General features: G+C 50.5%; 1 protein-coding gene across 4 annotated transcripts; it reads left to right on the top strand.

Annotated features, from left to right (window-relative positions):
- The first annotated feature begins 35,676 nt into the window (after nt 1-35,676).
- H6PD (hexose-6-phosphate dehydrogenase/glucose 1-dehydrogenase) lies at nt 35,677-70,016 on the top strand. 4 transcript variants are annotated; one of them, XM_055384001.2, is made up of 6 exons: nt 35,677-35,974; nt 38,079-38,165; nt 45,212-45,848; nt 47,249-47,366; nt 62,806-63,075; nt 64,256-70,016. In XM_055384001.2, exons 3-6 carry the CDS (start codon nt 45,222-45,224, stop codon nt 65,614-65,616), a joined length of 2,376 nt encoding a protein of 791 aa, XP_055239976.2. In that variant the 5' UTR covers nt 35,677-35,974; nt 38,079-38,165; nt 45,212-45,221; the 3' UTR covers nt 65,617-70,016. The 4 variants fall into 4 exon arrangements, with proteins under 4 accessions (XP_055239976.2, XP_055239978.2, XP_055239975.2 ...); XM_055384003.2 differs by lacking the exon at nt 38,079-38,165 and having other exon boundaries at nt 35,855-35,974; XM_055384000.2 differs by lacking the exon at nt 35,677-35,974 and having other exon boundaries at nt 35,990-38,165.
- The last annotated feature ends 263 nt before the right edge of the window (nt 70,017-70,279 follow it).

The following is a 70,279-nucleotide window of genomic DNA, read 5'->3' as shown; positions in this document are numbered from 1 at the left end:
GGTCCGCTCTTGTCTTACTAGCTACTTAGCAGCCAGCTTCCCTGTTCTGCTCCCTGAGAGATGAAGGTGTCCCAGGCTAAGATCCCTCCATCACCTGCCCATCCCTGAGGGTCTCATGTCACCTCAGCGGCTGGCACCTCCTCTCCCCAAACACCCTGTGGTGGCTTTGGCCCAGACAGTGCCTGCCTGAGGGAAGGAGGCCTCCGGCCATACGAAGACTGTAGAGGCCAGGGCGGCCATCCCTTGTTCGTTTCATCCTGTGTAGTTCCTTTCACAAGCCCCACTGGAGTCATCTGCTCTTCCCTGGGACCCATTTGTGAAGTTCCTGTCTCCCTTGACCTCCCCGTAGGGAACCAGAGACTAGTGGGCAGGGACAGAGTGCTGGGGGCCAACAGTGGCATTTGCTCTGCAGCCCTTAACCAGCAGGCCTCTCCCTTGGCTAATTCCAGGCAGGAAGGACACTCGTTTGTCATCCAGGCTGGGAAGGGAGACACCAGAAGAGAAAAGTGTGTCTGGGCAGGCCAGGTCTGTTCTCTCCCTCTCCAGGGTGGAGAGGTCACAGATACCTCCATCCCATGGATGAGGGCAAACTAAAAAGTCCAGAGACAAACAGCTGGTCCTGAAGCTTCCAGGGTTGGGAGTCAGAGGCTGGGGTGGGTTACGGTTCAGCCTGCTGCACAGGTGAGTCTCCATCCTTAGCATCCTGCCATGCTACTTCAAAAGACCCTAGTGCGTGGGACCCCAATGACTCGTTTCGGTGTGCTGGGCTCAAAATCATTCATGGCCAAGCACGTTAGTCTGGAAAATTTAAGTTGCTGCAGATTGATGGACAGAAGGAGAGATGGTTTTCAATGTACAGGGAATGTATTTTAAAAATGGAGCAAGAGACAGGGCTGCAAGGAGGGAACGGGCACTTCGAAAGCAGCCAGTAGAAAGTCGCTCCTAATTCTGGGGGAGGGAATTGTGTTCAGCCTGCAGAGTGCTGTTCTAGTCCAGGCGATGATTTGGTCTAAGACTTCATTAAACATTTGTCTATGAGCCCAAATTTCCCCAAATGACTGAGGTGTTTGGTATGAGCACATTGCACGCCCCAGGGAGCTTCAACGCCAGCAGCTTCCTGCCACGGTACAGGCAGGTTCTCTAAGCACGAGCTTTCAATTCAGGCTCCTGTCTATAGTGAGAACCAGAACACAATGCAGGGACCCACCGGGGTCACGTGGCTCCACCAGCCTCAGCCGTTCCCAAAAGCCCGGCTGCTGTTTCAGGGGCTTGCCTGGATAACTTATATCTGAGAGGTTTGCTGCACATCCTTTGAGTGATTTATGGTGAGATCTAAAATTTCTTTGTAAAAAGATACCCTTTTGCTTTGGGAGGGATCACAAGGAGCTCAGCCCTCCAGTGCCCAGGACCACCTGGGCAGATGCCACTGTTGGCACTGTATAATGTCGCCCCCCATGCAGACCTGATCTGAGCTCTGCGTGTCAGGGAATGCCACTCCAGCAGTGCCAGCCTGGGAGCTCCTCCAGCCGGCACCTACTGAGGCAGCAAATGACTTCGGGGAGGCCCTTTGGCTGGGTGCATAGGAGTCTGGGTCCCAGAGACCATAGCTCACATGTCTCAGGCTGCTTATGTACTTCCCCAGAAAGAGCCACTGTCCCAAGTGTGCTTCCTGCTGCTTTTGTGCAGTCCCATCTAGACGAGCCCCTTATGGAGACCCCTCCCCTTCTGCCTGGCACCCAGTGCTCCCATCATTCAACACCTGCTACCAACACAGAAGCAGTCCATCCCCTTCTTAAATGCTACAGCCTCTGCCCCGGCGGCCACTAATCATTCTATTCGAGTTTCCCTCCAGAGCTCATCTCAGTAAATCCGGAAGAAGAAAACCTCCATCCCCAGTGAACAAGACCATGAAGGCTGCGTCAGTGTTCCCAGGTTTCAAGCCAAGCTGGAGAAAGATCACAACAGAGACCAGACCCGCATTCTCCGGCCCGATTCCACATGGTTGAGAGAGCCAGCTAACCAGACACAAACACACGCGGCAGGATGGCACGCGACTGAGGCAAGGAATAAGCCTCAACTCATCAGTAAGTCCACGGGGTCTCCGCCCCCAGCATGTGGGAGAGGGAAACTAGCCCAAAGTCAACGTCCTGATTGTGCTTTGGATTTGCCCAGGGCTGAGCACTCCCTGGTCCGAGGTACCCAACAAGCTGACCCGAGAATGGGCAGTATCCCCTTCCCTCCCTCCTTCCCTCCTTCCCTCCTCCTCTCCTCCTCTCCTTCCTCCTCCTCCCCCTCCTCCTCCTCCTCTTCCTCCTCCTCCTCCTCCAGCTGACTCCTTCTGCTGCTGCCTCTGCCGCTGCTGCCTCTGCCGCTGCTGCGGTCTGCAGTCACTTGAAGGAGAAAGATTTCGCAGTACGGCATTCTTAAAGCTGCAGTGTCCAAATTCTCCTTCAAACCCCACTGTCACCGACATCAGCCAACTTACCGGGGTCCTTCGCAGAGGGTAGGTGGGCAAGGAGATGGGGATGGGGGGCTTGGAGAAGTCAGACAGGTGGGAACCAGACGCTCAGACTCTGGCAAGGGTAAAGAGGAGAAGCAGGCTGTACCGTGAGAGCCTCTGCAGTTAAACCAGGTTTCTGGGACTGCAGCGGGACTGCAATGGAGTAGATTTTTTTTTTTAATCGTAAAACCTCCACCAAAATCTCCTCCACAAACTTATACTCTTTGTAGCTTAATTAAAATACAAGGTGCAAACATAAAACCAACATGAGAAAGAAACCCAATCTTTAAAAAAAAAAAGAATTCAAACAGCAATTTAAAAAATTATTCCTAAAAATTTACTCCTGTGAGCAACTGACTCAGCTCTCCCCACAGTGCTGTGCCGGTAAGCCATCGGGGAAGGACCTGGATGGAGTTCTTAGCGCCCAGAGTTTCTGCAAAGTGCAGGCAGAGGACTCCAGCTTCTTAGGGGAGAAAGCTTTTTAAAACCCAAAGGAAAGGGGAACTTTCTGCTGGCTATCCAAGGAGCGTGTCAATGAGCTGATCTAGCATCCAGAAACCAACACACCCCTCCCTGAAAGTTACCTCTCTCCTCTGCTCAGCCGCTGCCGTCCTGCCTGGATGCTGGCAAGTTCAGACTGCTTCGGGAGAGGCAGGACCCGAAATAAGAAGTGTCAGCTGGGTCCCTGCACCCAAATGGTGCCGGGAGTCAACGCTGCAGGCGGCAGGGATGGTCTCCCCCACCATGCACCCGCCCCCCGCCGGTTGAATTTAAACTCCTGACACTGCAAGATGCTCACTCCTATAGAGACACCTCTCCGCGGAGCCTCCTCCCTCCCCCACGCTCTCACACAACTAGGTCCAAGGCTTTGCCCCACCTCCCAGATTTGTTCACCTGAAGATGCTTTTCTTGCAAAAAAACAAAACAAAAACAAAAACAGAAGATTGAGACTCTGCAGAGTCTTTAATCCTTAATTCTGGAGAAGGCGGGACTTGTTCAGAAGTTTGAGAATTGCAGCCTGATGCTCAGGAAGGAGCAGAGGTGATGAGCCGACAGTCTGCTTTGCACCAGACAAGTTGACACCGTTGCTTTATCAAGAAGGGCAGAGGAAAATTCCTCTCCATCCACTGGCAAATTCTCAACAGTTTGGGAAATCTCTATTTTTGTTTTCCTTCAAGAAAACCCCACTTAAAAAATTTTCAGGCACATGAAATGTTCAAGATTGCCACTAAGTGTCAATTTTGTCCTGACACGTCTGTGATTCTTAAAATTCCCGTTCCTGCTTCTGTGAAAGTTAATATTCTTTAAGATTGAGGTAGGGATTTAATTGAGAAAATTCCAGGAGAGAGAAGCACTTTAAATGCAGATATGGTTAAGATAGCGCATTCTAATATAACCCACAAGGGGTTAGGCAGAATAGATATACTGAGAGGTAGAAGGTGGTCAGGGATGTAGGTATTTCCAGGTTTTGAGTTTATCACAAACTCAGAGCCCAAGAAAGGAAAATAAAGGAGGAAGAGAGAGAGAGAGTGTGTGTGTGTGTGTGTGTGTGTTTCAGCGGGGAGACTAAAACTCCCCTTCTAAATAAACTGTTCAGAAAGACCGATTGCATCAATTCCGTGTACATTTCATTACTGAAGTAAGACCAGGAGTGTGTGACTTGTTTCTAAACGGAGTGAGAGGGGAGGCTCTGCTGCCCGCATCCTGCTTGGGACACAGCCACACTGCTGCAGTGCATCACAACCAACGTGGGCACAGTGTCTTGCGGCTGCCCTCACCCGCCCTCCCTCGAGGGCTTTGGCACACAGGTGAGGCTGTGCAGCCTGCGCTATGCTGGCGGACAGAGACGAGGGCCAGCCTCGATCAGGCTGTCTTCCTTCTCCTCCTCCTGGCTGCACCCAGGCTGAGGTGGGGGAAGACCACAGACTCATGGGATGTCATAGTGGGGAAGGCACCCCAGAGAGCATGTAACCCAGTCCTTCCATTTCACGAATGGAAGAATGGAAAGGTGAGAAACAGCTGGGCCTTAGTAACCCAAGGTCACCTAGCCTGTGGGATGTAGCGCCTGGATTAGAATTCGGGTCTTCAGATTCTTTGTCCTGTGATTTTCTCACTGTACGTGTCATCGCACCCTCTTGGGCAAGTGGTCTGCCTCTACCGCTTCCTCACGTGACCTTGACAATCACTTCTCTGCTCTGTGACTCAGTTTCCTCTCCATAGATGATGTGATAGATGATATGCAGACCAAAGCCAAAGAATTTCAACTCTGAAACCGGGAAAAATACCAAGTTGTTTTCTTGCAGCCAGAGGCAGAGAACAGGCACAGGGTTGAAGTCCAAAGCAAGCGTTTCTTTAGTCTCCTCCAATTTTGAAACCCAGAATGTCATCTGCATTCATTTCCCTGGCTGCCCTAACAACTGACCACAAGCTTGGTGGCTTAAAACAACAGAAGTGTATTCTCTCACAGTTCTGGAGGCCAAAAGTCCAAACTCAAGGTATGGGCAGGGTTGGTTCCTTCTGGAGGATCAGAGGGAGAATCTGTCCCAGGCCTCTCTCCAGCTTCTGGGAGTGGCCAGCAATCCTTGGTGTTCCTTGGCTTGTACACACATCACTCCAGTCCCTGTGTTTGTCTTCCTGTGGTGTCTTCTCCTCTGTGTGTCTTCTTCCCATAAAGACACTTGTCACTGGATTTAGGGCCCACCTTACTGCAGGATGATCTCATCTCCAGATCCTTAATTACATCTACAAAGACCCTTTTTCCAAATAAAGTCACATTCACAACTTCTAGCGGGACATTTCTTTCTGGGGCCATCTTTCAATCCACGACATCAACCAGTAAAAATTTTTGTATGAGAACTGTCTCATGTGAAAACAGCAGTGAAATGTGATGGCCACCGACCCCATCTCAATTTTTTTTTCTTTTTTTTTGAGACGGAGTCTTGCTCTGTCGCCCAGGCTGGAGTGCAGTGGCGCGATCTCGGCTCACGGCAAGCTCCCCCTCGCGGGTTCATGCCATTCTCCTGCCTCAGCCTCCCGAGTAGCTGGGACTACAGGCGCCCGCCACCACGCCCGGCTACTTGTTTTGTATTTTTAGTAGAGACGGGATTTCACCATGTTAGCCAGGATGGTCTTAATCTCCTGACCTCGTGATCCACCCGACTTGGCCTCCCAAAGTTCTGGGATTACAGGCATGAGCCACCGCGCCTGGCCCCCACCCATCCCAATTTTTTGAAGGGTTATAATATGGACCCCTTTGGTTATAAGAAGTTAATAGCTGCAACTATAGAATGCTTGGTCTTTTTTTTTTTTTTTTTGGAGACGGAATTTCGTTCTTGTCACCCAGGCTGGAGTGCAATGGCGTGATCTCGGTTCACTGCAACTTCTGCCTCTTGGGTTCAAGTGATTCTCCTGCCTCAGCCTCCCGAGTAGCTGGGATTATGGGCATGCACCACCACGCCTGGCTAATTTTGTATTTTCAGTAGAGACAGTGTTTCTCCATGTTGGTCAGGCTGGTCTCGAACTCCCGACCTCAGGTGATCCGCCCGCCTCGGCCTCCCGAAGTGCTGGGATTACAGGCATGAGCCACTGCACCAGGCCTCGCGCTTGGTCTTTTATAGTTTTTTTTTTTTTTCATTTGTGTTGACATTTGATTCTCATACAACCCTCTCAAGGCAGGTGTTATCAGGATCACCCCCATTTTACAGTTGAGGAAACTGAGGCACAAGGAGGTTTGGGTCACATAGCTAGTAGGTGGCAGGATTTAGGCCATCTGGCTCCAGAATGTGTGCCCTTCTCCATGCTTCTGCTTAATCATGCCAGGGCTGCAGATTCTTCTCCGTCTCCACTTTACGCCATTGATTTTCTATCCAACCCAGGTCTCTGATTTGTGTCTCTTGCTGATATTTATTGGGCGTTTTTGGATGAGTGCTCTGTACTGATCTAACTTTGGGCATCCTCCTTTGCTGTCTTTACCAGAGACGGTCTCTACTGCCTTTGCATACACAGGGGAAACTCACCAAACTTACTCGTGTGGATCACCACAGGATGTCATCCTAAGAATGGGGAATGGCGGGCATGGTGGCTCATGCCTGTAATTCCAGCACTTTGGGAGGCTGAGGTGGGAGAATCCCTTGAGGCCAGGAGTTAGAGACCAGCCTGGCCAACACTGCGAGACTCCCATCTCCAGGAAAAAAAAAAAAGAAAAAGAATGGAGGAAACTTGTTGTTGCACATCTAACTTGGCCAGAGTGACTAACAAAATGTCTCTTGGGGCAATAATTAATGGAAATGAGCATTCATTTTTAAATCAAAAAGAAAAAAGAAACTGAAGGACACTGGCAGCCTTTTGGACACTGTCAAGGTTGCAGGTCTTTGCTTTTGACCGCCCCTTTCCCAGCCATGTTTTGTCAAACCTGATGATCCTTTCCCTTTCTTCAAGAGCAAATTCTAACATATGTTTGATTTCTTCTTAGCCCCTAAATCCTCACAGCTTTGGCATGCAAATACCCCTGTCAACTAAGGTCTTGATTTTCAAAAATACATGCAGTCTAATTCCTGTTTGCACCTCCAATTGTGGCGATGAGAAGTTTGCACACACAGGGGCGGAAGGCAGATACAGCTACATTCTTTTCCTTGGCTCCCTTTTGTGGGGTTAATATGCAACAATCCCACTGTCTCTTTTATTTTCAGTAACAGCAGGAGAAAACTAGGTTAAACCTAGGGAAATTGTTCTGTCTGGAAGTTGTTCTAAAATATTACCTCTAAAGTTAATCGCACAGTCTTTCCCTATTTTTTTTTTTTTTTTTTTTTTGAGATGGAGTTTTGCTCTTGTTGCCCAGGCTAGAGTGCAACGGTGCGATCTCGGCTCACTGCAACCTCCGCCTCCCGGGTTCAAGCGATTCTCCTGCCTCAGCCTCCTGAGTAGCTGGGATTACAGGCATGCACCACCATGGCTGGCTAATTTTGTATTTTTAGTGGAGATGGGGTTTCTCCATGTTGGTCAGGCTGGTCTCAAACTCCCAACTTCAGATAATCCGCCTGCCTCAGCCTCCCAAAGTGCTGGGATTCCAGACATGAGCCACTGCACGGCCGTCTTTCCCTTTTAAGGATGAGGCAGAACCCCTAAATGGCCGGAAATGGTGCTGCCTGGAGAAGAGGGCTGGCCAAGATAAACTCAAGATTGCCATTCTATTCAGGAGAGTCCCCGTGTCTTAAATCATAAAAAGTCCCCTGACCTCTGGATGATAAAACATCTGGACTGGAGAAAGTTGCATGCATCATAGTGACTCTTCTTTCCGGATGAGTAAAGCCTCCTCTGATGACCTCAATGTGCTTGGCCTCTTCTCCACCAACACAAAACCACAGTTCACAGGGAGGGGAACAAGATGGCGGCTTTCATTATCAATAGAAGATGAAGGCTTTCCCTGCCTTGAATCTCTTATATAGCTCATGTTGATAACTGCACTGCGTGGAGTTCATTCTGCTCCAAGCAATGCCATGTGAGGCTATGAAGATCACAAAGTCAAACGTAGTTCATGATTCGTAAAATCCCTTCCACCCAAAGCAGTCATGTTCTTTCTTCCTCCTGCTTCTGCATCCTCAGCCATGGGTCGGCAACCTCCCATCCACCCAATCTGGCTCTTGGGATATTTAGCAAACCCATAAATGTTCAAATATCAGATGGGCACACTGTGGGTTTTCTGACTTGTTCATTTCATACATGTTTGTTGAGTGCCTACTATGTGCAGAGCAGGGGAGAGATTCAAATTCAGTCCACGCTGATTGAAGTCTTTGCTGGCTTCTCCTTTTCCCTGAATGAAACTAAAGTTTTGCTTGCACCGCATAGATCGTTCCTGTGTCTTTGCTAAGATGCTGGGGGGTAACTGACTTCTGTGGAGATTCTTCTCAAAGGAGTCTTGTTTAACAGAAGAATGAAGACACTAACTACAAAGGAATGAAGGATGCATTTTCAGATCCTGAAGCCAAATGAAAAATATTTCCATTGCATGGAAGCCTTCCTGGGGTCCCTGACATGCATAGGATGTCATGTCATGACATGAGCCATGAACATCTCTGCACATGGAGCCCACATCCCTTGGTCTAGCCCCAAAAGTCCCCTTATCAGAGTCCTTCCTTCAAGACAGCACCCCAGCTCCTTCTCACCCCATCCCTTGCTCAGCCTTTTTTCTCTTCTAAGCATGTGTGTCAGCACCTGGCATTATACTTATTTGTTTATTCTTTTTTTGAGATGGAGTCTCAAAAAAAGCCTGCTCTGTCACGCAGGCTGGAGTGAGGCGGCACGATCTCGGCTCACTGCAACCTCCGCCTTCTGGGTTCAAGCGATTCTCCTGCCTCAGCCTCCCGAGTAGCTGGGATTACAGGCGTGTGCCACCATGCTTGGCTAATTTTTTGTATTTTTAGTTTCACCATGTTGGCCAGGCTAGTCTTGAACTCCTGACCTCAAGTGATTCACGCCCCTCGGTCTCCGAAAGTGCTGGGATTACAGACATGAGCCACCACGCCCCGCCTGTTTATTCTTTATTGCTTATCATTGTTAAAATAACAGTAATTATTGCCCGGCACAGTGGCTCATGCCTGTAATGCACTTTGGGAGACCGAGGGGGGCGGATCACCTGAAGTTGGGAGTTTGAGACCAGCCCGACCAACGTGGAGAAACCCCATCTCTACTAAAAATACAAAATTAGCTGGGCGTGGTGGGGCATACCTGTAATCTCAGCTACTCGGGAAACTGAGGCGGGAGAATCGCTTGAACCCGGAAGGCAGAGGTTGCAGTGAGCCGAGATTGTGCTATAGCACTCCAGCCTGGGCAATAAGAGCAAAACTCCATCTCAAAAAACAAAAACAAACAGACAAAAAACCCCACAATAATTATTTTATTATTGTTATTATTGTTTAAATATTTAGTTATGACTATTTAAGGAATTTATTATTATTTGCCTCCCTGCATGAGAACACAATGGTCCCCCAGGCAGAGAAGTTGGCTGTCTCTTCCCCGTGTTGTCCCAGCACTAGGACAGTGCCCAGAATGCAGTCGGACTCCGTAAACATTTGTAAATGAAGGAAGGAAGACATACGTTCCCTTTCTTCTTCATCTGTGCCTGGTGGAATTGTTCACCAATTCCAGGCAACCCTATGGTCTGCACCACTGGGGGGACTTCCTTTTTTTCTTTTTCTTTGGAAACAGAGTCTCGCTCTGTGGCCCAGGCTGGAGGACCGGGGCGCGATCTCGGCTCACTGCAACCTCTGCTTCCTGGGCTCAAGTGACACATGTGCCTCGGCCTTCTGAGTAGCTGGAATTACAGGCACCTGCCACCACACCCGGAAAATGTTTGTATTTTCTGTAGAGAAAGGGTTTCGCCATGTTGGCCAGGTTGGTCTCGAACTCCTGGCCTCAAGCAATCTGCCTTCTTTGGCCTCCCAAAGTGCTGGGATTACAGGCGTGAGCCACTGTGCCCGGCCCACTGGGGGACTTCTAATTCCCCCCTAAGTGACAGTTGGCCTCCCACAGCCCGCATGACAGCTCCCCAGACCACGGCCCACAGAAGTCGCCGCTGCCGTTCCCGACACGCAGGCTGGGTGGATGGGCTGACTTGGGCAGCCCACCCCTCTGCAATTCTACCCCCTTCAGAGCTGCCCCTTGTCTTAGAATAAAGCGCAGACCCCTCCCCAAGGCCATGGGGCTAAGAGGTCCAATTGCTGCCCACTGTCCTCTGCCCACAGCCTCCTCTGGGCCCCCTTCTCCTTCACTTGCTCAGCTCCAGCAAGTCCAGCTTCCTTTGGTTTCTTCACAAGGTCCACCTGGCCCCTTGTCCCCTCCAGGTGTCAACCCAGCGCTCCCTCCTCAGACAGGCACCATCTGATGTCTTCTCTAGAAGCCATCTCTGCTCCCCACCCCGCTTCCCAGCCAGTCCCTGTCCGCCGCATCTGCTGTGTGTGTGTCTCTGGCTTCTCTAACAATGCACGTGTGCCTCTGCCAGCCACAGCCCTGTAGGCCAGGCATGGTGGCTCACGCCAGTAATCCCAACACTTTGGAAGGCTGAGCTGGGAGGGTTGCTTGAGCTCAGGAGTTCAAAACCAGCCTGGGCAACATAGTGAGACTCTGTCTCTATTAAAAAAAAAAAAAAAATTAAAATGGCCGGGCGCGGTGGCTCACGCCTGTAATCCCTGCACTTTGGGAGGCTGAGGCAGGCAGATCACCTGAGGTCTGAAGTTCGAGACCAGCCTGACTAACATGCAGAAACCCCGTCTCTACTAAAATACAAAAAAATTAGCAGGGCATGGTGGCGCATGCCTGTAATCCCAGCTACTTGGGAGGCTGAGGCAGCAGAATCACTTGAACACATGAGGTGGAGGTTGCGGTGAGCTGAGATTACGCCATTGCACTCCAGCCTGGGCAGCAAGAGTGAAGCTCCACCTCAAAAAAAAAAAAAAAATTTAAAAATTTAAAAATCATCTGGGCATGGTGGTGTGAGCCTATAGTCCCAGCTACTTGGGAGCCTGAGGTGGGAGAATTGCTTGAGCCCAGGAGGTGGAGACTGCAGTGAGTCATGACTGTGCCACTGCACTCCAGCCTGGGTGATAGAGCAAGAAGACCCTGTCTCCAAAAAAAAGAAAAAAGAAACAGCACCGTAAGGGTAGGGCCTCCTCGGCTTCCCTCATCAATGAACAACCTGTGCCCAAGAGAACACCTGGCATCAATAAACAACAGTAATATCTGCTGGATATGGGGATGAATGACCGCTCCAGGCACTTGGCCTGTGGTTGTCTTTCCACCACCTTCAGTATGAGTCTCCCAGGACCACTGTAACAAAGTTCCACAGACTGGGGGGCTGGAACACCAGAAACTCATTTCCTCACAGCTCTGGAGGCTGGAAAGCCAAGTTAAGGTGTGAGCAGGGCTGGTTTCTCCTGAGGCCTCTCCGTGGTTTGCAGACACCACCTTCTCCCCGTGTCCTCACAGGGCTTTCCCTCTGTGTATGTCTGTGTCCCAATCGCCTCTTCTTACGAGGACAGCAGTCCGACTGGATTAGGGCTCACCCTAACGACCTTATTTTCACTCAGTGACCTCTTTAAAGACCCTATCTCCAAGCAGAGTCATTTGGAGGTACTGGGGGTTAGGGCTTCAATATTGAATTATGGCTTCAATATATGAATATTGAGGTAACACAATAAATGAATTTGGGGGCTTCAGTATATGAATTTGGGGCTTCAATATATGGATTTGGGGGGACACAATTCAGCTCCTAACAAGCCCCATGCAATCCACTTAGGAAGGAGGGAAGGAAGGAAGGAAGCCCCCACCGCCTCCCCGTCTTGGGCTGGCTGGGACCGCACTCTTCCGCTGGCCTCGGATTTCAGGGCCCAGCTCTCAGCCTCCCTCCCACCCCTTCCTCCCAGGGACCTCAACCTCCCTGTTGCTCATGTTGTACTCATCGAGACCTCTCCTTAGATCCTGTTTATGCAGCCTGGTATCCGGTTGCTAAGCCCACCGCAGGTCAATTGCTCCCATTGGTTCAGTGCTTACTAAGGGCCAAGCGCTGCCTGGCCATATTCTCCACATTAAACATATTTAACCCTCACGTAACCCACAAGGCAGCTCTGACTCTCCCTCCTGTTACATGGGAGGGAACCCAAGCTCAGACAGGTCAAATGACTCACCCGAGGTCACAGAGCGGAAAGCGGGGGACCCAGAGTCCACCCGGGCTTCAGCTCCAGGCAGGAGCTCTGAGCACTGCTCAACCACAGACTACCACGGCATGTCACAAGTGGGGAGGGGGCAACAGGCAGGCTGGCACCCTTCGAGCCTCAGCACATGAGGCAATTGGTAAACTAACGACCAAGGAAGAGACAGGAACATAATAAAGAGCAGAATACAAATATAAGAATGAAAAACATGGCAATCTGGGTCCTTTTCATATAACGACTAAGCGTTGTATATACCTTAATAGGCTCCATATACATCACTGCCACAGGACTGTAGGACACCACAGAAAAGGAGTCTGTTCAGTTAGGGTTGGCCGATGTAGCGAATATTATTATAGGACTCCCAGTTAAATTCAAATTTCATAAACACTGATTTTTTTTTAGTGCAAGTATGAAATATTTGGTACATGCTTTTACTAAGAATTTATTTGTTGTTTATCTAAAATTCCAATTTAGGCCGGGCACTGTGGCTTACGCCTGTAATCCTAGCACTTTGGGAGGCCAAGGCAGGTGGATCACTTGAAGTCAGGAGTTTGAGACCAGCCTGGCCAACATGGTGAAACCCCATCTCTACTAAAAATATAAAAATTAGCTGGGCATGGTGGCGTGTGCCTGTGATCCCAGCTACTCGGGAGGCTGAGGCAAGAGAGTCGCTTGAATCTGGGAGGCGGTGGTTGCAGTGAGCCGAGATCACATCACTGCACTCCAGCCTGGGTGACAGAGTGAGAGTCTGTCTCAAAAAAAAAAAAAAAAAAAACATTTAACTGGGTACCTTGTGTGCTAAAGGATCATTTAGGCATGGCACATTTTATTTTAGCCATTTTGGAAGGATGTCTCTTTAAAATGCATGCCATGCTCTCTTGCTTACTGAAATCCAATGCCCACTCTACGCCTGGCTTAAGGGACCAAGAGAGCATGCCATACATTTTAGAGAGACATCCTCCCAAAACAGATAAAATAAAATGGGTCATGCCTAAATGACCCTTTATAACAGATATAACCAATCAAAAGTATGAATTAGAGATGCCACAAACAAAGTCTTAAACAAAGTAGAAGTTTATTTCTCTTTCACATAAAAATATTCCAGAGGTCAGAGCTCCCTGACTGCTATGGTGGCTCTGCAGCAACATCAGAGACCCTGACTCCTCCTACCTTTCTCTTCTACCATCCTTAACCTTAACAGTTGCCTCATGAGCCAATGCAATTGCTGGAGCTCCAACTGTCACATCAGCATCCCAAGCAAAAAGCAAGTGGTAGGGGGAAGAAGACTATTAAAAAAAGCACGTGTCAGCCATCTGTCCCTTTTTGGTAAATTCTATCTTACAACTTCTGCTTATATTTACTGTCCAGAACTTAGTCACATGGCCACTCTCAGCTGCAACAGAAGCTTGGAAATGTAGGATTATAACTATGTACATTGCCACATTGAATAAAATCAAGGGTCTGTTACTAAAGAAGAACAGGAAGGAGAATGGATACTGGCCAGGCAAGTAGCCTCAATAAAATGCAATGTCCTCTTACCTTATAGATTAGAAAACCTGGCCCCCTTTTTTTTGAGACAGGGTCTCACTCTGTTGCATAGGCTAGAGTGCAGCGGCCTGATCACAGCTCACCGCAACCTCCACCTCCCCCACTCTAGTGATGCTCCCCTCTCAGCCCCGGGAGTAGTTGGGACTACAGGCGTGCACCACCACATTCGGCTAATTTTTGCATTTTTGGTAAAGAAGGGGTTTCGCCATGTTGCCGAGGCTGGTCTCGAACTCCTGGGCTCAAGCCTACCTTAGCCTCCCAGAGGTTACAAGTGTCAGCTACCACACTGGCCTAAAGCCTGGCCCTTTCTAATGGAGGATGTTAGGGACCCACTCTTTAAAAAATATAGGCAATTTTAATGTGCTTGCTATTTTGTTTTATTGACTTCACTCATTATAGTTCTAAGCCACCAAGAGCACAATCTAATATAACAGAAGAGTAATAAAATAAAGCAGCAGATTGATTTTTTTTATATCTAAAATCTAATTAAGAAGAATGTTTTTAAGGAGAAGAGTAAAGTCCTTGAAGAATAAATTCCTGGTCTCTGAGGATCTCCCCACTTCATCCTTAGGTTGTAATTCAAGTCGGGCTTTGTCTAGATCCTACCATGGGCCAGGCACCATGCTAGGGCGTGAGGATGAAGTGATGGGTAAGGGGTACCTGTCATGCTTGCTTGCCAAGGTGATGAATATGTGCTGAGATGCTCTGAGAAGGTGCCCGGGTCCTTTGTAAATTAGTTTAGGCGAGGAAAGAGACCACACCTGTATTGCAGTGCCTGGAAGCAGGGCACCCCTGAGATGGCGAATATTGCTGACAAAACTCATCCAGCGGAGGAGAATTCTGGTTTGTTGATTCACCATGGGGGCCATAAAGACCTTTATTCGCTGCTGGAGTCTTAACAGTGACTCGTATTTTTGAGCAATTTTCTGGGCCTCTTGAAGTTGCTTAGTGACTCACCTGGTTCCCTTGAGTTCTGCTGAGAATATTTCACCTTTTAGATTTAGTATTAGGCCAAACAAACTGTGAAAATATGAAAAAAAGAAATCCTTGCTTTGCAACTCAATCCATGGGTCATGAAAAGCGTGTGTGATGGGGCGTTAACAGGGGTCTTGGGTTTCATTTCAGTTGAGGGCCCAGACTTTAGACACCAACTATTCCCAGTAGTACCAGAGTGAGGTGTGGTCAACCGGGCAAATGTGCAAAGGAGGGGTCAAAGGACAGGTTTGCATCCATTAGCTCAACAACCACTTTAAAGAAAAACGATCCAGATGGCTGGGCATGGTAACTCAAGCCTGTAATCCTAGCACTTTGGGAGGCCAAGGCAAGAGGATTGCTTGAGCTCAGGAGTTCAAGACCAGCCTGGGCAACATGACAAAACCCTGTCTCTACAAGAAAATACAAAAATTAGCCTGGGTGTGGTGGCATGTGCCTATGCTCCCCAGCTACTTAAGAGGCTGAGGGGGGAGGATTGAGTGAGCCTGGGAGGTCGAGGCTACAATGAGCCATGATTGCACCACTGCACTCCAGCCTGGGCAACAGAGTGAGATCCTGTCTAAAAAAAAGAAGGCCAGGCATGGTGGCTCACGCCGGTAATCCCAACACTTTGGGAGGCTGAGATGGGTGGATCACGAGGTCAGGGGTTCGAGACCAGCCCAGCCAACATGCTGAAATGCCGTCTCTACTAAAAATACAAAAACTAGCTAGGCATGGTGGTGCATACCTGTAATCCCAGCTACTCAGGAGACTGAGGCAAGAGAATCGCTTTAACCTGGCAGGTGGAGGTTGTGGTGAGCCAAGGTCGTGCCACTGCACTCCAGCCTGGGTGACAGCAAGACTCTGTTTCAAAAAAAAAGAAAGATAAAGAAAAAGGATCCAGAAAGTCTGTGATTAGGGAAAGTGGTTTTACAGAAAGTGGTTAGGGTCTTGCAAGTATGCCTCCCCCAACCCTGGAGGGGCAGAGGGGTGGGGAGGGTTGCTTCCCCCTTAGGCTTAGCTGATAGCTGACTAAGGGTCCCCATGGAGAGAAGGCACATGTCCCTGGGCCCAGAACAAAATGACCAGCATGCACCTCCCACACGAAAGACCTGAAGGTGGAGAGGAGGCGCCTGGCTAACGCAGCCGGGTGGTCACATTCCTTCCCCAACAGCCCGTCCAAGGTAGGAGATTTTGTGGACCAGGTGCGGGGCTGGGAGAGCCTGACATCCTCCCAACCAGACCACCTGGAGCGAAAGGAGAATTTAGAGGAAGAGTTCTGTATTCTAACACCTCATCTCCAGGAGCTGGAGGTGGAATTACAAATAAAAGACCAGCCCCAGGAGATGTTTTTCACTGGAATCAAAAGAACAGCAGTTGTGAGATCCTTGTGTTAAACGAATCTTGAAAGACCCTGAGGGCTGGGTGCGGTGGCTCATGCCTGTAATCCCAATACTTCAGGAGGCCGAAGCGGGCAGATCACTTGAGGCCAGGAGTTCCAGACCAGCCTGGCCAAGGTGGAGAAACCCTGTCTCTACTAAAAATACAAAAATTAGCCAGGCGTGGTAGTGCGTGCCCGTAATCCCAGCTACTCCGGAGGCTGAGGCAGGAGAATTGCTTGAACCTGGGAGGCCGAGGTTGCAGTGATCACGCCATTGTACTCCAGCCTGGGTGACAGGGTGAAACTCTATCTCAATTAAAAAAATAGAAAGAGGCCGGGCACGGTGGACACGCCTGTAATCCTAGCACTTTGGGAGGCCAAGGTGGGTGGATAACCTGAGGTCAGGAGTTTGAGACCAGCCTGGTCAACATGGCAAAACTCCGTCTCTACTAAAAATAGAAAAATTAGCTGGGCGTGGTGGTGGTGGTGCGCACCGGTAATCCCAGCTAATAGCGGGGGCTAAGGCAGGAGAATTGCTTGAATCCGGGAGGTGGAGGTTGCAGTGAGCGGAGATCGCACCACTGCACTCCAGCCTGGGCGACAGAGCGAGACTTCATCTCAAACAAACAAATAAACAAAAAAACCCCACAAGAGCTCCCATGCAACAAGTTTAAATTCCTATCAAACCCAGGGGATAGCGAAGCCAGCCTGTGACCTACCTGTCCAGTTACACTACGCCTGTTCTGTCCCTGTGTCTTCTTCCTTCTCCACTGTAAGCCTAGGAAACTGCCAGAAAGTGCAGCTAGCAAGCAAAGGGATGCCCACAGGGAAAACAGTATCCCACGCCCAGCCGCCTCCCCACCAGGAGCTGGGGGTGCGGAGAAGCTGTCATTTGGGGGGGTTGACACTTACATGGCACTGCACATGTTATTTTATTTTATTTATGTATTTATTTGAGATGGAGTCTTGCTCTGTCACCCAGGCTGGGGTACAATGGTGTGACCTCGGCTCATTGCAACCTCCGCCTCCAGGTTCAAGCGATTCTCATGCCTCAGCCTCCCAAGTAGCTGGGATCACAGGTGCGTGCTACCACGCCTGGCTAATTTTTGTATTTTTAGTAGACACAGGGTTTCACCATGTTTGCCAGGCTGGTCTCGAATTCCTGACCTCAGGTGATCCGCTCACCTTGGCCTCCCAAACTCCTGGGATTACAGGCGTGAGCCACCGTGCCTGGCCTGGGACTGCACATTGTAGATCCTGATTGGAGAGAGAGGCCAGCAGAGCCAAGGGCCTGCCTTAGATCTCATGCAAGGCATGAATAAGAGCATTTGAACAGGTTTGAACCAGGCAGTGGGGGGAAGATGAAGTGTCTTCTACACCCAATGAGTCCCACTTGTTCAATGTACCAGTTACACAAAAAAGCTTTAAAAATATGCCAGGGTTAATCTCCCAATTTCAGGCAAGCACAATTAGCACATCCATTAATTAGGGCTCCATTTACACTTCCCATCTCACTTCTAAATACCTGTGTGTGTGGAGCCAGTTCTAATTGTAGCACTCATTAATGTTCTATTTGTGATGTGGGTTTCAGGTACCTGGGAACCTCACACTAACATTACCCAGTGTCCTGGAACTTAGTACAGATGCGTCCATTTGGGGCCTCATCTGTGGGGTGCTTAATTCTAGAAGAGTTAGGAGAACATCACTGGCATGCTACCCAATTGCATGGGTTCTGGGAACAGACCTCGGCACACATTTGAATTTTTCATATGCCTTTTATTTTTATTTTATTTATTATTATTATTTTTTCGAGACAGAGTCTCTCTCTGTTGCCCAGGCTGGAGCGCAATGGCGCCATCTGGGCTCGCTGCAACCTCCACCTCCCAGGTTCAAGTGATTCTCCTGCCTCAGACTTCTGAGTGCCACCACACCTGACTAATTTCTGTATTTTTGGCAGAGACGGGATTTCACCATGTTGGCCAGGCTGGTCTCAAACTCCTGACCTCAGGTGATCCACCTGCCTCGGCCTCCCAAAGTGCTGGGATTACAGGTGTGAGCTACTGCACCTGGCCGTATGCCTTTTAAGTGTTTTGTTTTGTTTTGTTTTTGAGACAGGGTCTTGCTCTGTACAGTGGCACAATCTCAGCTCACTGTAGCCTCAACTTCCTGGGCTCAATGATCCTCTCACCTTAGCCTCTTGAGTAGCTGGGACTATAGGCATGCGCCACCACACCTGGCTAATTTTTGTATTTTTTGTAGGGTTTCACCATGTTGCCCAGGCTGGTCTCGAACTCCTGGGCTCAAGCGATCCACCTGCCTCAGCCTCCCAAAGTGCTGGGATTATAGGCGTGAGCCACAGACGGGCGCGGCTTAAATGTTCTTAACATTCTCCTATACTGGACTTGTGATGAAGGCCAAGTGTCTGACTTAAGCTGACACATAATTACCCTTTACAATAAATTGAAGATGGGACAGGCGTTGTTGAGCCATTGAGAGGGATACAGAAATGGAGATGAGACCTGGGCCCTTGAAGAGGCTCCTGTTTTCACCATGTGGACTTGGCTGCCGTCCCAGCTCTGATAGGTGTCAGCCACGGTGATTAAAACCTCCGTGTGTCTAACCCTTCCCATACAAATGCAGAAGGATGGCCGGCTGGTGGCTGGGCTCCTCCTAATCCCAGGACGCAGGAGAGCCAGACAGGATCCTGGGTTAAATGACACTGCACCAGCCAAGTGGCACGTAGCGTCTCATTTATGGGATGTGGCCCCAACTGTGACTCGTCTTTCCTTTTTTTTTTTTTTTTGAGACGGAGTCTCACTCTGTCACCCAGGCTGGAGTGCAATGGCGTGATCTTGGCTCACTGCAACCTCCGCCTCCCTGGTTCGAGCGATTCTCCTGTCTCAGCCTCCTGAGTAGCTGGGATTACAGGAGCGCATCACCACGCCCAGCTAATTTTTATATTTTTAGTAGAGATGGGGTTTCACCATGTTGGCCAGGCTGGTCTCAAACTCCTGACCTCATGATCCGCCCTCCTCAGCCTCCCAAAGTGCTGGGATTACAGGCATGAGCCACCGTGCCCGGCTCGTCTTTTCTTTTTAGTAATTTTTCTATTATGGTAAAATATGCAAATATAAAATTTACGATTTTGATAACTTTTAAGTGTACAATTCAGTGGCAATGTTTTATTTTTATTTGTGTTTTATTTTATTTATGTATTTATTTTATTTATGTATTTATTTTATTTTCAGACAGAGTCTGGCTCTGTTGCCCAGGCTGGAGTGCAGTGGCGCTATCACGGCTTACTGTAGACTCAACTTCCTGGGCTCCAGCAATCCTCCCCATCAGCTTCCAGAGTAGCTGGGACCATAGGCATGTGCCACCACATCTGGCTAATTTTCTTTCTTTCTTTCTTTCTTTTTGAGACAGGGTCTCACTCTGTCACCCAGGCTGGAGTGCAGTGGCGCGATCTCGGCTCCCTGCAAGCCCTGCCTCCCGGGTTCACGCCATTCTCTTTCCTCGGCCTCCCGAGTAGCTGGGACTACAGGCACCCGCCACCACGCCCAGCTAATTTTTTGTATTTTTAGTAGAGACGGGGTTTCACCATGTTAGCCAGGATGGTCTCGATCTCCTGACCTCATGATCCGCCCACCTCGGCCTCCCAAAGTGTTGGGATTACAGGCGTGAGCCACTGTGCCCAGCCAACATCTGGCTAATTTTCATATTTTGGGGAGAGACGTGGTTTCACCATGTTGCTCAGGCTGGTCTCCAACTCCTGAGCTCAAATGATCCGCCCACCTCAACCTCCCAAAGTGCTGGGATTGCAGGTGTAAGCCACCACTCTCGGCCAGTGGTGGTGTTTTTACAATGGTAAATGACCATCACCACCATCCGTCTCCAGAACTTTTCATGTTCCAAAACAGAAATTTTGTCCCCATTAAACACTAACTCCCATTTCCTGTCCTCTAGCCCCCTGGCAGCCACCTTTCTGTCTGTCTCTATGAATTTGTCCATTTTAAGTATCTCACATAAGTGGAATCAAACAATATTTGTCTTTTTGTGACTGGCTTCTTTCACTTAACATCATGTTTTCAAGTTTCATCCATGTTGTAACATGTGTCAGAATTTCATTCCTTTTCATGGCTGAGTAATATTCCATTGTATGGATAGACCATATTTTGTTTATCCTCGCCCATTTACAGACATTTGGGCTGTTCTTTTGTGAATATTGCTGCTATGAACATTAATGTACAAGTATCTGAGTCCCTGCTTTCAATTCTTCCTAGGGTTGGAATTGCCGGATCACACAGCAATTCTATATTTAACTTTTTTTTTTTTTTTTAGATGGAGTCTTGCCCTATCGCCCAGGCTGGAGTGCAGTGGCATGATCTCCGACTCCTGGGTTCAAGCAATTCTCCTGCCTCAGCCTCCTGAGTAGCTGGGATTACAGGTGCACACCACCACGCTCATCTAGTTTTTGTATTTTTAGTAGAGATGGGGTTTCACCATGTTGGCCAGGCTGCTCTCAAACTCCTGACCTCAGGTAATTTACCTGCCTTGGCCTCCCAAAGTGCTGGGATTACAGGTGTGAGCCACCAAGCCCAGCCTATATTTAACTTTTAAAGGAACTGCTAAACTGTTTCCACAGCAGTTGTACTGCTTTACTATCCCATCTGCAATGCGGAAGGTTTCCATTTTCTCTACATCCTTGCCAACACTTGTTATTTTCTTTTTTGTTGTTGTTTATCATAGCCATCCTAGGGGTATGAAACGGTGTCTCCTAGTGGTTTTGATTTGCATTTCCCTAGTGACTAATGATACTAAGCACCTTTTCATGTGCTTATTGTCCATTTGTATATCTTCTTCGGAAAAGTCTACTCAAGTCTTTTGCCAGTTTTTGAATTGGGTTGTTTGGATTTTTTGCTCTTCAGATGTAGGAGTTCTTTATATATTCTGAATATTAATTATTTATGAGATGCATGATTTTCAAATATTTTCTCCCGGTCTGCAGGTTGTCTTTTCACTTTCTTGATGGTGTCTTTTGACACATAACCAAATGTGACTTTCTGCATATGTAAAAAATAATCACTGATCTGACAAAGATCGGCTAGGTGACAACTATGTGGTATTAATCCATTCACCCATTGAACCCACAAACATGTAGAAGAAGAGCCTGGTGCTGGGTGCTAGGGAGGGCTCTATGAATAAGATACAGTAGCCTGGCCTGGTGTGGTGGCTCACATCTGTAATCCCAACACTATGGGAGGTTGAGGTGGGAGAACTGCTTGAGTCTAGGAGTTCAGGACCAGCCTGGGCAACATAGCAAGAACCCCGTCTCTAAAAAAAAAAAAAAAAAAAAAAAAAGATAGTAGCTCCCAGACAGACATCTTGCCTGCAAAGTGTTTACAGTCTAGTTGACAAGACACTCCCCACAAAAAAAGAAAGGCTGAAAAACAGTAACAATGATGTTTGCAGGTGCCATATGATCATGCGTGTGAATTTCAGTTGACGGGTTGGAATGCTCCAATGTGCAAGGAGGCTGATCAGAGACAGCCCCCAAGGTCTTCCTCACCTGCCCTAAACCGCACAACCAAATTTCTCACCAGCAATCAACAGCTCCATCCACACAGTAGGTGCTGTGTGACCTCTTAATTAGCAAGAATTCAAGAGCATTACGTTTAGGTGTTGTAATATCCCCAGTTCATTTAGTCTCTTACCAGGTCAGTGTTATGTTCTAGGCAGGGAGAGCTTTTGTGGCTTTGCAATAGACTTAATAAAAACATCACCAGTTCTGCCTTTTGTGGAGGCTGTGCCATCAAAACAAATCACAAAAACATTTTTTATTGAGCCCCTACTTTGTGTTTTATATTGGTGCTCTGTTTTCTTATTCTTGATTTTTAAAAACATTAATAGGCTGGGTGCAGTGGTGCATGCCTGTAATCCCAGCACTTTGGGAAGCCAAGGCGGGAGGATCACTTGAGGCCATAAGTTCAAGTCCAGCCTGGGCAACATGGTAAGACCCTGTCTAAACCAAAAAAATTTGTTTAATTAGCTGGGTATGGTGGCGCATGCCTTTACTCCCAGCTACTAAAGAGGCTGAGGTGGGAGGATCACTTCAGCCCAGGAGGTCAAGGCTGCAGTGAGTTGTGATCATGCCACTGCACTCCAGCCTGGGTAACAGAGCAAGGCCCTGTCTCAAAAAAAAAAAAAAAAAAAAGGTAACATTTATTTACTGTTACATAAAATTGAACTTAATAAAATGAGATCTAACAAAACAGGCCTAGGCATGCTGTAATCCCAGCACTTTGGGAGGCTGAGGCGGGTGGATCATCTGAGGTCAGGAGTTCGAGACCAGCCTGGCCAACATGGTGAAACCTTGTCTCTACTAAAAATACAAAAATTAGCCGGGCCTGGTGGCACATGCCTGTAATCCCAGCTACTGGTGAGGCTGAGGCACGAGAATCACTTGAACCTGGGAAGCAGAGGTTACAGTGAGCTGAGACTGTGCCACTGCCCTCCAGCCTGGGCAACAGAGCAAGATTCTGTCTCAAAAAAAAAAAGATCTAACAAAACAAAAAAATGTTAGAAGGCAATAATTTACAGGGTCAAAAGAGTCTACATTTTTTAAAGGCTTGTCTTAAATTCCTGTGAAGCAATCCTCTAATGCACATAAGATCTGTTTCTTGAAGCATTTGATTCCTGGGCTATAGTAACAGAGACCTTCATCATGGCAGCGTCCTGGGCTTTGGATAAGGGAATGCTAACCAGAAATCACGGTTGCTGAAATGATAATTTCAGTACATGGGGGAAATAGCATTTCTAAATGGTGAATATGAATTTTTGCACTCTGCATTACTTTTTAACAACATATCTGTTATTTAAGGCAAGGTACACACATGCTTCACGGAGCTTAACGCCGCTGCCTCACCTGGCCTGCTTGCTCCACTTGAAGCTTGGCTCATCTGTGAGAGGTGAAGCTCCCTGGCCATAGCCATGTCTCCTGGCTCCCCGAGACATGCTTCAAGAATTGGGAGGAGCCAAAAAGACACAAAATAAATAACAACAATGAAAAATAAACAATAAAGAATGGGAGGACTCAACTGCTTGAGCCAAAAGCCCAGACAGCATCTTTTTCTTTTTCTTTTTTTTCTTTTTTTTTGGAAACAGTCTTGCTCTGTTGCCCAGGTTGGAGTGCAGTGGCACCATCTCAGCTCAGGTTTAAGCAATTCTCCTGCCTCAGCCTCCCCAGTAGCTGGGATTACAGGTGTATACCACCATGCCTAGCTCATTTTTTTTTTCTTTGAGACACGGTCTCACTCTGTCACCCAGGCTGGAGGCCTGGTGGCATGATCTCAGCTCACTGCAACCTCTGCCTCCTAGGTTTGAGAGATTCTCATGCCTTAGCCTCCCAAGTAGCTGGGATTACAGGTGTGTGCCACCATGCCTAGTTAATTTTTATATTTTTAGTAGAGACAGGGTTTCACTATGTTGACCAGGATGGTCTCGATCCCTTGACCTCGCGATCTGTCCACCTTGGCCTCCCAAAGTGCTGGGATTACAGGCATGAGCCACCACACCTGGCCTAATTTTTGTATTTTTAGTAGAGACAGGGTTTCACCAGCTTGGCCAGGCTGGTCTTGAACTCCTGACCTCAAGTGATCTGCCGGCCTCAACCTCCCAAAGTGCTGGGAATACAGGTGTGACCCACCACATCCAGCCAAGGCATCATCTTTGATTATACCACTTCCCTGGTCACTTACATCTAATCCATCAGCAAATCCCATCCATTTCCTCTCCCTAACCTCTCTCCATAGAACACAGACGTCCTCTGTGTGTTAACCTTGTGTTTCTGATGCTTTGACCTTTGGGGCCTTGCTGACCCTAAGGGACTGCCCCTCCCAGGGCTGGCCAGTTTCTAGAGATAGTAAAGGCCTCGCCTGGGCGCCTACCTTTCATGCCAATCCACTCAGAGCCCGCATCCCATCACCTCCTCAACCAGGGTCTCCCTGGACAGCCCCCATCCACCTGCCCTGGTCAACCCAGGCCGGGGACCGGATGACTGGGGACAGCCCTCTGCCCAGAGCCCGCTGGAATCATCCACACTATCCAATCCTAGGCCAGCCTGCCCTGCCTCACCCACTCTTTCCACAGAAACCACAATCAGGGCTCTGCCACATCTGCCCCTTGCTTTCTCTACCCCCGTGACCCATGCTGGTGCTTTTCCGCGTGGACTCCCTAGGTGTGGCCTTCTTCTTCTTCTTCTTTGTCTTCGTCTTCTTCTTCTTCATCGTCTTCTTCATCTTCTTCTTCTTCATCTTTTTCTTCTTCTACTTCTTCTTCGTCCTTTTCTTCTTCCTTCTTCTTCTTCTTCTTTCTTCTTCTTCTTCGTCTTTTTCTTCTACTTCTTTGTCCTTTTCTTCTTCTTCCTTCTCCTTCTTCTTCTTTTCTTCTTCTTCATCTTTTTCTTCTACTTCTTCTTCATCTTTTTCTTCTTCTACTTCTTCGTCTTTTTCTTCTTTCTTCTTCTTCTTTGACTTTTTCTTCTTCTTCCTCTTCTTCTTCTTCTTCTTCCTCCTCTTCCTCTTCTTCCTCTTCTTCTTCCTCTTCCTCTTCCTCTTCCTTCTCTTCTTCTTTTTTTTTTTTTTTTGAGACGGAGTCTCGCTCTGTCACCAAGCTGGAGTGCAGTGGCGTGATCTCGGCTCACTGCAACCTCTGCCTCCCGGGTTCAAGCGATTCTCCTGCCTCAGCCTCCCAAGTAGCTGGGACTACAGGTGCGTGCCATCACACCTGGCTAATTTTTTGTATTTTTAGTACAGAAAGGTTTTTACCATGTTAGCCAGGATGGTCTCGATCTCCCGACCTCGTGATCTGCCTGCCTCAGCCTCACAAAGTGCTGGGATTACAGGCATGAGCCACCGCGCCCGGCCAAGCGTGTTCCCTCTTCTTGGAGTCTGTGAGTCTAAACAATTATCCTTCAATGGCATTTGCATCCTGATCTGTTGGGCTTTGCCAAATCTAAATAATAAAAAACCTTCACTTATTTATTATTATTATTTTTTTGAGACACAGTTTCTCTCTGTCACCCAGGCTGGAGTGCAGTGGCACAGTCTCAGCTCACTGCAACCTCCGCCTCCTGGGTTCAAGCGATTTTCTTGCCTCAGCCTCCCGAGTAGCTGGGATTACAGGTGTGCACCACCACGTTAAGCTATTTTTTGTATTTTTAGTAGAGACGGGGTTTCACCATGTTGATCAAGCTGGTCTCGAACTCCTGGCCTCAAGTGATCTGCCCACCTCAGCTTCCCAAAGTGCTGGGATTACAGGCGTGAGCCACCGCATCTGGCCTATAAAGCCATCATTTTAAAAGACCGCAGCACTGTGCAGCAAGCCCATCAGACCCTCCCAGAGACTCCTCCACACCCGACCAACGTGCTTCTCCCCTAGGCCTGTGACCCAGGAGCCCGAAGGACTTTTCTAAAATGAAAACTGATCACGTCACTCTCTCATTTAAAATTCCCTAGAACCTTCTGTTACAAATTAGAGTGAACCCCACAGTTCCTACTGTGGTCTACGAGGCCCTGCAGGTCTCAGCCCTGCAATCTGCTCCTGGGTGCTGAGCTCAGTGCTCTGCGTGCTGGCCTCCTTCCTGTTCTTCAATGAAGCCAAGCCAGTTCCCACCTCAGGGCCTTTGTACCTGCTGTTCTGTCCACCCAGAATGCTCTTCCTCCAGCTCTTGCACGACTGGCCTCTTTCCCTCTAGTCTCAGTCAAACATCACCTTTTGGAGAGGCCACCCTTAAGGACCCAGTCAGACATTTTCTTCCATCACTTGGTTTTATGTGCTTTGTGGCATCTGCCACTCTCTGTCACGATTCACTTGTTTATTGTCTGTCTCCCCACCATGCCTGCCTACTTGGAGTAGAATCTGAGCTCCCTGAGAGCAGGGGCCTGGTTCGCTGCTGTGCCCCCTGAGCCTGGCACATGCCTGGTGCATGGTGTTGGTTGCATGAATGAGGGGTGCCTTACCTCGTTCAGGACTGGACAGCGGAGAGGTGCCAGGGCAGGACCAATGCAGGGTTGTCTCCTGCTGTGACCCTGCAGCCACTTGGGAACTGCCGCCTCACCAGAGGCTTCCAAACTTCTGGCCCCAGACCAACCCACTGCAGTGTCAGGGCTGGGGAAAGACAGACAGTGCCTGCTTCCTGGAGAAGCCAATGGGAAGCCAGCGGCTGTTTGGTGGGGTCCTGCTGACCAGCATACTTCCCCTCTGAGGGTTCCTTGTCCTTCCCCCAGACCCCAGGCTCATCCATCGTCTGGATGTCCCCAGGCTGCGTCTCTACTTGGCCCGAAGGAGATGATGCAGCTTTTGCCGGTGCAGAGATGTCTGGGGTGGTTGCCAGCACTTTAATCTTCTCATTTTATCTGCCAGCCAAGAGCTTCTCCCTGCCTTTGCCTCTTGAAGCTTAAGGCAAGAAACATCGACCTTGAGTACAGGAGCTTCCCTCTTCATTACTCAAGGTCCCCTGTCCTGGTTCATATCCAGGCCAGCTGCTCCCCAGTCTCCTCTCTTCTCTTCCCTCGACTCTCCTTCCCCCAGGCAGCCTCAAAACAAAATCTGGGGCTTTTTTCTCCTGAGATCCCGCTCAGGAAGTAGTAGCACTGATAGTTTGTCCCTTTTCCCCGGGGCACCAACAGATTGTGGCCAAGCTGAAGTCCCTTGGAGCCTCTGTAGAGCGAAGGAGACTCCAGCATCTGGACTCGGTGGCTCAGGCTCCCTAGCTTACACCATGTGCATTTGACAAACAGTTTTTGAGGGCCTGTTATTTGCCAGGCATTGGTCTTCCAGGGTCTACCTTCTGGACCAGGGAGACACTTTGGGCATACCATGTTGCACGTCTATGCAAGCAACAGCTCTTGGAGCACACCATGGAACAGCCTGCATTGTTGGGCTGTCCCCGTGGACAATGGGATATCCACATGCAAACGAACGGAGTTGGACCCCCTACCTCACATCATTTACAAAAACTAACTAAAGATGATCAAAAACCTAAATGCAAGTGCCAAAACCACTGAACTCTTAGAAGAAGAAAATGCAAGCATAAATCTCCATGATTTTGCTTGGATTGGGCAAAGCCTTTACTAGCTATGACACCAAAAGCACAAGCAACAAAAATCAATAGATGGCTGGGTGCCGTGGCTCATACCTGCAATCCCAGCACTTTGGGAGGCCGAGGCAGGTGGATCACTTGAGGTCAGGAGTTCCAGACCAGCCTGACCAACATGATGAGACCCCATCTCTACTAAAAATACAAAAATTATCTGGGTGTGGTGGCACATGCCTGTAATCCCAGCTACTTGGGAGGCTGAGGCAGGAGAATCATTTGAACCCAGGAGGTAGAGGTTGCAGTGAGCCAAGATCATGCCATTACACTCCAGCCTGGGCAACAAGAGTGAAACTCCATCTCAAAAATAAATAAATAAATAAATAGATACACTGCACATCATCAGGATTAAACAAAAATCAACAGATACGCTAAACATCATGGGGGTTAAACACTTAAGCTTTAAAGGACACCATCAAGAAAGTGAAAAGACAATCCGCAGAATGGGAGAAAATTTTTGCAAATCATACATTTGGTAAGCAATTTGTATCTAGAATGTATAAACAACTCTAACAACACAATTAAAAAAGACAAAAATAAAAACCCTGAAAAATGTGGGCAGGTGCAGTGGCTCACACCTGTAATCCCAGCACTTTGGGAAGCCGAGGTGGGTGGATCACTTGAGCTCAGGTGTTCCAGATCACCCTGGGCAACATGGCAAAATCCCATCTCTACAAAAAATACAAAAATCAGCCAAGTGTGGTGGCACGCACCTGAGGTCCCAGCTACCATGGAGGCTGAGGTGGGAGGATGGCTTGAGCCCCCTTGGTGGCTGCCGTTGCAGTAGGTGGAGATCACACCACTGCACTTGAGCCTGGGTGACAGAGCCAGACCCTGTCTCAAAAAATAAAAAAGACTCCTTCTCTTAAGAAAAAAAGAAAACTGGGCAAAGAATTTGACTAGATATTTTTCCAAAGAAGACACTCAATGGCCAATAAACACATGAAAGATGATCAACACCACAGGCCATCAGGGACATGAAAGCAAAATGACAATTAACTCCCACCTGACACCCACTCAGATAGCTATAATAAAAAAGTCGGGGCCAGGCGTGGTGGCTCACCCTGTAATCCTAGCACTTTGGGAGGCCGAGGCAGGCGGACCACTTGAGGTCGGGATTTCAAAACCAGCCTGGCCAACATGGTGAAACCCCATCTCTACTAAAAATACAAAAAAATTAGCCAGGCATGGTGGTGCACGCCTTTAATCCCAGCTACTTGGGAGGCTGTGGCAGGAGAATTGCTTGAACCTGGGAGGCAGAGGTTGCGGTGAGCCAAGATCGTGCCATTGCACTCCAGCCTGGGTGACAGAGTGAGACTCTGTCTCAAAAAAAAAAAAAAAGTCAGGCAATAGTAAGTGTTGGTGAGGATGTGGGGAAATTGGAACCCCTGTACACTGCTGGTGAGAACAGAGAATGGTGCTGTAACTTTGGAAAACAGTCTCGCAGTTCCTGAAAAGGCTAAACATAGAATTACCAGCTGAAGAGCCAGGCACGGTGGCTCACACCTGTAATCCCAGTACTTTGGGGGCTGAGGCAGGTGGATAACCTGAGGTCAGGAGTTTGAGACCAGTCTGGCCAACATGGTGAAAACTTGCCTCTACTAAAAAAAAAAAAAAAATTAGCTAGGGATAGTGGCAGACGCCTGTAATCCCAGCGACTCGGGAGGCTGAGGCAGGAGAATTGCTTGAACACAGGAGGCAGAGGTTGCAGTGAGCCGAGATCTTGCCACTGCACTCCAGCCTGGGTGACAGAGCAAGACTGTCTCAAAATAAAAAGAATTACCAGCTAACCCAGTTCTTCCACTCATGGGTATACACCCAAGAAAAATGAAAACATACATCTATAGAAAAACATATACACACATATTCATATGAATAACTACATTATTCATAACAGTAAAAAGCAGAAACAACCCAAATGTTCATCAATCAATGAATGGATCAACAAAATGTGGTGTATATCCATAAAATTAAATATGATTTAGCAATGAAAAGGAACGAAGCAGCCAGGTGAAGTGGCTCACGCCTATAATCCCAGCACTTTGGGAGGCTGAGGCAAGCAGATCACTTGACACCAGGAGTTCAAGACCAGCCTGGCAAGCATGACAAGACCCTGTCTCTACTAAAAATACAAAAATTAACTGGGCATGGTGGCGTATGCCTGTAATCCCAGCTACTCAGGAGGCTGAGGGCGGAGAATCACTTGAACCCGGGAGGTGGAGGTTGCAATGAGCTAAGATCAGGCCACTGCACTCCAGCCTGAGCGACAGAGCGAGACTCTGTCTCAAAAGAAAAAAAAAAAGGAATGAAGCAGTGATACACAATACAACAAGAATGAACCCTGAAAACATTACATAGACACACATATATGCCTGTGTCTATATATAACATATTTAGCCACAAACGGCCATATATTGTATGATTCATTTAGATGAAATGTCTGCAATAGGCAAATCCACAGAAACAGAAAATAGATTAGTGATTGCCTAGGGCCTAGCGGGTGGGGGGAAAATGGGGAGTGACTGCTAATGGGTACAGGGTTTCCTGTCGGGGTGAAAAATATTGTAAACTTGATTGTGGTGATGGTTGCAAAACTCCGTGAATATACTAAAAACCACTGAATTGCACTCTTTCAATGAGTGGGTTGTATAGTAGGTGAGTTTTCTCTCAATACAGCTATGATGAAAAATTGTGGGCCCAGCGCAGTGGCTCATGCCTATAATCCCAGCACTTTGGGAGGCCAAGGCGGGCAGATCACCTGAGGTCAGGAGTTCGAGACCAGCCTTGCCAACATGGTGAAACCCCATCTCTACTAAAAAATACAAAAATGAGCCAGGCGTGGTGGCAGGCACCTGTAATCCCAGACACTCGGGAGGCTGAGGCAGGAAAATCACTTGAACCCAGGAGGCAGAGATTGCAGTGAGGATTGTGCCACTGCACTCCAGCTTGGGCCACAGAGCGAGAGTCCATCTCAAGAAAAAAATAAAAATTGTGATAAGAATCCTGGATCATCAAGAGGGTTTGAGAATTTGCAAATTTATAATTTGTGGTAGGCAGAACAATGACTAAAGATGTCCCGCTGGAACCAGGCTCAGTGGCTCGTGTCTGTAATCCTAGCACTTTGGGAAGCTGAGGTGGGTGGATCACTTGAGGTCAAGAGTTTAAAACCAGCCTGGCCAACATGGTGAAACCCCGTCTCTACTAAAAATACAAAAAATTTGCCAGGCATGGTGGCAGGTGCCTGTAATCCCAGCTACTTGGGAGGCTGAGGTAGGAGAACAGCTTGAACCCAGGAGGTGGAGGTTGCAGTGAGCCGAGATTGCACCAGTGCACTCCTGGGTGACAGCAAGAGACTCCACCACAAAAAAGAAAAAAAAAAAGCCCAGCTGGGTGCAGTGACTCACACCTGTAATCACTTTGGGAGGCTGAGACAGGAGGATTGCTTGAGCCCAGGAGCTCAAGACCAGCCTGGGCAACAGAGTAAGGCTTTGTCACTACAAAAAGCAAATCAGGTGTATGCCTGTAGTCTCGGCTACTGGAGAGGCTAAGGCAGGAGGGCTGTTTGAGCATGAGGTCACGGATGCATAATTGTGCCACTGCACTCCAGCCTGGGTGACCAAGTGAGACTCTGTTTCAAAAAAACAAAACAAAACAACAAAAAAACAGGCCCCAATGCCTGAACTAGTGTCTGTTACCTTAAGTGGCAAAAGACACTTCGCAAGATGTGATTAAGCGTGTGCACCCTGATATAAAGAGATTACCCTGGATTATATAAATGCGCTCAATCTAATCATGAGGATTTTTAATTTTTGAGACGAAGTCTCACTCTGTCACCCAGGCTGGAGTGCAGTGGTGTCATCTCAGCTCACTGCAACCTCTGCCTCCCAGGTTCAAGCTATTCTGCCGTGTCAGCCTCCCAAGTAGCTAGAGTGCAGTGGCACAATCTTGGCTCACTGCAACCTCTGCCTCCTGGGTTTAAGCAATTCTCCTGCCTCAGGCTCCCGAGTAGCTGGGATTATAGGTGCCCACCACCACGCCTGGCTTATTTTTGTTTTTTTAGTACAGACGGGGTTTCACCATGTTGGTCAGGCTGGTCTCAAACTCCTAACCTCAGGTGATCTGCCTGCTTTGGTCTCCCAAAGTGCTGGGATTATAGGTGTGAGCCACCAAACCTGGCTCACATTAGTTTTTAAAAGCAGAGACCCAGCCAGAGACCCGGCCAGGCGTGGTGGCTCACGCCTGTAATCCCAGCACTTTGGGAGGCCAAGGTGGGCGGATCACGAGGTCAGGAGATCGAGACCAGCCTGGCTAACATGGTGAAACCCCGTCTCTACTAAAAATACAAAAAATTAGCTGGGCGTGGTGGCGGGCGCCTGTAGTCCCAGCTACTCGGGAGGCTGAGGCAGAAGAATGGCACAAACTCGGGAGGCGGAGGTTGCAGTGAGCCGAGATCACGCCACTGCACTCTAGCCTGGGCGACAGAGCGAGACTCTGTCTCAAAAAAAAAAAAAGCAAAAAAAAAAAAAACTCAGAGAGCCTTCCCCAGCTGGGTCAGAGAGATGACCCTGAAAAGGGCACAGGGGAGAGAGAAATCACTGGATCTCCCATTGCTGGCTTTGAAGGTGGAAGAAAGGGGCCACAAGCCGAGGAGTGTGGTACCCTCTAGAAGCTGAGAATGCCCTTCAGCTGAAGCCAGCAAGGAAACGGGGATTTCCGTCCTAAAACCACAAGGTACTGAATTATGCCTTGACCAGAAATGGCTCCTCCAGATAGGAATTTAGGCTGACCCATTATTTTAGCCTGGTAAGAACCAAGTTCTGACCTCCAGAACTGTAAGATAATAAATTTGGGTTGTTTAAGCCACTAAATGGTGGTATATTGTTATGGCAACAATGGAAACCATTACATAACTACTTTATGTGGACTTTAGGAAGCTAATCTTAAAAAATAAAAAAGGTCTGTTACAATGGCTCATGCCTGTGATCCTTGCACTTTGGGAGGCCGAGGCGGGAGGATACCTTGAGCCTAGGAGTTAGAGGCCAGTCTGGGCAACATAGTGAGGGCTTAGCTCTACAAAAAAAAGAAAGAAAGAAAGAAAAAAATTAGCCAGGCATAGTGGCGTACACCTGTAGTTTCAGGTACTCAGGAGGCTAAGGCGGGGGGATCACTTGAGCCAGGAGGTTGAAGCTGCAGTGAGCTATGATCATGCCACTGCACTCCAGCCTGGGTGACACAGTGAGATTCCGTCTCAAAAAATAAAATAAAAATTTTTAAAAAGAGGCTCCTCATGTCTGAGGATGAAAAGATCTACTCGTGGCTGAAAAATCTCTACCTGTTTCCCTCCCTCCCCACCTCCTGCAAGAAGCAAGAGGAAGCCAGCAGAGCTGCCTTAGGGAGTGACACCTGAAAATAGAAACTGCAATGGGATTTTATTTCTAACTCCACAGGCATCTCTGTGAGTCATTCATCTCTCTGGGTCTCACTTTCCTTGTCTGTAAAGCAGGCTGAATTCACCCTGACTTCTGCCTACACCACAGTTAAAGGGCTAGGAAGAAAAATCCCCAAAAATCCACTTCATAAATAGAGCCCCAGGGTGCTCCTTATAAAGCACGAGATAAACCACAGACAGAATTCTGGTCACAGGACACCCCCAGGCCCACCCATGGGGCCTCATTCCTTTCTCCCGGCTTCCTTCATTCTCCCGGCTTCCTTCACGGGGTTCTGGGCACACCTGGTCCCTTGTAGCTGCGGTCAGCACGGAAACAAGAAAAGCTTCAGACAGGCAAAGGTGCAGAAACCAATGCCAGGGCCCACAGGGACAAAGTTTTCGATTTTTGTGTTTTGGGTGGCAGTACTCTCACAGGATGACTGGGTCTTAGCACGACCTAATCGTCTTCCTGATGGAAAGAAAGCAAAGCAATTGATTGCCCAGAGAAAACTGGAAGGTACAGAGGCAGGATGAGACTGAGGTGAAGGTAAGGTGAGGAAAGACAGGTGGAGAAATGAAACATCTCAGGGTGGTGTGGGAGTGGACATAGGGTTGGGAGGGCACTGTGACCCCCTAGGCTAATTCCCCCCTCAGACCCCACCCCAACGTTACCTAATCAGGTGGACGTTTTCTTAGTAAGCAGGTTACAACTGACTTGGTTTGGGGCTTTGTTTTTTTTTCTTTTTTTTTTTTTTGAGACCGAGTTTCACTCTTGTTGCCCAGGCTGGAATGCAATGGCGCGATCTCAGCTCACCGCAACCTCCACCTCCCAGGTTCAAGCTATTCTCCTGCCTCAGCCTCCCAAGTAGCTGGGATTACAGGCATGCACCACCACACCCAGCTAATTTTGTAGTTTTAGTAGAGACATGGTTTCACCATATTGGTCAGTCTGGTCTCGAACTCCCGACCTCAGGTGATCCACCCGCCTCGGCCTCTCAAAGTGCTGGGATTACAGGCGTGAGCCACCGTGCCCGGCTTTTTTTTTTTTTTTTTTTTTTTTTTTTTGACACAGTTTCACCCTGTTGCCCTGGCTGGAGTGCAATGGTGCGATCTTGGCTCACTGCAACACTTGCATCCTGGATTCAAGCGATTCTCGTGCCTCAGCCACCTGAGTAGCTAGGACTACAGGCATGCGACCACGCTTGGCTTTTTTTTTTTTTTTTTTTTGTATTATTAGTAGAGATGGGATTTCATCATGTTGGCCAGGCTGGTCTCGAACTACCGACCTCAGGGGATCCACCTGCCTCGGCCTCCCAAAGTGCTGTGATTACAGGCATGAGCCACTACGCCTGGCCTGGGGCTATTTTTAAAGAAGCCCTCAAGGTAGCAGATCACCCTCTGATGGCCACATGGAGATCTGGGAAACGAACCCCCAGTCATGCCTCTGGACACCTGCCCACTTCTATCTGTGCCTTCCTGGGCCCTGGTTTTCAGAGCTATGTGGGTGCCTGACACACTCAGGGCCACAGAACATGGGAAGGGCTCTAGGCCAAGAGTCCCGGCATCATTCAAATCTGCTCTGGCCCGCTCCTGCCCTAAGCCCTCCTGCTCACTTCCAGCTGTGGAGGTAGCCCAGAGAGTGCCTGGCTCCCTGGCTCCCCCCTCCGCCAGGCCCACTCAGTGTGACCTAAATCCTTGCCGAGGCTTGGCAGCCCTCTGTGGGCGCCCGGATGGCCTCTGGCCTTGGTGACGGTGAGGCCCAGCTCCCCTCAGCTCCCAGCCTTCCCGGAACCCCTTGCCTAACATCCTGTGTGGTAATTATGCCTGTTGGCCCCACTCAGTCCCGCCGGCCACTGCCAAGTTGCCACTGCTAGTTCCAGACGCTCCCACCTCTAATGGAACCATCGGGAAATAAAAAGCTGCAGCAGTTTCTCAGGTCAGAATCTCCTCCCAGCACTTTGGGAAGCCATCGTGGGAGAATCACTTGGGCCCAGGAGTTCGAGAACAGCCTGGGCAACAAAGTGAGACCCCGTCTCTACAAAAAGTTGGAAAATTAGTCAGGAGTGGTGGCGAACATCTGTGATCCCAGTTACTTGGGAGGCTGAGGCAGGAGGATCACTTGAGCCTGGGAGGCGGAGGCTGCAGTGAGCTGTGATAGCGCCACTGCACTCCAGCCTGGGTGACAGAGCAAGACCCTGTCTCAAAAAAAAAAGAAAAAGAAAAAGAAAAGAAAAGAAAGAAAAAGAAAAAAGAAAAAGTGGGGAGCAGGTTGGGGAGCATGGTGAGGGCCACCTACTGCCTGATAATGGTGGGCGACAGGAAGGGTACTGAGTGCTCTGAGAGGCAGCTGATCCCGTTTTCTCACTTAAATACCTCTCACCCTACAGAGAAGCCCTGATTCCATTTGCTGTCTTTCTTAGCAATGTCTTAGCAAAAGTCTTCCATTTGCCACACGGGTCCAAGCTTCCGCTTACTAAGCACCCAGGTGCCAGACAACCCCGGAGGCAGGTACTCCCATTGTCCCCACTGTACAGATGAAGAAACTGAACTCAAGGTCACACAAGTGATAAGGGGTGGCAGAGATCTGAAGCTGTGCGCGGAGGCGTGGCCAGCGTGTGCGCTCCGACTTCTAAATCCCTCCTCTGGATATTGAAGACGGGAAGGACCGAGCCGCTCATTCTACAGATGGGGAAAAGCGAGGCCTGGGGAGTCCCAGAGCGGGTGCCAGATCGTAGGGAGCAGCAACCCCGGGTCCCCTCCACGACACAACCACGTCCCTCCGCCACTTCTGGGTCCCGCGCGTGTCTCGAACGCGGCAGGACAGCTCTAGGACGCATGGCCACCAGCGGGCCGAAGGGAAGGGTGGGGGCGGAGGCTCGGAGCTGACCCACCGCCTCGCCCCGGAAGCTCCGAGGCCCCGCCCCGGCGGCCGCCAGCGGGGGGCGTGGCCTCGCCGGCGCCCCCGCCCCGCCCCCGCCGCGCGCGCCCCCGGCCCGGGCCCCAGTCTCGCTGAGCGCAAGGCGGTGGAGGCCTGAGGTCTGGGGCGGGGTGGCGGCCGGGCTGGCCTTGGCCTCGCGCCTTTCCCTGTGGCCGCCGCGGGCTCCGCGGGCGGCATCGGAGTGTCGTGAGGCGCGTGGCCGCGTGACACGCACTTGTCGGAGTGACGGGCCCTGCGGAAGAGGAGGTGCGGCCCGGGGCGCAGGGGAGCCCTCGGGAGCGGGCCCGGCCCTCAGCGCCGCCCCGGCCGTGTCCCGGAGGAGCGGCCTGCGCCGCCGCGCGAGAGGAAGTAAGCGCCCCCCGCCGGCCCTGCCGCCGCCCCGGCCCCAGCGCCTCCAACCCGCGCTGCCGCCGGGCCCGAGGCCGCACCGAACCCCGGAGCCTGCGCTGCCAGCCCCACGGAGCCTCGGGCTGGCGGCTTTGGAACTGCTCAGGAGGCGGCCAGGCTCCCTCCAGGGTCGCCCCGAGCGGCCGAGCTGTCCTTTCCCTGGGCTTCCCGGAACTGAGTTCCAGGAGAGGGGGAACTCCGAGATTTCCCGCGGGACCTGCTTAATCTTTGGCATTGATTGGCCCTCGGGTTTCACATAGCGTTTCCCGTACCCGGATCCAGTGAACGGTTTTCCAGAGGCAAACCTCTCTGGATCTCTGAAAATCAGCTCACCCAACCTTGAATGCTTAGCCAGAAGTGAGAACTTCTGGAAAGAAGTGTCCTTGCCCACTCCCCCTGCACCCCCAACAGGCCCATGGCTCATGAAAGGCAGCAGATGAGGGAAAACTGGTGTCAAATGGGCATTTTTTTATTTTATCTTTTTACTTTTTTATATAAAAGTAAAAAATCTTTTACTTATAAAAGATGGGGTCTTGCTTGGTTGCCCAGGCTGGAGTGCAGTGGCACAAACACGGTTCCTTGCAGCCTCCACCTCTTGGGCTCAGGCCATCCTCCTGCCTCAGCCTCCCGGGTAGCTGGGACCACAGGCGCACACCACCACGCCTGGCTAATTTTTAAACCTTTTGTAGAGACGGTGGTCTCACTATGTTGCCCTGGCTGGTCTCGAACTCCTGGGCTCAAACGATCCTCCTGCTTAAGCCTTACGAAGTGTTGGGATTACAGGTGTGAAGCACCACGCCCAGACAGCGTATTTTAAATTATGCATCATATCCCTTTAATTTTTCGTCATTATGATTGGAAGGTCATGAAAAGCTGTCTTGAGTTTTTCCTTGGCTTTTTTCTGTGGTTGATGGTTAGTTGTTTTTTTTTTTTTTTGGGGGACGGAGTTTCACACTTGTTGCCCAAGCTGGAGTGCAATGGCGCGATCTCGGCCTACTGCAACCTTCTCCTCCTGGTTCAAGCGATTCTTCCACCTCAGCCTCCTGAGTGGCTGGGATTACAGGCGCGTGCCACCACACCCGGCTAATTTTATGTATTTTTTAGTAGAAACAGGGTTTCACTATGTTATCCAGGCTTGTCTTGAACTCCTGACCTCAGGTGATCCACCACCTCGGCCTCCCAAAGTGCTGGGATTACAGGCATGAACCACCGCGCCCAGCTGGTTAGTTGGTTTTAACAGCAGTTCAAGAAGCTAGCAAGAAGGACTTCACTCGTGATGCTAATGGTTTAATGATAGAAACTAACATTTCTGGCCGGGCCCAGTGGCTCACGCCTGTAATCCCACCACTTTGGGAGGCCAAGGCGGGCAGGTCACTTGAAGAGTTCAAGACCAGCCTGGCCAACATGGTGAAACCCCGTCTCTACTAAAAATACAAAAATTTGCTGGGCATGGGGGCAGCGGATGCCTGTAATCCCAGCTGCTGGGGAGGCTAAGGCAGGAAAATCGCTTGAACCGCCCCACCTCCGGTGACGGAGGTTGCAGTGAACCAAGATCGTGCCACTGCACTCCAGCCTGGGTGACAAAGCTAGACTTCTCCTTAAAAAAAAAAAAAAAAAAAAAAAGCAGCTAGGATTTCTTGGGTGCTTACTGTATGCCAGGCATTGTGCTAAGTACCTTACATGCTTCCCATCGATTTGTTTTCCCATTCTGTGATTGAGGTACAGAGAAGTTAAATAACTTGTCTGAGGGTACGTAGTTACTGAGTGGCAGGGATTTGAATCCAGAATATTCTCATGTAACCAGTTCTCCAAAAACTAGCCCTTGAAGGTCTTCCAGGTTTCAACAAAGCAACTGAGGCTTATGCACGATGTCTTCATGATGTCAGAAGGAAGAACTGTGAAAGGCAAAGCGGACCCGGGAGGCAGAGGCTGGTTACCGCAGTTAGTGTTCGGAACAGCTTGACTTCATGGAGCAGAGAAACAGCCTGTCTGGTTTAAACCACTGTTCAGTGTCTACACTGATACAGTGTAAATGTAATACAGTGTTTTACATTTTGCCGTTCAGGAATGTAGTCACATTTTACGGGAAGGTTAGCTCTGGGACCAGACTGCCTGTATTCAAATCCTATCACCTCTGGCTGCTTGACCTTTGGTAAGTTATTTGACTTCTCTTTTTTTTTTTTTTTTGAGATGGAGTCTTGCTCTGTTGCCCAGGGACACGATCTCAGCTCACTGCAACGTTCGCCTCCTCGGTTCAAGTGATTCTGCTCCCTCAGCCTCCCAAGTAGCTGGGATTACAGGCACCTGCCACCACGCCTGGCTAATTTTTGTATTGTTAGTAGAGACGGGGTTTCACCATGTTGGCCAGGCTGGTTTTAAACTCCCGACCTCCAGTGATCCTCCTGCCTCAGCCTCCCAAAGTGCTGGGATTATAGGCGTAAGCCACTGCGCCTGGCCATGTTATTTGACTTCTCTTTGCCTTAGTTTCCTCTCTACTCCCTGCTAAGATGGGGATAATCATGTTACCTACCTCATATGGTTGTGGCAAGATTTAAATGGTGTGATGCATGTCACACTGATAGCCTAGCATTTGGCATATAGTTAAATACTCCATAAATAGCTCTTTTATTATTAAAAGTGTTGTTCCAAGTAGTAAGCTGCTGCTAATGTGTGCTGTGTCACAGTGCTTGAAGTCACCATTAGAGATATATTCCTTTGTGCCGTATTTCAAATGCAGAAATGACAGTGGTCCTGTGCAAATGGGATTTATTTGTTCATTTAGCAGATATTTATAGAGCGCCTTCTGTATGCCAGGCCTTGTTTTGGATACTGGAGGTACTGTGGAGAACAAAACAAACAAAAGTCCCTGTCCTCATTGGCACGCACACTCTTGGGAAAAGGAATGGCAGACAATAGGCAAAATGAATGTAATTATCATACAGTATATTAGAAAGCGATGCACTGTGGGGAGAAATAAAGCAGGAGAGGAGGATGGGGGTGGGCGGTTTACAATTTTAGAGTGGTCTGAGTAAGCCTCACTGAGAAGATGACATTTTAGCAAAGAACTGAAATTAGTGAGGGAGTAAACCACGTGGACCTGGTGGGGGACATAGGGGAGTTGGCCGGGCGGAGAGAACAAGTGCAAAGGCCCTGAGGCAGGAGGCTGGGCGGCCAGAGCCTAGACGGGCAGGATGGTAAGAGAAGAGATCAAAGAGGTAATGGGTGGGAGGCCGGAATGTGTAGACTCTGGAGACATCTGCACAGAGGAATGGCATGATCCAGCTGGAGCTATAAAAAGGTCACTCTGACTGCCGTGTTGAGGCTCAGCCATAGAGGGTCCAGGTAGACAGAGGAGGCCAATTAGGAAGTTCCTGTAGTAATCCAGACGGAGATGACGGTGGCTGGCACTGGAGTGGAGTGGTGGAAGGTGGTGAGAAGCAGTTGTATTCTAGATAAATTTTGAAGATAGAAACTACAGGATTTGCTGACAGATCAGATGACCTCAAGGTTTCTGGGTCTGAACACCTGGAAAGATAGAGTTGTCATTTACTGAGAATGGGGAAAGCTACATTGGAAGCAGATTGGGAGAGAAATCAGTTCAGTTTTGTACATATTAAGTCTGGCAAACATCCCACTCATGCTCTCAGAATAGCAATTGACTGCATGAGTCTGGAGTTTAGGGGAAGTTCGGGCTGTAAATAAAGACTTGGACGGATAGGCAGTTGTGTGCTGGTAATGTTTACCAACTGACTCTGTGAGGGTTGGGGTTGGTAGTGGGGAACCTGATTTATAGCCTTTGCCTATATCTGTGGTGTAAATATTCCGACGTTGGCCAACTTCAAATACACTATAATAGAATATCTTCACCTCATAGATGCAGTGGATGTAAATAATATCAAGAGCATAGATATTAGTGAAATGTAGTCAGATGATTAGGAGGTAATGAGTTTTGAGTATTTATTACCTTTCTTTTTAATTTATTTAATGATTTTTTTTTTGAGACGGAGTCTCACTCTGTCACCCAGGCTGGAGTGCAGTGGTGCAGTCTCTGCTCACTGCAACCTCCACCTCCTGGGTTCAAGCAATTATTCTGCCTCAGCCTCCCAAGTAGCTGGGATTACAGGCACCTGCCACCACACCCAGCTAACTTTTGTATTTTTAGTAGAAACGGGTTTTTGCCATGTTGCCCGGGCTGGTCTCAATCTCCTGGGCTCAAGTAGTCCTCCCGTCTCAGTCTCCCAAAGTGCTGGGATTACAGGACAGGTGCCTAAAGATGGGATGAGGATTCTCTGAGGTGAGAGAGGAACAAGGACCCCAGAGCCCGATCTGGAAGCTTTTGTCCCCATTCTGGCCCTTAGGGCAGTGAATGCAGATCAGAGGTCATTGATAGCAGGCTTGATTTTTATCTGCATTGATGGGTTCAGCATAAATGGACCGGAACAGGAAGAGTGCAAAAAACAGACAAAAAACAACAAAAACGAAAACCTTGGGTTGGCTATTGTAAGAAGACTAGGCGCATCACCTTGTGCTTTAGTTTCAGATGATCTTCAGTTTGAACTTTTGTTTTACTCCCACATGTTCTTTCTAAAAAATTCCAAACTCATGGGTCATGATTTGAAGAAAATTTCCCTTCCTCCTGCCTGGCGCACAGAAGGTGATGTCAAAAGCTGGGAAAGGGAACAGGGCAGCAGCAGACATTGACCTTTACCTCCCAGCTCCTCTCTCCCACCCCTTGTCTGCTGGGCATAGAGGATTAGAACTGCTTCCTCCTGTGGTTTACCAGAAAACGCTCTGCGGCTGGAGCTTCAGCACAGGCTGGGTCTGCTGTGCCGGGTCTCTTTGGGGACAGCTGCATGCCTCTTCCGCTTGCGTGAGAACAAAGGCCGGAACCTGGATTCTGGTCCAAACCCCCTGGCCCCCACCTTCTGGGATGTTAGCAGAGCCTTTTAACTGGTAAGTCTCTCCCAGGATGACTCGTAGGAGCCTCTCAGGATTAGAGTTGGAGACAGTGAAGGGTGCCCAGGACTGGGTTCACGTGCCTGCAGTCGGCCCTGGCTCTAAGATGAGCCATCAGAAGAAGGCCTTTTCCACCTCCCTACAGGATGCCCCCACAGCACTTTGTTTCGTAGTGAGAGTGTATTTCTGGCAAGTATCTTAAATAAGAATTGTAAATGAAATTGCATCCTCCACACACGTAAGTCATAGCTTCAAGAGTTTTTGTCTTAACTGCTGAATGACGCACAGTTCTCAGCTCTTGGCTTCATATTTTAGTTCTCTGTTTCCCTGCCTGGCTGCAGAGGTCAAGCACTCATTTGCCTTGTAGAAAAGTGGAGGGCAGTTTCCGGATAATAGGGTGCGGATCACCTTTCCTCGGAAAACAGGACTTAGGGACACTAAAAGATCACACAGATCCTTTATCTCACCCTCCCATTTCCTCGATGAGGAAACTGAGGCCCAGCCAGGCTAAATGACTTGTTCAAGGTTATGTGGTTGTTTAAGAGGCAGGGCGCAGACAAGAGCCACCACACATTCGGGTTCCCAGTGTAATGCCCCCTCCCCTTACAGCTGCTCAAACTTTTCACTAAAGATTTTCTCATTGATTTGTTAATTTTTTGAGAAGAAGTGATTCGTAGTTGGATAAGCTTTTGGAAGGCTACTTCCATGCTCTTTGGCTAACTTCAAGTATGTAATTTCGGAAGGTTTATTTCACAGCCCATTCCTCTCAGAGCAGGCAAGGAGGCAGAGGGGAGAAGTGCTTCAGAAGAAAACCTTCTGAAGCAGAGCCTTGTAGCATGAGGAGGAGGCCTGGAGCCCAGGAGATGTGTTGGAGCCGTGGGTGCCTCTGCTCCAGAGGCTGGGGTCCCCCTGTCCCTGACTGACGTAACTGGGCTTCTCTGGGCCTGCTTCTTTCCCTGTCAGGGCAGAAGGGAGGATGACCAAGCCAGCCTTCCTCCTGCTGCTTCCAGACTAGTCGGGAGTGTTGAGTTAGGAACCAGGGTTGGTTCTCCAGTGCTGTCTGCAGGGCCTGGCTCTGTAGCCCCAGGAGGGGAGGGAGGTTCACAGTGTTTTTCCTGAGAGCAATGGTATTATACTACCCTTGGGGGCCAGGAGGAACTTTGCATTTAATTAATTAACATTTGTATAGCATTTTTGTCAAATGTATCATCTCAGTCTTCACTGCCCCTCCCCCCACCCCCACCTTGGGTTGATGGTATTTGCCCTGTTTTGTAGATGAAGCAATGTGGACGCTAGGGCTCTAATCACCTACCCACCCTTATGGAAAGGTGGAGGGCATCTCCCTGATTTAATTAGCTGATTTATTTATTTATTTTATTTATTTACTTTTTTTGAGACAGGATCTTGCTCTCTTCACCAGGCTGGAGTGCAGTGGTGCAATCATGGCTTACTGCAGCCTGGACCTCTCGGGCTCAAGCAGTCCTCAGCCTCCTGAGTAGCTGAGACTACACACATGTGCCACCACGCCCAGCTAATTTTTAAATATTTTTTGTAGAGATGGGGGTCTCGCTGTGTTGCCCAGGCTGGTCTGGAAGTCCTGGGCTCAAGTGATCCTCCTGCCTTGGCCTCCCAGAGTGCCGGGATTATAGGCGTGAGCCACTGTGCCTGGCCTAATTAGCTGACTTAATTAGATCACGAAGTTAGGCAGTGGTCTTGAGCCCAGGTCCTTGGACCCCAATGCCTCCTTCTTCTGCTTGGCTAAGGAAGCTGTTTAGCATTGTGACTGAGGGTCCAGGCTTTGTGGCTTGACAGTTTCCTTCACCTCCCAGTTTCCTCGTCTGTAGAATGAGACTCCTCACAGAACCTCCTCCACAAGACTGTTGTGAGGAATGATTGGAAAGGTGCGTTTAAGTCATCTGGCACACGCCGACTACTTGGTTAACATAGGTATTATTATTGGATTCAGAAACAACCAGTTTTTACAAGGGGATGGGCACATGAAACCATTTGAGACTGTTTCGAAACACCTGTGTTAGGACCCACCCTACACCTACTGGATCAGAATGTCTCTGTCTTGAGAAAGGGAGCAGGAGGCGAGGACCGCGTGTTTGTTCGGATGCCCTCCTTTGATGAGAACTGCTGCTCTGGTGCTTGCTGCTCAGTATTCCGGAGTCTCACTACTCCGGACCAGTGTGGAGTGCTCCTGGACCAGCTGTCAGTACTTCAGGTCCTCTTCCTTCTGCATCAGAATGTCCTTTTAAAAAGATCCCCAGGAAATTCAAATGCTCATTAAAGTTTGAGAAACACTGTAAAGGTTAAAAACACACACACAAAAAAATACCCACACATACTACCCCCACCCATTTAGGAAAGAGTTGTTTTCTAGTTGTTTTGCAACCACAGAGTAAGCAATCATGTTGTAATACCCAGTATCTTGGATTTGTTTAAAGGAGTGCTGGCAACATAACAGATAAGGGAGGCCAACCTCAGAACCGGGGACCCACAACAGGACTGGTCAGGGAGGACTGTGGCAAACCTCAGAGTCAGAACAGGATTAAAGAGAGGGCCAGGAGTCAGTTCAGGCCAGGTGGCCATCCGTCACAGCTGTCTGCAGTCTTCTGGGGTGGGGGCAGAGGTGCTGGCCCTTGGGGCTCCCCCACCTGCCCATGCCAGGACTCTGGAGGCTTAGCTCCTCCCTTTGTACCAGGCACGTCCAGAGCCCTGGCTACCAGGATCCGATCAGCAGCTCTGAAGCGCAGCCTGCCAGCTGGCGGCTCCTCCTTCTCCAGGCTGTTCTCTGGGCTTCAGATTTCTTGCTGCCTCTCTCCTGCACTGACCTTGCAGCTTCTCCTTCTCTCCAGACGAGCGATTGCCGGTTGAGGAAAAAACGCTTGAAGGGCCAAGGACAGGGACTGGAAAGCAGGAGGAAAAAGCAGAATGGTCCTGTGGTCCGTGTGTGTATTTAGGGGTGAGGGCAGATACAGGGAGAGTGGGAGAGGAAGGCTGGGGAGCCACCCGTGTGGCCCTGATCCTCTAGTTAAAGCTCCAGTGATGGACGCGTCATGTGTCCTATAGACACTGGCTCAGACACTGTGGTTGGGTCCTCACCTTGGGTTGGTCACTCACTAGGACCCTCTTGGACATGAATTTTGAGAGAGATGAGGAAGAGGCGGGGGGGCGGTGGGAGGAGGGGGTCTGACGTCAGGGTCAAGAGGCAGATTTGGTCCCCTCTATAGCGGTGCTGGAGAGGTCATTGGGCATGTCATGCAGTGGCTGCACAGTCAGTCCCAGCTCCCCTGCTTTCTTACCCTGGGACCTTCATTGACCCGAGCCTCAGCTTTTCCATTTGCAGAATGGGAGGACTGTCACAGAACCCACCCCATGTGGATCTTTCAGGATTCTTGTCTGGATTCATTGAGCTCTAATACACATAAGTACTTAGTGCCAGCACTAATCGTTTGCTGATATCACTCTTCCAGGATGACACCTACCACTCGGTGCTTAATAGGTGATAGGTACAGGCCTCAGCTCATTCTAAGCATGAACTCCTTTTATCCTTATAACAACTCTGTGCTGTAGGTACCGCTGTTACCCCCATTTCAGGTGAGAAAACTGAGGTACAGCCAGGTTAAATAATTGTGCAGTTACTAAGGGGTTGAGCTGGGATTCAAACTCAGGCAGTTAGTCTAGAGTCCACGTTTTCTGTCACTATGCTGTAGCAGTTGTTAGTCATCATTTGGTAGTTGGAGCCCAGTGGACATGGAGAAGAGGCAAGTGAGAGGTGAGAGGAGGTGGTCCTACCCTCTCACTGTTCCAACTGTCGCCTGAGGACCTGCCACTATACCTAGGCTGGGGCTGCCCTGCTTGTCCAGGTGACCTGTGCTCCTGGAGGAGACTGGCCTTGGTCATAAAATGGACAGCTCCACTCCCAGGCCTGTGGCCCTCCCTGGTGGCCTTTGCCACTTTCCTATGCTGCTGGCAGCAAAGTGGTTCATCTCTAGCAAGTGGCCTCTAACTTTCCCAGGCAGAGTCCCTGTCTACAGGGCAGGCTCCCTACCCACTGACTTCCTGGAACAGAAGCCAAGCTGTCAGGAGGGAGGGACAAGCTGTGGGCCTATAACATTTTCTTAAGAAACACGTGGTGGTTTCTTGCCAGGCAGGAAGTGTTTGTTTCCACATCATAGCCACCTGAACCATGTCTGATCCTTCCTTGTTCCTCGTCTGTCTCTCTCTGTACCCCAGGCACCCAGGCATGTGGAATATGCTCATAGTGGCGATGTGCTTGGCCCTTCTGGGCTGCCTGCAAGCCCAGGAGCTCCAGGGACATGTCTCCATAATCCTGCTGGGAGCAACTGGGGACCTGGCTAAGAAGTACTTATGGCAGGGACTGTTCCAGCTGTACCTGGATGAAGCGGGGAGGGGTCACAGTTTTAGCTTCCATGGAGCTGCTCTGACAGCCCCCAAGCAGGGTCAAGAGCTCATGGCCAAGGCCCTGGAATCCCTCTCCTGCCCCAAGGACATGGCACCCAGTCACTGTGCAGAGCACAAGGATCAGTTCCTGCAGCTGAGCCAGTACCGCCAACTGAAGACGGCCGAGGACTATCAGGCCCTGAACAAGGACATCAAGGCACAGCTCCAGCACGCAGGCCTCCGGGAGGCTGGCAGGATCTTCTACTTCTCGGTGCCACCCTTCGCCTATGAAGACATTGCCCGCAACATCAACAGTAGCTGCCGGCCAGGCCCGGGTGCCTGGCTGCGGGTTGTCCTTGAGAAACCCTTTGGCCATGACCACTTCTCAGCCCAGCAGCTGGCCACAGAACTCGGGACCTTTTTCCAGGAGGAGGAGATGTACCGGGTGGACCATTACTTAGGCAAGCAGGTGAGCATCAGCGTGGAGCCTGCCAGGGCTAGGGTGAGCTGGGCACTGGTAGACCCCAGCAACAAAGCCACTCGCTCATTGTGGAGCTAGGCCCCAAGGCATTGTGAACTCAGAGCTCCCATGGTCTCCTTGAAGGTGGGCAGGAGGCGAGGGGGTAAAGGAAAGACAGCAGCAGGGCAGGACTGTTGGGTCCTTGTCCATGCGTCTGGCCTCTTTTGTCCTTTGCAAAGCCCCCGTTCTCGTTGTTTCCCAATCTGGGCTCTGGCTTCTCACGGTTGCCCTGCATCCTCTGTAGCAGTGGCTCAGCAACTCTGGTGTCTGGATCTGGCTTCCTGTTGGGTGTGCTGTGGGAATCAGAAGGAGCTTTCTTCTCCTGCACCCATCCACCTTTTTTTTTTTTAGACAGAGTCTGTTCTGTCACCAGGCTGGAGTGCAGTGGCATGATCTCGGCTCACTGCAACCTCCGCCTCCTGGGTTCCAGCAATTCTCCTGCCTCAGCCTCCCAAGTAGCTCGGAGTACAGGCGTGCATCACCATGCCCGGCTAATTTTTTGCATTTTTAGTAGAAATGGGGTTTCACCATGTTGGCCAGGCTGGTCTCAAAATCCTGACCTCAAGTGATCCGCTCACTTCGGCCTCCCAAAGTGCCGGGATTACAGGCGTGAGCGACCGCACCCTGCCCCATCTACCTTTTTTCAAAATGTTTTTCTTCCTGAGTTCTGTTTTGAGCCAGAAGGTTGGCAACAAGAGCTTAAACCAGGGAGCAGTAGGACCTTAAGCCCTGGGCAGGAGCATGGGTTAACCTCCTGGGTGACACATGTCTGTTGACCAGTTCACTCAAAATGCCTTGGAGGCCCTTGGGGGTATCCTGCCCCAGGAACCCTGGCAGAGAGTGCAGCAGCCCTGTGTTCTGGTACGTGGTGCAGGTGGGCATAGGCAGTTGTTGAGGACAGAGACATGGCTTTCCATCCCACCCTGCCTGGAGTTGCCCATAGTAGGATTCCTAAATAGTGGTCCTCAGAACTGGGCCAGTCCTGGGGAGGTTTTCACTTGTTTATGGCAAGATGAGAAGAAATACAGAACGTGCTCAATTCAGAGCTTTTCTTGCTACATTTTTGATGTTAAACCTATCTTTATTTTATTAAAAATTGATTGTAATAGAAGATAGGTAATTCTAACTTTTTTTCTTGGCAAAATACAAATCTGGTAACCCTTTGGAGGTCACTTGCAAGTTTTTGGAACCTTTACTGGCCTGTGAGATCGTGAAGTCCAGAACTGCTGCTCAGAGGGCATCTTCTGCTCTGAGCAGGGAATACAAAGGTCAGAGCCCTTCCCGGGAGTCAGGGTTCCTCCTTCATCGTGAGAGTATCCTGCAGCACGCCCAGTCTTTCCCCCCGACAGGCTGTGGCGCAGATCCTGCCTTTCCGAGACCAGAACCGCAAGGCTTTGGACGGCCTCTGGAACCGGCACCATGTGGAGCGGGTGGAGATCATCATGAAAGAGACCGTGGATGCCGAAGGTGTGTGAGTGGCCCTGCGCACTCGGTCCCCCAGCCTCTGCCTGCCCGCTGTCTGCGGTGAGGCATGGGGCGCTTCTCAGAGGGAGGTTTTCTGTGGGTGTGTGGTGTCCCTTCGAGCCTGCCATGTGCCTAGCTCTGAACTGGGCTAAACCCCAGGGTGCCGGCTGGCAAAGCCCAAGTAACCATTGCTGCCCATGGGGAGCGTATGGTCCAGAGAAGTAGGCCTGGCACAGAGGCGGGAAACCACTGGCACGCGGTAGAGGCTGGAGTCTCCCTGAGGTCCCCCAAGTTTTTGAGTGCGTAGAGACCATGGGAACTGCGTGAGGGCTTCCCCGACTGTGGTGCTTGCAGCCGTGGCGCCCCCTGCCTGGGGTACTCCCCCTCGCGTCCCCCTCACCTTCTGACCCGTCTCTCGCTTGTTAGTTCTCAGCTCCGTGGCCCTCCAGGAAGACTTTCTGAGCCCTGCAGGCACACTCCCCTCACCCTCATGGCGCCACACACCTCCCTCCCCTGCCCTGCACGGTGTTACCCTTGCCTCGTCCTTGTCCACCCTGTCTCTTCTGCCAGCCTGTAGGCTCCAGGAGGACACCGCCTCTCCCGCACTGCCACACACCTCAGACACACTGAGTATACACGCGGGAGGCGGGGGCCCTGCGTCATGCCCACCGCTGCCTTCAGCTGGGTGGCCTCAGCATGTCACTCCCTGCAGCTGTGAGATGAGCATGCTCTGTCGATGAGGACAGCTAAGGTCCCTTTGGGACCTGACATTCTGTGATGGTAGCAAAGTTTTGGAGCATTGACCGTGAAGATGTAAAGCACTGGCTCTTGCCCAGTAATGATAAGAGCTGAAGTTTACTGTGTCCCCGGTCCCCAGCCGCCAGGTGAGGTGGGCGCTGTTATTGGCCTCCTTACAGATGAACATGGTGGCGAGCCCACAGCCCCACAGTAGAAGGCGGTGGAGCGTGATCCTGGGGGCAACAGTCTGGCCCCAGCACTCAGGCCTGGCGCCGCCGTGCTGTGCTGCCAGCGCTGCGTCAGTGGCCAGCTCATCCCCGCGGCCACTTTCTGCAGCTGCAGCGGGAGCATCCGAGGCTACTGCCCCCCCCAGTCCCCGCAGTGCGTGCCCACCACAGGGCAGGGCCCAGAGCCCTGGACCCAGGGATGGGCCAGGAGGTTTCTCCTCTTTTTCTCTCTGCCTTGCTCTTTCTCTGGGCCATTTTCTCTTTTTCTTTCCCCCGCCCCTTGGTTTCTCTTTTCAGCTGCTTCTCCATTCCTCTCTGAATGTGTATTTAGTGCCAGAAGCTCTCTGCGGGGCCGAGGTGCCACAGTGAGGTACAAAACTCAGCCTCTCAGATATGGCTCCCTAATACTGCCCAGATTCACGGGTGCTGTGGGGGGTGATGATCTCATCACACTGGCTGGTGGGACAAACTCCACAATGGAGCTGGGCGCAGTGGCACACCCGTAGTCCCAGCTACTCGGGGGCAGAGGCGGGAGGATCATTTGAGCTCAGTAGTTGGACACCAGCCTGGGCGGCATAGTGAGCCTCCGTCTCTGAAAAAGAAAACAAAATGGGTGATGGGTGTTGCAGGCAGGCAGCGTGGTGGGGGGACAATGTGGGGGGTGGGCGGGAGGCCAGGCAGGACTTCCCAAGCCAGGCCTTGAAGGACATTGCTGGGTTCGAGAAGGCACTGGATTTCTCTACTTCAGAACCCACAGCAGAAAAGAGGCCCTACCCCCTGCAGTGAGCCTTCATGGGTCTCAGGGAATCGTCCTCCAGCCCTTCCAAGTTTCCCTCCCAGTCCTCAGCCAGGGCGCCGGCCGTGGATTCCCCCTGGTGCCTGTCTGTGCCTGATCTCCCAGCAGGCACGTGTGCTGGGCCTATGCCTGCTTCATCTTCAGAGAAGTGAGCTGCACCTGGTGCAGAGAGCCTGGAGCAGAATTGGAGGGGGTCCTGCCCCTGCTGAAGCCAGCGGGCTGGCGCCTGCACTTCTCTACCTGGACTTGTCCCCATCCCCAGCGAGGCTGGGAGACTCCTCTCCCCTTTCTGGCAACTCCTTCCTATCTCCGCCCTGGGCTGGGGAAGAGCCATGATGTCTGGAGTTACCTGTTGGTGCTGTTGCCTCAGTTCTTCCAGCCCTCCCACCCTGTTTCCTTCTTGGTATGTTGTGTCATTTGTGGGTTGTTTGTAGGTCCCGTGGAGCCAGGGACCAGGCAGATTGCAGGCCCGATTATCCTAGCAAAGGTACTTTTGGATTTTGAAGAAAGAAACACGGAAGATATGAAAGAAAGACAGGTGGAGCTCTGGGCAGGTCTGTTTGCCGGGACAGCCTGAGGATGTTGGGTTTGAACAGCAACACAACAGCCTGGGCTGGCTGTCCTCAAGGTCCAGGAGGGAGAGGCACCTGGAGCCTTGTTGTCACAGCTGCAGGGACTAAAGGAGGCCCAGCCTTGCCTGCCATGTGGGGCTCTGGGGGAGGGTCTGCCGCTCCTAAGCTCCAGAGTCCAAGGCCTTTAGTACAGCTGGGCCCTGTACCTTCAGCCCAGGGGCAAAGGGAGCCTCAGCGCAGGACAGGCAGTGGGAGATCCACTAGTCCTGGAGGCTTGCAGCCTGTCGCGGTGAGGCCAGAGTGGGGCTAGTTCAGTCCACGTTCCTTGTCAGAGGTGGCCAGCAGGACTGCAACTGTCCTGGGGTTTGGCCCTCACTGGTTGGCTTGTTTACCTGCCATTTACAAACAGGTCCTTGATAGCTCGTAGCAGGGAGGGACAGGCTGCTGCTGAGCCCGGCCCCCCAGCAAGTGGGCCTTGGACACAGGGTGCTTTGGCAACAGAATGAGCTTGCTTGCTGCCTCTCTCAATTTTGTGTGCCTGCGTGCCAGGGGACACATTCTTTCTGCATCCCAAGAAGGTGGCCTGGTACAGCCCTGCTGGCCCAAGCACTGCTCTGTGCTGTCCTCTCTGGGTCCTGCTTTGGAGCCAGTCCTTCAGGGGCCTCCCGCCTGTGGTTCAGACTGGAAAGAGGGGACAGGCACCGCAGACCTGCAGCACACCCCAGCACGGCCAGGAGCCCTGTGCCCAGCACAGCAAGGCCTCGGCTGCCACTGCTGTCCCGGGTGAGGGTGGGAAACAGGCAGGAGTAAATGCTGCCTCCTCCTGGAGCTTGGTGGACTTGGCAGGGGAGTGCTGCTGCAGTGGGGCTCAGCGTGGGCAGAATGTTTCCAAGGCAGGATTCAGAGCCCCACGGTCTGACTGCTAATCAGAGGGGTCAAAGTGCACGGCAGGCCATTCTCCCCCACTCCCCACCCCACACACACCACAGGCCATTATCTCCCACTCCCCACCCCACACACACCACAGGCCATTCTCCCCCACTCCCCACCCCACACACACCACAGGCCATTCTCCCTCACTCCCCACCCCACACACACACCGCAGGCCATTCTCCCCCACTCCCCACCCCACACACACCGCAGGCCATTCTCCCCCACTCCCCACCCCACACACACCGCAGGCCATTCTCCCCCACTCCCCACCCCACACACACCACAGGCCATTCTCCCTCACTCCCTACCCTGTGCTCTGCCCTGCCAAGGGTTCCGGTGGATCCCAGCTGCCCTCCACCCCTGCAGTGGTGCAACCCTAGCTGACTCCTAGGCAGGAGTGGCACCTGCGTAACCGAAGCCAGCACCCTGAGTGCTGGGAACGGAGGGGGCTGCAAGCCAGGCCTGGGAAATGGAGTGTTCCCGGTCCAGAGCTGCTGCAGGCCCCGGGAAAGGGACTTCTGAGCTGCAAGGTCGTTTGGATGTCTTCCCCCACCCGCATCACACACATCTACGTGGGTGGAAGCCGGCTTCCCCGGCTCCCTCCCCTCCATCCTCCATGCTGGGTGAGTGTTGTTTTTTTTTTTTTTTTCCTGCTGCAGCCTCTGGCCCAGAGGAGTTTGCTGCAGAGTCAAGGCTGCTGCACAGGCCGGAGGGGGTGGGGAGGAGGAAAGGAAGATGCGATCTGGTTCCCAGCTCCCTCTCACCCTGACCTGGGGTGCTCCTCCTGTGCGTCCCAGTCTGTGAGCCCCTGAGAGTCACAGCCCCCCTGGGTACCCTGGCTGGGGTCTCGAAGCAGCATGGGCCATAAAAGGAGAGTCACTGAGCCTCCTTCATCCCAGAGATGACCCTGGCTGGCCCTCATCATGGCTTCGGGAGGGCTCTGTAGACAGGCGGGCCCATGTGATTAATGGGCTGTGTTCAGCTGTCTGGGTCCGGCTGCCTTTTCTGTCGGGAGTGCTGGAATTGGAACTGAGGTCTTGGCACCTCAGAGCCCAAGCCTCTAACCACTGAGCTCCACAGCCTCCCCAGCTGGCCAGGCCCTCAGCAGTTGGCCTCCCTGCTGGAACGCACTCAGGGCTGGTCTCCCTGCTGCCCTAGTTTTCCCTCTGTGTAGAAGGCCTGTTGTTGTTGTTGTTGTTGTTGTTGTTATTGTTGTTGTTGTTGTTAGAAGGAGGGAGACTTCCTGAGGATGTCACTGCTGGGAGGGTCCCTGTCCTGACGGGGGAAAGGAACCTGATGCTTGCCCACCTCTGAGGGCTGGAGTGACCGTTCAGTGCCTCTCACTGGGGGATCAGGGCATCCAGGGTCCTTCCAGGCACACACCAGCTGTCCCGCCTTCCAGCCTGGTGTGCCAGAAGGGGCCAGGAGCTCACTCAGCAGGGCCGGTTCCCCTTCCCGCCCCATCTGCAGAGCTGTCTGCAAGGTGAGCCCAGGGCAGCTGCCAGATCTCCTGTCCAGAGAGAGCACCAGCAAGCACGCTGCGCTCTCCTTGGCCCTCACCTCTTTTTATTTTTAGTAATCCCGGAAGGTGTTGATAGGGATTGCAGCTGGTTCTTAGTTGTCTTTTTTTTTTTTTTTAAATCTATTTTTGTTGAGAAAACCTGGATTTCCCACAATGTGGAAGCAACGAGGAAGGGGTTTCTGGTCCCGGTTCTGAAGGCTGTGACCTTCAGCACACATCTATACGATGCTGATAGCCCCGGCACCTCTCTCTCGGGTAGTTCTAAGGATTAAATCAGATAATGCACACGGAAATACGTTACAAATGGAAGTGTTGTTCTTCTTCCAAGTTTGCAAGGAGAGGCAGCGGCAGTGTTCTTGCAGTATGTCCGAGTTCCACGTGACTTATATTGGATTATTATATAAATCCTGTAATTGATCTGTCATACTTTTATGTCCATCCTTTATGTCATATTTCTCTCTCACATATACATACACAGTTGTATACATACTTAAATCTCTATGTATTAGCAGTCTGCACAACATATACCTTTTAATATTTATATTTCTGTTCAGTTCTGTTCATACCACAGAATATGTGTTATAAACTCTTTTATTAAGCTTTTTGGTTGTTTCTAGTTTTTTGCTATTTTATTATTATTATCTTGGAGTCTTGTTATGTTACCCAGGCTGGTCTTGAACGCCTGGTCTCAAGTGATCCTCTCTTGCTTTAACCTCCCAAATAGCTGAGACTACAGGAGTGCCCCACCTCCCCGGCTTCTATCTTAGATAGTACTTTGTGAGCTTTTTTTAAAATTGAGATACAATGCACATGCCACAAAATTTACGCTTTTAAAATATAAAATTAAGTGGTTTTTAGTATATTTACGAAGTTATGCAACTACTATCTAATTTGAGAACATTTATGAGCATTTTAAAAAACATATTCCCTTTAAGTATATACTTCGGCAGTAGAACGACGGGGCCAAAGGGGAGAAGTGCTTTCTAGCTGTTACTCTCTGTTATGAGTCTGAGCAGCACAGCTGGCGGGCGCAGCCATGGCCCCCCTGCTTTGTCATCCTCTGACCTTGGACGAGCTCTGGATGTGCACAGGTGGGAGCCAAGTTTACAGGGGGTCTTTCCTCCCAGTGTCCACCCTGGTTGTGCTTTTCTCTATCCTTTTCATATACTGATGGGTTTCAACCCTCAACTTTCAACCCGGGAAAATACACTAGGAGCCAATATAGATCATTTTTAGGAGAAATCAGTCCACAATAACGGGCAGTAACTAGAAAAGATCAACATCAGCAGGAGGGCCAGCCCCTCGCCTCCTGTCCTTGCACTCAGCTGCATGGCCTCTTCCCGGGGAGGTGCCAGGCCACAGTCCCGGTCACTGCATTAAACTTTGAAAAGACGGAGCCAACCAGGCAAAGTCCATAAATCTACAGGCCGTGTTAAACACAGGCGCACCCCCTGAAGCTTGAAATTAAGGAATAAAGGAAGCTCTCTTTTACCCAGCAGGTAGTAAACCCGTGGAATGCATTCTTTTTGAGAATTGAGAGAGGATAAAAATAGGAAAGGAGCCGCTTAGGGATTCGCTACATTAATGAATAGTAAGCAGATAACAGGGCTTTTAGGGACTCTGTTGTGTTCCCTTCATCAAAAATTCATCTGTTTTTAAAGCTTTAAGTATGCTGTTGACATATAAATCCACTGTAATTCATTGATTGGAAGACATATTTTTCATATTTGGACGTCTCTGAAGTTGGGTTTATCCTTAATGGGGTGACATAGTGGAACTGGAAACCCTTTTCTTTCTTAGGGGTTATAAAACAGCGATGCTTCTGCCACTGATGGCATTTCAGGTTTGATGAAATCCAGTTTATCTCCAGTGTGCGTTGTCTCCCCAGGCCCTAGTTTATACCTCCAGCCGCCTTTTAGATCATTTCATGGGGTGTTGCACCATCCCTTCAGATTCAGCAGATTTAGAATGAAAACCATCACTGCATTTTTCTCATGAAATACCAACTGTGTTTTCTAACCTCTTTATTTCAAATGGGAACAGTGCTCTCTGACCAGGCTGGTAGCCCTTCTCTTACAGCATCTGTCATAAGAAAAATTCCAACCAGTCTTTATCAGTGTTTCCTGTGTGCTAGCCACTGTTCCAAGCCCTGTGTGGATATTAACTCCTTCAGGCCCACAGAAGCCCTGTAAGGGAGGTGCGGGGATTGTTGCTTGTTCGTATGTGAGGTGACGTCAGTTGCTGGAGATCACAGGGCTGAAAGATGGCAGAGCTGGTATTTAAACTGGGGCAGGCTGGGCACGGTGGCTTATACCTGTAATCCCAGCACTTTAGGAGGCCAAGACGGATGGATCACGTGAGGTCAGGCGTTCAAGACCAGCCTGGTCAAATGGTGAAACCCCATCTCCACTAAAAATACAAAAATTATCCAGGCATGGTAGTGTGTGCCTGTAATCCCAGCTACTCGGGAGGCTGAGGCAGGAGAATTGCTTGAACCCAGGAGGCGAAGGTTACAGTGAGCCAAGATCGCGCCACTGCACTCCAGCCTGGGTAACAGAGGGAGACTCCATCTCCAATAAAATAAAACAAAATAAGATAAGATAAAATAAGATAAAATAAACTGGAGCAGCCTGGCTCCAGAGACCACACTCCAGATCACAGCTCTGTACCACCATTCAAGGATCCAGCCAGTCACCAAGTAGTTTGTATTCATCTGCTATAATAACTTCTTTGCAGTTCACTGTGACTTCGTTCCCTCCTACCTTTGTTACTTCCTTTGATTGCAGCAAAGGCTGCCCCGTTGATTTCACTACCACCAGTCCCATCCTGTTCATCTTGGAGGTTGCAGACAGCTTCATCTTCCTGAAGTACCTCTTTCGTGCTTCTGCTTCCCTGTTCTAAAACCTTTTTAAAAAAGTTTTATTGAGCTGTAACTCATAAATTCTACTACACTTTACCCACTTAAGGTGGACAGGCCAGTGAGCTTTAGTGTATTCACAGAGTTGTGTGTCAGTACCACAATCAATTTTAGGACATGTTCATCACGGCAAAGGAAGCCCTGTACCCCTTAGTTGTCATCCCACAATTTCCCCCTCTCCCCAGCTCCTGGCAACCACAGAAATGCATTCTCTGCGGAGTTGCCTGTTCTGGATATTTTGTACATATAGGATCATACGGTGTGTGGTTTCCATCAGTTAGCATCCTGGGTTCAGAGTTCACCCATGTTCTAGCATGTACCAGCACTTCATTTCTTTTTACTGCTGAATAATATCTTATTGTATAGATATACCATAATTTATCCAGTCACCAGTTAGTGGACATTTGGGTTGCCTCTACTTTTTGGCTGTTATATATAATGCTGCAATGAGCATTCATGTACAAGCTTTTGTGTGGACCTGCATTTTTATTTCTCTTGAGTATAAACCCAGGAGTGGGGTTGCTGGAGGATCATGACTCTGTTTAACTGTTTGAGGCCAAGAACTCTTATTTATTTATTTATTTATTTATTATTTTTTATTTTTGGAGACAGGGTCTTTATCTGTCGCCCTGGCTGGAGTGCAGTGGTGCAATCATAGCCCACTGCAGCCTCGACCTCCTAGGCTTAAGTGATCCTCCCACCTCAGCCTCCCAAGTAGCTGGGACCACAGGTGTATTTCACCATGCCCAGCTAATTTTTGTATTTTTTGTAGAGATGGGGTTTTGCCGTGTTGCCTAGGCTGGTCTTGAACTCCTGGACTCAGGAGATCTGCCCACCTCAGCCTCCCAAAGTGCTGGGATTACAAGCATAAGCCACTGTGCCAGGCCTTAGGTCCCTTTCAAATACAAGATATTCCTGATTTTCCTGTTCTATTATTGCAGGGGAAAGGAAGAATTGTCTTTTTACATTCTCCCGAAAAGGAGAATTGGAAGATTTGGTCACCCTGGGCCCACACTCCTGTGAGGCACCACCTGAATGCACCTGAGGTACTTAACTGTACCTCTGAGGGACACCAGCCTTACTCCATCCTTTTCGCTTTTGCTGGCCCCGGTAGGCATTGGAATCTCTGAGCTTTGCCCTAGACCCCTCCTTCCAGAAGCTCAGCCGGCTTCTTCATTGTGCTCTGTTTCTAAAGGCCAGTGGTGCCCACGCCACTCAACTTCACACCGTTCTGTTGTAGGGTTGAAGAGTGGGTAATTAAAAGGGAAATGTTTTGGTGGTAAGAATTGCAGGCTCTGGGTCCAACTGCCTGGGTTTGAAGCTATTTTTACCTCTTTACCAGCTGTGTGTGACCATGGGTAAGTTATCCAACCTCTCTGAACTTCAGGTTCCTTATATTTTAAAATAGGGGAAATAGAAGGGCCTCCTTATATGTTGTTATTCTGAGGATAAATGGACTGATCCACAAACATTGCTGTCATCAGTTTATCTTTTTCTGGATGTCTTCTCAACAACAGCACAAGAACTTGAAGGCCACAACACTACAGAGCTGGGGGATCTCAGCCATTGTTTTCCCAGTGGAGACCACTCTTGGCATTTTGGTTGGCACAGTTGGGCTGGACTTCCTGCTCATTTCAAGGTTTAGTATCCCTGGACAGAGCTGCACCCTCCAGCTCCTGGTTGTTATGGCCGGGGACAGAGTGCCTTCCTATGAGTGGCTGCCGGCTTCATTTCTTGCCCCCCAACACTGGTGCTGCTGTCGGGAATGGCATATCGGGCTGGATTCAGGGCAGGTTGTTCCCCCAGCCGTGACCTGGACATGCTTGCTGTCTGGTTGGCCCGAGAGTGCACACCACCAACCTGGTCGGGGCAGGTGCCCAGGACTGGCGCCATGGACCCAGAGTGGCTGCTGGGAGGGGGGCATGCTGGGCTCAGCAGGCCTGAACTTAGGATCTGCTGCTTTTTGTCTGTTGGAATTAAATGTTCACTAGATACTAGGTAAATTTAAAGTTTACAGAATGCATGGAAGGATACAGAACTATGGTATAACAAACGGGGATGCACCTACCACCTGTTTTTAAAAAAGAATTTGATTCTCCTGCGTGTCCCTCCCCACGTTCTGACCTATTTCCTCATCTTACACTTCCAAGTTGTGGATAGATTATTCCCTCGCTTCTCTTTCTGTTTCCATGCACGCCTGGTTCCCCAAACAACCTGTTGTTTAATTTTGAACAAGAGTCATCCTGTATGTGTCCGAGCATGGATCTTTTTGTCTCTGTGTCCAGCATTTGGGAGAATCGCCTCAGCTCTGTCTTCTGCTAGCTGACTCTTTACAGCTGTTTCTCATCTGTAAGGCCCATCTACTGAATTTCTAGTTTCCAATTATGTTTTTCATTTATTGAAGTTCTGTTTATTTTGGTCACTTTATATCCTGTTTTCTTTTCCTTTTTTTTTTTTTTTTGAGACAGGGTCTCATGCTGTGTTGTCCAGATGGGGTGCAGTGGCAGGTTCACAGCTCACTGCAGCCTTGACCTCCTGGGCTCAAGCAATCCTCCCACCCCAGCCTCCCAAATAGTTGGGACCACACTTGGCTAATTTTTTTTTTTTTAATTTTTTGTAGAAACAGGGTCTCACTTTGTTGCCCAAGGTGGTCTTGAACTCCTGGACTCTGGGCTCAAGTGATCCTCCTGCCTTGGCCTCCCAAAGTGCTGGGATTACCAGCATGAGCCAGTCCGCCTGGCCTATATCCTATTTTCAAGTTAATTTTTATTTTATCAAAGTAATCATGTTGCTTTCTCACCACATTACGTTTTGGAGGTTTATCCGTGACAATGTGTGGATCTTCATTTTCTCTGCTGTCCACTGTCTGAACGTAGTGCTGTGTTAGGGGCTAGGGATGCAGCAGAGGGCAGTTGCCACTCAGATGGAGCCTCCCTGATAGTGGGGAAGAAAGAGAAACAGGACTGAATTACAGTCAGCTGGGCTAGAAGAAGCCAGGGCCCCTCAGAAGGGGTAGGCCAAAGCTCCTAGAAGCTGAGCCCTTAAGGATGACTGGGAGTTTGCTGGGTGAACAAACGAATCCCAGGTTAGGGGTCCTGCGTGCAGAAGCCTTTGAGAAATGATGGCTCCTCGTGTCTGAGGCCAGGCTCTCTCTGTAGGTGAGGGTGTGAGGAGACTTGGGCATTGGAACTCTCCTGCGAGGTGGTATGCGTTGGAACCCTGAGCTCTGGGACTGTCCTGTATATTCGAGTCACCGATAGTCAGTGCTCACCGGGGTTCAGCCTCAGAGGAGGGAGTGGAGTGGAGCTCGTGGTTAAGCAGTGTCTGCTTCTGCCCCCCCAGCCTGGTCACCTGCCTCCTTCCTCACTCGCGGAGCAGGAGTGATCACGGTGCCTGCGTGCAGGGTCTTTGTGAGTATGGGGAGGAGCGGCGCGGGCCCAGCGCGGGCCGGGGCTGCTGTCAGCGTTGGTGTTGTTATGCTGGTGTTGTTAGGTTGGTGTTATGCCACTGTTGTTACGTTGCTATTGTTACACCAGTGTTGTTATGCCAGTGTTGTTATGTTGCTGTTGTTACGCTGGTGGTGTTATGTTGGTGTTGTTACATCAGTGTTGTTACGTTGCTGTTGTTACACCCGTGTTGTTATGTTGTTAGACCGATATTGTTATGCCAGGGTTGTTACATTGTTGTTACACCAGTGTTATGTTGCTATTGTTACACCAGTGTTATGTTGTTGTTACACTGGTGTTATGTCATTCTCATGCCAGTGTTGTTATGTTGTTATGTCAGTGTTAATGTTGCTGTTGTTATGCTGCTGTTGTTATGCTGTTGTTACACCAGTGTTGTACACCATTGTTACGCCGGTGTTGTGTTGTTGTTACACTGGTGTTATGTTGTTGTTACGCCAGTGTTGTTACATTGCTGTTATGCTGGTGTTATATTGTTATGCTGGTGTTGTTACATTGCTGTTAACACCATTGTTATGTTGCTGTTGTCATGCCAGTGTTATGCCGGCGTTGTTTTGTTGTTGTTGTTACGCTGGTGTTACGTTGTTACACCAGTGTTTTGTTGTTGTTACACCAGTGTTGTTATGTTGCTGTTGTTATGCCAGTGTTGTTATGTTGTTGTTACACCAATGTTGTTATGTTGCTGTTGTTATGCCAGCATAACACTGCTGTTACGCTGGTGGTGTTGTTACACCAGTGTTGTTACGTTGCTGTTGTTACATCGGTGTTGTTACATTGTTATGCTGGTGTTGTTGCACTGCTGTTATGCTGGTGGTGTTATGTTGTTATGTCAGTGTTATGTTGTTGTTACACTGGTGTTATGTTGTTGTTACACTGGTGTTATGTTGCTGTTGTTATGGTGGTGTTATGTTGTTATGCTGGCGTTATTTTGTTGTTGTTGTTGTTGTTGTTACGCTGGTGTTACATTGTTACACTGGTGTTATGTTGTTGTTACACCAGTGTTGTTATGTTGCCATTGTTACGCCAGTGTTGATATGTTGTTGTTGTTATGCCAGTGTTATGTTGTTGTTACACTGGTGTTGTTATGTTGCTGTTGTTACTCTGGTGTTGTTATGTTGTTGTTACGCTGGTGTTATGTTACTGTTGTTATGTTGGTGTTATGTTGTTGTTACGCTGGTGTTGTTAATTGTTGCTGTTGTTACATTGGTGTTGTTATGTTGTTATGCCAGTGTTACATTGCTGTTATGACGATGGTGTTATGTTGCTGTTGTTACGCTGATGTTTTTTGTTTGTTTGTTTTTGTTTTTGAGGCGGAGTCTCACTCTGTCGCCCAGGCTGGAGTGCAGTGGCACAATCTCAACTCACTGCAAGCTCTGCCTCCTGGGTTCACGCCATTCTCCTGCCTCAGCCTCCCAAGTAGCTGGGACTACAGGCGCCCGCCACCATGCCCAGCTAATTTTTTGTATTTTTTAGTAGAGATGGGGTTTCACCATGTTAGGATGGTCTTGATCTCCTGACCTCATGATCCGCCTGCCTTGGCCTCCCAAAGTGCTGGGATTATGGGCGTGAGCCACCATGCCCGGCCACACTGGTGTTGTTATGTTGCTGTTGTTACACCAGTGTTGTTATGTTGTTGTTATATCAGTGTTGTTATGTTGTTGTTACACTGGTGTTGTACGGTTACACCATTGTTGTGCCAGTGTTGTGTTGTTGTTACACTGGTGTTGTTGTTACACCAGTGTTATGTTGCTGTTAAGCCAGTGTTGTTATGTTGTCATGCTGTTGTTGTTACATTGTTGTTATGCCAGTGTCGTTACATTGTTGTTACGCTGGTGTTATGTGGTTGTTACACTAGTATTATGTTGCTGTTATTCCAGTGTTGTTACATTGTCACACCAGTGTTGTTACGTTGCTGTTACAATGGTGTTATATTGCTGTTATTAAGCTGGTGTTACGTTGTTGTTATGCTGGTGTTGTTACATTGCTGTTAACACCGGTGTTATGTTGCTGTTGTTACGCCAGTGTTGTTATGTTGTTGTTACACCGGTGTTATGTTGCTGTTGTTACACTGGTGTTACATTGTTGTTACACCAGTGTTGTTATGTTGCTGCTGTTACGGTGGTGTTATGTTGTTATGCTGGCATTGTTTTGTTGTTGTTACGCTGGTGTTACACCGGTGTTATGTTGTTGTTGTTACGCCAGTGTTGTTATGTTGTTGTTATGCTGGTGGTGTTACGTTGCTGTTGTTACTCTGCTGTTATGTTGTTACACTGGTATTATGTTACTGTTATGTTGTTGTTATGCTGGTGTTGTTGCACTGCTGTTATGCTGGTGTTATGTTGTTACTCCGGTGTTGTTACGTTGCTGTTGTTACGCAGGTGTTGTTATGTTGTTACGCCGGTGTCATTATGTTGTCACACCAGTGTTGTTACGTTGCTGTTAGCTGGTGTTATATTGCTGTTGTTAAGCTGGTGTTATGTTGTTGTTATGCTGGTGTTGTTACATTGCTGTTGACACTGGTGTTATGTTGCTGTTGTTACGCCAGTGTTATGTTGTTACACCAGTGTTGTTATGTCGTTGTTACACCAGTGTTGTTATGTTGCTGTTGTTACACTGGTGTTGCATTGTTGTTACACCAGTGTTGTTATGTTGCTGTTGTTACGGTGGTGTTATGTTGTTATGCCGGTGTTGTTTTGTTGTTGTTATGCTGGTGTTATGTTGTTACACCAGTGTTATGTTGTTGTTACACCAGTGTTGTTACGTTGCTGTTGTTACTCTGCTGTTGTTCTGTTGTTAACACTGGTGTTGCGTTGCTGTTATTCTGATGTTGTTATGTTACGCCGATGTTGTTATGTTGCTGTTGTTACTCTGGTGTTGTTATGTTGTTGTTACGCTGGTGTTGCTGCACTGCTGTTATGCTGGTGTTGTGTTGTTAGGCTGGTGTTGTTATGTTGCTGTTGTTATGCTGGGCGTGCTGCTCCATGGTCACCAGGTGTTCTTCCCTTTTATCGTCACAGTTACCCCGTACACCTGACAACTGGACATCTGCGCCTGGGGGTCTTCAGCCTAAACACACCTAAACCCTCCACCAAACCCCTCTGCTTCCGCCTCCCCGTGTCTGTGAGCGCCTCCACTGCCCGTCCCTCTGCTCAGGCCCCACTTCCAGGGCTCATGTTGGGGGCCTCCATTTTGCTCACACCCACCCCATCTGTCAGCAGGTCCAGTCAATCCTGACTCTGGGGTGCCTCTCCCTCCCCTCCAGCTCCTGTACTGCCCATTAGTCCAGGCCCTGTCGTCTCTGCTGGGCAGCTGTGCAGCCTCTTCCTTGCCTTCCCTGAGTCTGCACCCATTCTCCCCCCAAGGCCAGGGGTCGATCCCCAATATAGGTCAGGTCTCGTCTTCTCCTGCCTCAGATCCTCCAGTGTCCCCCCTACAACTGATCTTAGAAAAAAGTCCAGCCTCTTTGCCTTATCCTGCAAGACCCCTGATCTCCTCTCCAGCCTCACCGCTGTCCCCACTCTTTGCTCACCTCCATCTGGCCCGCAGCACACCAAGTTCCTTCCTGCCTCGGGGCTTTGGCACCTGAGGGTCCCTGCAGCTGAGATGCTTTCTCCCTGGCTTTTTGCGAGGCTGGCTCTTCAGGTCTCGGAGGGGCCTTTTCATTACCCTCTGTCACAACTGCTCTGTAATTTTGTTTACTTCCTTTTCTCTTCTTCCCACTTTCCCTCCCTCCCACTCCCCTGCACATTGCCTGGCACAGGTGTGCGCCCGGTAGTGAGGTGGCACTTGTTAGTCTCATCCAAGGACAGGATGCAGGAACAAAAGTCAAGTAACTTACCCAAGATCACATGCTAGTAAGCGGCAGTCATACTCTGGGGTGCTGCAGCCCCCGCCATGGTGCCATAGCCCCCACAGTGCCGAGCCTCCTACTGGCAGTGGCCAGGCAGGGCGGGGCGAGGGGCTGGCCAGTATCTACAGAGGCAATCTGGCCTTTGCTGGGAATAGAGCTTTCTTCATGTGGATTTCTGTAGAGGCTCACGGATTTGACGCCTTCTCTTACAGTAGTTCTCATTGACAGAGGTGGCTTCAAGACTTCCTCCCTCCCTTCTCGTGGTGAGGTTGGCTTTGGTGTGCACCATTTTTATAGGCCCTGTGGACTGGGGGAAGAGGGTGCAGGATGAATGTGCAGGCTGGGGTTTTGGTGCACCTCGGGGAGATCTGATGTTCTGGCCTCTCTTTACATCCTCCCCACTTCTCCACCTCCCTCCACCAGGCCGCACCAGCTTCTACGAGGAGTACGGTGTCATTCGCGACGTCCTCCAGAACCATCTGACGGAGGTCCTCACCCTCGTGGCCATGGAGCTGCCCCACAATGTCAGCAGTGCGGAGGCTGTGCTGCGGCACAAGCTTCAGGTCTTCCAGGCGCTGCGGGGCCTGCAGAGGGGCAGTGCCATCGTGGGCCAGTACCAGTCTTACAGTGAGCAGGTGCGCAGAGAGCTGCAGAAGCCAGACAGCTTCCACAGCCTGACGCCGACCTTCGCAGGTGGGCCCTGGGGCCGGGCATGGGGCACTGGGCTGCCTACTTCGCTGGGAGCAGCTTTCCAAATGCAGACGCCCTTGGGTGGAGTGGAGGGGACTTGAGGTGGGATTTCCCCCAGGGTGCTCGGAGGCAAGGATGGCATTCCCCTGTCTCCCTGGCCTCCTACCAGCCTAAAGTGGCAGGCTAGCTGGTGGTGCCCTCAGGGCGAAGGACATCCTAATGGCCATGGCCTCGCGTCAGCCCCAGTTCAGTCCCAGATGCTTCCCAAGGGTTTGTCATGCGAGGCTCAGAGAGACCTGGTTCCTGCCTCATAGGGTCTCCCCAGTAAGGCCGCAAGTCTTTTGCCTGGCCACAGCTGGAGACACTTCCAGCGGCCAAGTGCCATGCCAGGGCTGTCTTCTGGGCAGTTCCAGAGACCTAGGGCTTTCTGGGAGAGGCTGGCTCCTCACCAGGTAGCAGCCAGGCAGTAAGAGCCACAGCTGCCTGTTGAGCGCGCGCCGTATGCCAGGTGCTTTATAGATACCTCTCATACAAGCCTCATGCACCAACCACGAGGCAGGGGCCATTAGCCTCGTTTTACAGGTGAGGAAACGTAAGGCTCGGTGAAGTCGTCAAAATGAACCAGGCTTGGAACTTGGGCATGGAATACTGTCAGCCCCTGGCTCTTGCCACCAGGCCTTGCCCCTCCTTGCCAACACCCCACCCACAGGCCTCTGCTTGGGGACTCTCTCCTCACCCCGCACCTCTGACCCTGCGTCGGGTGCATCCTGAATGCTTCACAAACAGGAGGGGAGCACGTTTCTCTGTAGGACCCCCTGACCCCTCACATACCTAAGAGTCAGGGTCCCCCACCCCACTTGCCCCCACTGTGGGGCGTCCTTTAGAGTCTCCAGGTTGGATGCTCTCAGCCCGGTTCTCCTTTCCTGGGGGACCATAACTCTAAGAGGGGCCTCAACGAAGGCAGGTGTCAAAGCCATAGAGATAGCCCCAGAGGCCGGTTTTCAAGCATGGACTGGGAAGAGAAGGTCATGGAAGAGATGCCAGGCGAGGGGTGAGCATGGCAAGGCGAGGGGCTTCCCTGAGGCAGGGGGATGCCCAGAGGAGCCGGCAAGGAGAGGAGAGGGCTGGCCGGAGAGTCCTGGTCTGTGCCAGAGAGTCACCCTCTGCTGTTCCCTCACCCCAGCCGTCCTAGTGCACATTGACAACCTTCGCTGGGAGGGCGTGCCTTTCATCCTGATGTCTGGCAAAGCCTTGGACGAGAGAGTGGGCTATGCTCGGATCTTGTTCAAGAACCAGGCCTGCTGTGTGCAGAGCGAAAAGCACTGGGCCGCGGCGCAGAGCCAGTGCCTGCCCCGGCAGCTCGTCTTCCACATCGGCCACGGTGACCTGGGCAGCCCTGCCGTGCTGGTCAGCAGGAACCTGTTCAGGCCCTCCCTGCCCTCCAGCTGGAAGGAAATGGAGGGACCACCTGGGCTCCGCCTTTTCGGCAGCCCTCTGTCCGATTACTACGCCTACAGCCCTGTGCAGGAGCGGGACGCCCACTCCGTCCTCTTATCCCATATCTTCCATGGCCGGAAGGATTTCTTCATCACCACAGAGAACTTGCTGGCCTCCTGGGACTTCTGGACCCCTCTGCTGGAGAGCCTGGCCCATAAGGCCCCACGCCTCTACCCTGGAGGAGCTGAGAACGGCCGTCTGTTGGACTTTGAGTTCAGTAGCGGCCGGTTGTTCTTTTCCCAGCAGCAGCCGGAGCAGCTGGTGCCAGGGCCAGGGCCGGCCCCAATGCCCAGTGACTTCCAGGTCCTCAGGGCCAAGTACCGAGAGAGCCCGCTGGTCTCCGCCTGGTCTGAGGAGCTGATCTCTAAGCTGGCTAATGACATCGAGGCCACCGCTGTGCGAGCCGTGCGGCGCTTTGGCCAGTTCCACCTGGCGCTGTCGGGGGGCTCGAGCCCCGTGGCCCTGTTCCAGCAGCTGGCCACGGCGCACTATGGCTTCCCCTGGGCCCACACACACCTGTGGCTGGTTGACGAGCGCTGCGTCCCACTCTCAGACCCGGAGTCCAACTTCCAGGGCCTGCAGGCCCACCTGCTGCAGCACGTCCGGATCCCCTACTACAACATCCACCCCATGCCTGTGCACCTGCAGCAGCGGCTCTGCGCCGAGGAGGACCAGGGCGCCCAGATCTACGCCAGGGAGATCTCAGCCCTGGTGGCCAACAGCAGCTTCGACCTGGTGCTGCTGGGCATGGGTGCCGACGGGCACACAGCCTCCCTCTTCCCACAGTCGCCCACTGGCCTGGACGGCGAGCAGCTGGTCGTGCTGACCACGAGCCCCTCCCAGCCACACCGCCGCATGAGCCTTAGCCTGCCTCTCATCAACCGCGCCAAGAAGGTGGCAGTCCTGGTCATGGGCAGGATGAAGCGTGAGATCACCACGCTGGTGAGCCGGGTGGGCCATGAGCCCAAGAAGTGGCCCATCTCGGGTGTCCTGCCGCACTCCGGCCAGCTGGTGTGGTACATGGACTATGACGCCTTCCTGGGATGAGGGCGCCTGTGCCCCTTGCCCACTTCGCTCCTGTGCTTTCCTTCGCCCGTGTCTTCCCTCCCTTCTCGGCCCCGCCACCTGCCCAGCGTGCCCTGGCTCTCCAGAACCTTCTATCCCACAGTCAGGCCCCAGAGAGGGCAGGACAAGCCTTGTCCCGATGCCTTTGACCGGCAGTTCTGTGTATTGGTGGATAGATGCAGAAACAAGGAAGAAATGGAGTCTGCTCCTGAGAAGCTTCAAATCCAGGCCAGGAGAGAAGTCTTAAGAAAAGACCTCCAGCAGTTACACATTCATATCAACCAGCACAACACAGGATGGCGCCCAAACTCTGGCGTTCACAAGAGGAGACGTGACGTGGTGGGCTGAGGTTAATCAGGGAAGGTTTCCTGGGGGAGGTGATCCTTGAACTGGCTCCCGGGGAACATTCAGAGCATGATTGGTAGACAGAAGGGTGCAGAGGCGCCCAGGGGAGTACATTGCCCCGTGCAAAGCAGGGGCACTGAGGACTGTCTTGAGACCCTGAGGGGGTCAAGCCCCTCCTTCCCCAGCTGCCCCTCCTTCTAGAACCTCTGCACATCTAGCCTCTGGCCCTCCTCTTCACTGCCTCCACCTGCTCCCGCTTGCCATCCCTGTCTCCTCCATCCTGGCTGAGCAGTAGGAATTCCAGGCTCCTCCCTGTGTCTTTGCTGTTCTTCAGACTCCATTTATAGAGAATGAGGGCTGATAACAGGAATACAGCAGCAAAGACTAGACTGTGGAAAGGGTTCCAGAAATCTTTTTTTCTTTTTTAATTAAAAAAAATATTTGCAGAGATGAGCTCTTGCTATGTTGCCCAGGCTGGTCTCAAACTCCTGGGCTCAAGCGATCCTCCCATCTCAGCCTCCCAGAGTGCTGGGATTACAGGTGTGAGCTACTGCGCCCAGCCCCAGAAATCTCAGTGCTGTTTGGAGCTCCATTTCTCATTTGATGACTTGCTCTGTGTGGGGAGGTGGGGTCTCATTCCCCCAGCTTCCTCAGGGAGGACCCCTGCCCTCCGCTGCTCCTCTGTCCTGCTAGCCTTCCTCCAGGAAGCACACTGGGTGCAGATAATCAGGCCATTCCAGAGAGCCCCAATTTAAGAGGGTCATTTCCATCTCAGGGGACTCCCGGATGGGTGTTTCCGCTCTCAGTAGCCCCTCTTGTTTTACCAGGAAAGATCCAGTTAAATCACCCACTGAGGTGACAGCTCATTAGCGGGGAGAGAGATGGAGCATCGAGTGACACTGGGCCATCCAGGCGGCTCTGCTCCCACCAGACAGGAGCTAGGCCTCACTGGCAGGGGGGCTGCCCACAGCCTTTTCAGGGGCTCGCTTGGCGGGTGACAGGGCCGCAGCCAGGCCTTCTCTCCCTGCCCCTTGGTGACCCCGTGGCTTCCTGTCTGCTGGCCTCTCCTGCTACTTATCACTTCACCACGAACTCTCTGCCTGAGACTGGGGAAGTAAGCGGGTATCTTCTCAGTGAGCATAGGTTGGGGACTGTGATCTTGAGAAGCCATGGGCCAGCAATACCTGCTTTTCTGAAGCCCCCAAGGAGGGCTCTGACATTCTTTTTAAAAACACCACAAAGCAAAATTCCCAGGACACGTGTAGTTTTGTTTGTTCAACATCCCACAACTTAAGGCTGGGAGATGGAACTCTTGGTTAAGGTCGATTTTTCTGTCTGGCTTCTCCCGCACCTTCCACTTGCTCTCTGGATCAGGCAGATATGAACTTTCTAGCGCATTTTCAGAGGGTTTTCTTGGGTGAGGGAGCATGGCGAAGTCGGTTTCTCTCTGGACTGTTTACACTTCAAGGCGGTGGATTTAAAGGAATCCTGGCTTTCATTTTCAATGCCAGTCTGAGACATGTTCCCGAGCCGGGGCTCTTGTTCACACTACTTACTCTGGCCACCAGCAACAACCCAGGCCAGACAGAGCATCTCTTTTTTTTTTTTTTTTTTTTTTGAGACAGAGTCTCTGTCGTCCAGGCTGGAGCCCAGTGGCGAGATCTTGGCTCACTACAACCTCCGCCTCCCGGGTTCAGGCAGTTCTCGTGCCTAAGCCTCCCGAGTAGCTGCGACTACAGGCGCCAGCCACCATGCCTAATTTTTGTATTTTAGTAGAGACAGGGTTTCACCATGTTGCCCAGGCTGGTCTCGAACTCCTGAGCTCAGGCAGTCTACCCACCTCAGCTTCCCAAAGTGCTGGGATTACAGGCGTGAGCCACCGTGCCCAGCCAGGACATCTGTTTTTATACCCAGAGAGCGCCCCTCGTTAGGACAGAACCACGGTGCCGAGAGTCGGGAAGCCGCCCTCCTGGCGCCCAGCATCTGAGCTTCTACACGTGATGGGCCGGCTCAGGAGAGGACAGGGAGTCGTGGTGGAAGTTCCACAGCTGGCCGCGTGGGGGGGCCCTTGCACCGCACTGCCGCCTCCCGACTCCCCCGATCCCCGCAGCTCCTGTGCCGGATTTCATTTCCCTCTTCTCTCCCAGGGTACCTGGCCCCAGCACTCTCCCATCTGTTCTTCAGGAACCGACTCCTCTCCAGTTGCAACACCAGAGAGAAAGGGGCCTCCACATGCCCAAGTACCCCTGCAGGATGAAGGGCAGGCTGGCCCTTGATGTGCCATTTCTGAATAATAGTCACTGCCGCCGAGTCTAGGATGTCCTGTTGTAACTCAGCCCTGCCTCGGATGCACCACCGATCTGTGCAGAGTGGGTGTGGGTCGCAATGCCAAAGGTCTACTTTCCAGAGTCCAGTGCCTTCTGCAAATCACGTTGGAAAAGTCCAAACCTGGAGATGGCCCTGTGCCTCCGCCCCTACCCACCCCTTTTCCTTCAGCTGTGTTAGGAAGGAGAAGTTTTCAGAACCCTCTAGGCTGGTGGCTTTCAAACTTCAGACCATGATCTGCAGCAAGAAACGTGCCTTCCATCATAAATCAGTCCATTTGTTTACAACTGTGTTCCAAGCAGGTTTCATAAAGAAATTCTTACCCTTAGAACCTCGGGTATCCTCTATGTTTTAGTTTTCATTTTTTAAAAATGCTTCTTAAAATTCACTAAATTGGGCTAGGTGTGGGTCATGCCTGTAATCCCAGCACTATGGGAGGCTGAGGTGAGAGGATCACTTGAGCCCAGAAGGTTGAAACCAGCCTGGGCAACATAGTGAGACCCCATCTCTACAAAAAGTTTTAAAACCAGGTATGGTGGTGCCCTCCTGTGGTCCCAGCTACTCGGGAGTCTGAGGTGGGAGGATCACCTGAGCCCAGGAGACTGAGGCTGCAGTAAGGTGTGATTGCACTATTGCTCTCTAGCTTGGAAAACAGAGTGAGACCCTGTCTCAAAAAAAAAAAAAAAAAAGGAAAGAGTGATGACAACAGCCCAGGGTGCAGCCCCGCTCAGAACCCAAGTTCCAGCGCTGTGTTCCCAGGCAGGCTGCTTGCCTCTTCCTGGTCTGGAAGCCCTTGGGTCCTATGGTGGCGGCAGCTCCCACAGTCCAGGTTCCCTGGTGGGGACCAATGATTCCATCCGCATGGAAGCCCACGTATGTACTTAGGGGCCCATAAATGGCAGAAGGGCCCCTCCTTTGGGAGACCTTGTCAGTCAGCATCTCTAGGGCAAGTGTGATTGCCATTTGTAGAGGGGAAGGAATCAAGGGACTTTAAGCTAGATCAAAATCTGGGGACAAATTCTTCTGCTAACTGCAAGTTAAAATAGGCCCTTCTTACTGAATTTCCCTGTTTGTTTCTCTGCAGACAATGCTTTAGCCCTACTCTTGGGCCCCCAAGTTAGCAGAGTAATCAAAGCTTCCTACTGTTTGGCCTACTATTCCAGACTAGTCCCTCAAGGGGCTCCATTCCAAAATATGCAGGGCTCAGGCTCCCAATTCCGGGCCTGTCTGCTTTGCTTGTGTTTCTCCTGTCCCTATTCTCCCGGAGGGCCCAGGTGGAACTCACGACAGGGAGGGAGACGCTTCCCAAAAACCTGCAGGGCTATTTCCCAGAATTTGGTTTTCAAGTACAAAAGTTTTTGTCCTGTAAGATATATGCAGCCTCACAGAAGCAGCCTCTGCCTCCACTTTACCAGCTACGTTTTTATCTTAAGCACATGGGGCTCCCTTAGAACTTACTCCACTGATTTAAAAAAAAAAAACTGCCTGGCAGCATCTCAGTGTCAGAGTGAGCACGGCACAGGAAAGGCCCGTGGTGACGAGGGTGAGGTGGCCACAGTGACCGGACGACAAATGAGACTCTGCAAATGAGACTCCAGAGGGTGAAGATCTGCGGTCTCCAGACGTCACAGGCCATGTGACCCACTAGGGGCCGCTTACCCCTGGCCGTCCGCTGGCTGAACTGAACGCATTCCCTCTCTCCGCAACTCTCCCGTGAGGCTGCACCCGTGTGGGTAGCACTTGAAGCGGCACTGTTTGCATTGTACATAGGAAGGAAGGAAGTTCTTCCAGCCTCACCAGCACCTGGCAGCGAATCACAGCCTGTGAGGGCATCCAAAGCAGTGATGCAGTGTCAACCTCCCAGCTGATGCCAGTCTGCCCTCGGGGGCTCCGAGCATTGTAACTCAGTCATGGGAGCTGCCTCTTTGGAAGTGCAGATTTATTCCTGTAATAATCCTGCCTGCTTTTACCTCTC

Source organism: Gorilla gorilla, chromosome 1 (genome assembly GCF_029281585.2).
Source record: "Gorilla gorilla gorilla isolate KB3781 chromosome 1, NHGRI_mGorGor1-v2.1_pri, whole genome shotgun sequence".
Lineage (NCBI taxonomy): Eukaryota > Metazoa > Chordata > Mammalia > Primates > Hominidae > Gorilla > Gorilla gorilla.
Note: the sequence above shows the minus strand (reverse complement) of the source record. Positions and strands in the feature narration are given on the sequence as shown.

What these genes read in the sequence shown, in the direction of transcription:
- H6PD (XM_019010670.4), top strand. Translation starts at nt 40,671, where the DNA reads ATGTCAAAAGCTGGGAAAGGGAACAGGGCAGCAGCAGACATTGACCTT. An exon ending in TTAGCAGAGCCTTTTAACTG is followed by an intron (nt 40,967 to 45,211) that starts GTAAGTCTCTCC and finishes TCTGTACCCCAG; the next exon opens with GCACCCAGGCATGTGGAATA. An exon ending in AGAGACCGTGGATGCCGAAG is followed by an intron (nt 47,367 to 62,805) that starts GTGTGTGAGTGG and finishes TCCCTCCACCAG; the next exon opens with GCCGCACCAGCTTCTACGAG.